This window comes from Oryx dammah, unplaced genomic scaffold (genome assembly GCF_014754425.2).
Source record: "Oryx dammah isolate SB20612 unplaced genomic scaffold, SCBI_Odam_1.1 HiC_scaffold_27, whole genome shotgun sequence".
In the NCBI taxonomy this organism is placed as follows: Eukaryota; Metazoa; Chordata; class Mammalia; order Artiodactyla; family Bovidae; genus Oryx; species Oryx dammah.
In genome coordinates, this window is record NW_024070211.1 from 41,285,842 (window position 1) to 41,357,930 (window position 72,089).

The 72,089-nt window shown below is 39.0% G+C and overlaps 2 protein-coding genes and 2 non-coding genes across 4 annotated transcripts; 1 reads left to right on the forward strand and 3 right to left on the reverse strand.

Annotated features, from left to right (window-relative positions):
* Positions 1–5,850: 5,850 nt before the first annotated feature.
* On the reverse strand, positions 5,851–9,157 carry EEF1B2 (eukaryotic translation elongation factor 1 beta 2). Its single transcript, XM_040228713.1, has 6 exons — positions 8,681–9,157; positions 8,110–8,232; positions 7,005–7,131; positions 6,666–6,732; positions 6,138–6,263; positions 5,851–6,050 (listed from the first exon to the last, which is right to left on the reverse strand). Exons 1-6 carry the CDS (start codon positions 8,758–8,760, stop codon positions 5,896–5,898), a joined length of 678 nt encoding a protein of 225 aa, XP_040084647.1. The 5' UTR covers positions 8,761–9,157; the 3' UTR covers positions 5,851–5,895.
* On the reverse strand, positions 6,405–6,538 carry LOC120855210. Its single transcript, XR_005719179.1, has one exon. It is a non-coding gene; the product is annotated as a small nucleolar RNA SNORA41 (small nucleolar RNA).
* On the reverse strand, positions 6,810–6,888 carry LOC120855209. Its single transcript, XR_005719178.1, has one exon. It is a non-coding gene; the product is annotated as a small nucleolar RNA SNORD51 (small nucleolar RNA).
* Positions 9,158–9,216: 59 nt separating the features above from the next.
* Positions 9,217–42,599, forward strand: NDUFS1 (NADH:ubiquinone oxidoreductase core subunit S1). The gene is made up of 19 exons (XM_040228715.1): positions 9,217–9,425; positions 11,947–12,011; positions 12,677–12,768; positions 14,822–14,929; positions 15,608–15,684; positions 16,295–16,376; positions 16,468–16,598; positions 17,020–17,205; positions 19,641–19,775; positions 20,447–20,561; positions 23,250–23,395; positions 23,749–23,877; positions 27,533–27,662; positions 32,571–32,731; positions 36,071–36,225; positions 37,755–37,930; positions 38,607–38,741; positions 38,843–38,915; positions 40,094–42,599. Exons 2-19 carry the CDS (start codon positions 11,951–11,953, stop codon positions 40,183–40,185), a joined length of 2,184 nt encoding a protein of 727 aa, XP_040084649.1. The 5' UTR covers positions 9,217–9,425; positions 11,947–11,950; the 3' UTR covers positions 40,186–42,599.
* Positions 42,600–72,089: the final 29,490 nt, after the last annotated feature.

Here is a 72,089-nt window from a genome sequence, read left to right on the forward strand (position 1 = left end):
TTTACTAAAAGCTATTCAGGATAATGACATTTCAAATGACAGACTTTCATTTGGGACATTTTCTAGATGCAACTATTATCCATACAGGGCATGTATGGAGAGAATATCTGTTTATCTTTCTTAACTTTAAGTTTATCCTTATGTGATACTGTTGTTTTACTTTTCCTAGTTGAGGGTATCAAGCAAGGGTTAGATGAAACAGGATCAAATTGTCTAAATGCAGGAATGAAGAACTTTCTCCATTCTGTTGCCAATATATGACCTGGCCCATGAAGACACGGGCTTGCATTCCTTCTGTCTCACTTACTAGGTGAATAACTGGGGAATAATCTTTCAGAGGTGTATCTTTATCTGTAAGTGTTGATGGCTTTATCTCACCGGCTTATAATGGGGTTCATATTAGACAAAGTATGTGAGGCATGCACTGCTTTTTTTTTTTTTTTTACACTTATTCAATGGACAATAACTGTCATTGCCAAATGTATTTGTTTGGAAAAAAATTATACACACATTCAAAAACACTAATGCAACTCTCTTTTGTATCTTTGTCCATAAGCTTATAGTTCATAGTTACGGTCAGTGAAAAAATCAAGCATTTTCATTGCTGCTATAGTCTCCATTACTTTCTAAACTAAATGTATTAAATTTATAAAAACTTTCACATATGCCATGATATAGCCCTTTCTGTTATTAAACAGTCCTCTTATTTCCCTGCTTCTGTCCACAGATCTCCAGATCAGAACGTTTTTTTTTTTTTTTACTGAAATATAGTTGACATACAATACTATATTAGTTTCAGGTGTACAACATAGTAGTTTGACATTTATGTATATTAAAATTGGTCACTATATTAAATCTAGTAAACACCTGTCACTATAAAAAGCTACTACAACTTTACGGGCTATATCCCCTACACTGTACATTGCTGTGACTTACTTTAAATTTGTCCTTAACTCCTTTCCTCTGTTTCACCACCCTCCACCCCTCCCACCCACTCCCACTGCCACCTCTGCTCTGCCTTTGTCACTGTCTGGCTGGGAAGCCAGGATCCCCATTGCCCTCACAGAATGAGCCAGCCTATAACTCAGATGTCTCTACAACCTGGCCCTGTCTATTAATAATCCCAAACGACACTACAAAATCCAGCCAAACTGGTCTCATTGCCTCCCCAAACTGTTCTCATTCTTGGCTTCTCATTCTGCCTTTCACACCATCCTGGAACTTTCTTTTTTTTTAAATGAATGACTGATTAAGATCTATCCGACTCAAGTCCTAACTCTTCTAAAAAACTTTTATTCAATTCTAGCCTTCCCTGAGTCTCTGGACTTTTGTATTACTGTGACACCTCCTTATCTGCAGGTTCTACATCTGCAGATTCAACCAACCACAGATCAAAAATATCTGAAAAAAGAAAAAATTCCAGAAAGTTGCAAAAAGCAAAACTTCAATTTGTCATGTGCTGACAACCATTTACATAGCATTTACATTGTATTAGGTATTATAAATAGTCAAGATGATTTAATACAGGAGGATGCTAGTAGGTTATATGCAAATATTATGCCATTTTATATAAGAAATTTGAGCATCTTAGCATTTTGGTACCTGAGGTTTGGGGGTGGTTCCTGGAACCAATCCACCCTTGGATACTGAAGGATGACCGTACTTGTTTAATCACAAAATAACTCAACAATTTTAAGGATGTTTGAACCACCTCCCTTTGGCTATTTTCTTACTCCTTTTGTAATTTTATAACATCTAACATAGTGACACTGAATGAATCAGTTTTGAATCCCCACACTGTGCCCAGGTCTTATACTGGATGGATGAATATGAAAAAAGAAATAAGGTTTTGGCATCAGCTAATCACTAAGGGAACATATCAAAAAAGATGGGGTTCTTATTCCAAGGCCAGAAACAGGAAAAAAAAATCTCTTTCTCTATGTATACCTTTGCCTTCCGAACATACTGGTTCAAAAAATCAATTCAGTATACTGGCTCATGTGAATATGTGAGCATTGCTCATAACAGCAAAAAACTGAAAGCAAACTAAAGATCCAATAACCAGACTAAGTAAGATATGAGAAAATGGATTATATAACTATTTTAAAAAATGAGGAAATCTTTTATGTACCATTACAGAATAAAAGATATCCAAGTCTATTTCTATGGACAAAATTTAAGATGCAGAAATTTGCATCATATGCTACAATTAGTCTCTACACATGCTTAGACTAGCTTTGGAAAGACCTAGGAAACTGGTGACCTTGGTTGCTTTTATGAAAGTGAATGGGAGACCTGGGGGACAGGGAAGACTTCACTGTATAAACTCTAGAATTTTGAATGATATTAACGTGTAATCTTTTTAAATGATATTAAAAGATACCATTAATTTTTCATTCAAGGCCATGGAGTCAAGATCTTAAAGTCATATGCTTCATTATTTTAAGATTTACCAGAGAGCTGTGGTTTGAATTGACTATTCTAAATTTTTTAACTCTTACTTTTAACCATTGTTTTTCCTATATTGCAGCAGCATGGTCTGTGGTATCTTGGTTCAGATCAGGAATCCATGTCCCCTGCAGTGAAAGCACTGTGCCTTAACCACTGGATTCCAGTGGTTAAGTGTTTTTAAAAACATTTTTAATCATTAGTTTAAAATTAATGACTTTTCATACTTAACATTTTGGTCAAGCTACTTGGTACTCAAGTTATCTGGTACTCAAGTGACTGTGAATTATTTTTGGCTATTCACTAGGCTACTACATCTCTGCTTTTCCTATCATTTCCAGAATCCCCAGGCTCCACTGTTCACCACAAAATCAAGTGCTGCCCTCTGCTGGCTCCCATAATCGTGACAACCTGAAAACATCTCCAGTGATTTTAGACTTGGGTCTGTTGTAATCTCTTTGGCCTATAGACTACAAAATAAACATTTTTGGAGGTCTACAATTCCCAAGCTCTACTTTTCTGAAAACTGCTACTGCAAAAAAATATATAAATACTACTGAAAGAATAAAAAGAAGTCCCAAGGGACTTCCTTGGTGGTCAGTGGTTAAGACCTTGCACTTTCAATGCAGGGGTCCTGGGTTTGATTACTGGTCAAGGAACTAGATCCCACATGCCACATCCAAGACTTCTTGTTCAGTTGCTCAGTTGTGTCCAAGTCTTTGCTAGCCCATGGACTGCAGCACACCAGGCTTCCTTGTCCTTCACCATCTCCCAGAGTTTGCTCAAACTCATGTCCATTGAGTCAGTGATGCCATCCATCTCATCATGTTGTCCCCTCTTGCAACCAAGACCGGCTACAGGCAAGTTAAGTAAAAAACATTTAATATATATATATGTACTCAAACGTTCAGTATATTGCAAACTGTTAACATGCAGCTGTTTCCAATACTGGACTACCACCTGGCTACAGTACCACTCTCCTCTCAGTACATTCATTTAACCGTAGCACCATCTGTTTTGAAGATCTCCCACCCTGACAGATTTAGTCAGGCTTACAAATTCAGGTAGAATGTCCCACTTCCTCACTCAAGCTAGACTCATGAACCACAGCCTAGGGATCAATCACCCAGCTTTAGGTCTCCCTCCCAAACACTACTACACAGTTCAGTTCAGTTGCTCAGTCGTGTCCGACTCTCTGAGATGACCCCATGGACTGCAGCGTGCCAGGCTTCCCTGTCCATCACCAACTCCTGGAGCTTACTCAAATGCATGAACGTGGAGTCAGTGATGCCATCCAACCATCTCATCCTCTTGTCGTACCCTTCTCCTCCTGCCTTCAATCTTTCCAGCATCAGGGTCTTTTCCAAGGAGTCAGTTTTTTGCATCAGGTGGACAAAGTATTGGAATTTCAGTTTCAGCATCAGTCTTCCCACTGCATATTCAGGACTCATTTCCTTGAGGATTGACTGGTTTGATCTTGAAGTCCAAGGGACTCAAGAATTTTCTCCAACACCAAAAAGCATCAATTCTTCGGCACTTAGCTTTATGATCCAACTCTCACATCCATACATGATTACTGGAAAAACCATACCTTTGACTAGACAGACTTTTGTCAGTAATCTCTAATATGCTGTCTAGTTTGGTCATAGCTTTTTTTCCAAGGAGCAAGCGTCTTTCAATTTCATGGCTGCAGTCACCATCTGCAGTGACTTTGGAGCCCAAGAAAATAAAGTCTATCACTGTTACCCTTGTTTCTCCATCTATTTGCCATGGAGTGATGGGACCCGATGCCATGATCTTTGTTCTTTCAATGTTGTTTTAAGCCAGCATTTTCACTCTCCTCTTTCACTCTTTAGTTCTTCGCTTTCTGCCATCAGGATGGTATCGTCTGTGTTTCTGAGTTTATTATTACTCTTGGCAATCTTGATTCCAGCCTGGTATTTCACATGACGTACAAATAAGCAGGGTGTCTTGACTCCTTTCCCACTTTGGAACCTATCTGTTGTTCCATGTCTAGTTCTGTTGCTTTTTGACTTGCATAAAGATTTCTCAGGAGGCACGTAAGGTGATCTGGTATTCCCATCTCTTGAAGAATCTTTAGGCTTCCCTCTCCACACTACCACACAGGTACACAAATTCTCCCTGAACAGTACAGAAGGCATCATTTAAAATTTACAATGTTGCCTTGATACAAGTTGCAATTCATGGCAAATTCTGGGACTCCTCCCCTCCTCCAGGTTGCCTACAAGCTATCACTTTGTGTTGTGTCTCTTTGTGACCGCATGGACCATTGTCCACCAGACTACTCTGTCCATAGGATTATGCAAGTAACAAAACTGGGAGTGGGCTGTGATTTCCTTCTCTAGGGGATCTTCCCAACCCAGGGATTGAACCCAAGTCTCTTGCATTAGCAGGTAGGTTCTTTATCACTAGCACCACTGGGAAACCAAGCTCTGGGTTTGGTAGGTATCCTTTAGTAAATCACACATCCTAACTCTCATGTAACACATAACATTTTTAGTTGGGACTTTTAATTGTGATTTTAGTCACAAGTAGACACTAGCTTGAAGATGTTGTTGCTGCTGCTGCTGCTAAGTCGCTTCAGTCGTGTCCGACTCTGTGCAGCCCCATAGACAGCAGCCCACCAGGCTCCCCCGCCCTGGGAATTCTCCAGGCAAGAACACTGGAGTGGGTCGCCATTTCCTTCTCCAATGCATGAAAGTGAAAAGTTACGTCACAACAAACTACTGTCAGCCATTGTCACCAACTACAAAATGAGTTAGTCTTGGCCTTTAATTCCTTTAACTCCAAATGTTTAACTATCCAACAAAATTATATTTGCCACGTGCCTGGTATTACCATAAGCACTTTACCTGTTTTTCACTCATTTCTTATGATTCAAGATATTCTGAATATTCTCATTGAGGAGTCAGCTCAGATATAGGTAACTTTGTAACTCAGCCATTATATATGGGCCAAATTAATCTAAAATCAACTCTTGGCAGTTAACTGCCTTGGACCTGGGTAACCTAAAGTCCCAAAAGCCAAGTGATGTGGTCAAAGAAAAAAAAAAAAACCTCTTAATACAAATTCTCAGTCAAGTACACCTCTCCAATAATATAAACACTTGAAATACTGCAGTAAAAGTTGTATCACCACTTACAGAGGACGTCACTAACAGGTAGAGAAGTTGTCCTAAGTCCACTTTTGTTTATAAAATCTACATTACATCTATGAGTAGCCACAGGATTCATAACAGGTAGTCCTTCTTTTTTGGCTAAATGTTGAATGACAATGCTGACCTAAATTTACATTATTTATGAATTATCTAGCCACTGAATTTCTTCCCTCAAAAATGGAATATAAGTACCACCTTCTTATTTAGAAATCAAGAGCCAAGGGTTGTCTTTCAAACTTTTATTTAAGGGCACTGATCCATGATGGACTTTAGATCTTGTTGAATGCAGCCACATCCATAGACTGTACATACTCATCGAAAGCAGTGATCTGCTCCTCCAGCATGTCTGTCCCAACTTTGTCGTCTTCGACTACACACTGTATTTGAAGTTTCTTAATGCCATACCCAACCGGAACTAGTTTAGCTAAAAAGAAGATCGAAAAAAGTCTTAGAATTGACACAGTTGGAAACTATGCAGATGCCAGTGTCAAAAAGAGAAGACTAAACTCACAAGAGCCCCAGACCAAGCCGTCTGCTTGAATGCTTCTGACGCACTCCTCTAGTTTTGCCATGTCGGTCTCATCATCCCAAGGTTTCACGTCTAGTAAGATGGAAGACTTGGCGACAAGTGCCGGTTCTAAAAAAAAATTTAAAAAGTGTACAGGAAACAGCACTGTTCAAACAATTCTTTTTGCCCTACTCCAAGTCACTTAACAATCTTAAATTTGTTTCTAAATGGATCATCTCCTTAGCCACACAAAAGTACAGAACACACACCTTGTGTTTGTCACACACATGCCCACTTTCTGTTGTGCTGAGAAAGAGGTGTTGAGCTGTGTGACAGTTTCTTTCCCACAGTGGAATGCCACAGCTGCTACCTTTAAGAACAGCTGCAGACCAGTGGCTGTGGAAGTTTTGAAGCTCTAATTCAGCAAAATATGGAGGAAAGGAAATTACTTTGGAGGTTAGTTTTTTAAAAAGATTATTCACATTATGAAATCTATTAAGTCAATTAGACACGAATTATAAAATGACCCACTTTTGGCTTTCTTTGACTCATACTGGGCAAGGCGTTCTTCTCTTAGCCTCTTGGCTTCTTCACTTTCCTGTAAAGGAAAAAATTTCATGTATTTCACAAAGTGGGTTGTTCCTCAGTTTAAAGCTGGTGGGTTGTAACAAAGACTGGCTTTGTCAGAAAAAAGCAAATCCATCACGAGTTCAGCCGAAAGATGGTGATTTGATTTTATGCATCATGTAGCCAGTCAGAATTTTTAAAAGGCAGGTAATTGTAAGTGAAGCCAGGGTTAAAACCCAGGGATTTTGGCTACAGAGCCTGTGCTTGAGCAGTGATACACACATAAGTCAATTTAAGCCATACCTCCTCATCATCAGATCCAAAGAGGTCAATGTCATCATCATCTTTACTATCTGCAGCTCCACTTTCTGTGGTGTCTTCCACATTAGCAGGGCCATATTTGCCCAAAGCTTTCTTCACTCCTGGCAGGCTTGAAAAAAAAAAAAAAATCAAATATTACTAGGTCACCATGATGTCCCCTTTCACATAACACATGAGAACTTGTTTTCATTACAATTAAAGAATCTCTTTTGTACTAAGAATTTACCCTTCAACCCTCCCTGGTAAATACTTTTATATATATGTTTAGCTTCTCACCCAACCATCATCAGTACCATGGGAAACATTATATTCAATACGGACAATGACATACTTTCAGAATGAGTATTTCTACTTGAGATTTCATTAAGTATGCTCAGTTCCATTCTTAGTGAACTGGAGTCTACGCCCCCAAACTTCCATTCTTGTTAGCAGTTTCCGAAGATTGAAGGACCCGCTCATCCCAGAGATCCACCACCCCCCCCGCCACCCCCAGGCACATTGGCAGGGCAGTGTGGGGAAAAGGTGAATTGCTGTTTTTGATCAAGTAAAATTCATATTTTGTGGCAAGACAAAATAAAAATAAAAATTTTCTCGGTCCATTTGAACCACCTCCCTCCCCTCTAGGCTGCATTCTATATGTGCATCAATCAACCCTCTTAAAGAAATATTTTTTCTTAATCTTGGGTCATGATGAACCATGACCTACTTCCCACCTGTAGATCTAGATTATATAAACCGTCATTAAATAATACATTAATTAATGTACAGCCTTGTCTTACTTATGTGGAGGGAACAGTTGTCAGGTTTTGGAGGAGTTTTTCAGAGGTTATAGTCCTCGGTGTGGCTTTAAAAAAATTTTCTATTTCCTAGATTGACCAATTTTTTTCTTCAATATGGTCACGTTCTACCTGCTACATGAAAAAACCGGAGGATTTCGGTCTCTTGGCCCCTCTCAAGTCATGGAGAAATTAGCTCACAATATCCCAACAAAACTATAATACCCTGAACCCTAACTTGTCATGTGAAAACCCCGAGTTTGAGCTCCGAAAGTAATCTATTCTTCAAGCAAACACAAAGATAATTTTACCTGGCCTTTTCCTTCTCATAAGATTTGATGTGATTATACCAACGGAGGGCATGACACAAGTCAGCAGGTGGTGGGCCGGAGACGGCTTCAAATACTGCCACGTCTGCTTGTGATGGCACATACCTGCCGATGACACAAACGTAATTACACACACTTTTATAAGGAGAGATACAAACACCAGCAAATGAATGACAAACACTACGAACTCGCCCTTTCGTCACCGGGGTACCTAAGTTGCTTTGTCTTTTGTAAGAAATAAGCTTCTTAGGATCAGGGATCATTTATTTGGTCTCCGCGATATCCGGAGGCATGCTTGCCACTCAGTAGACCTCTTCAGAAATTACAATTCCTAACATGGAGCTGCAAGCTTACATCTGTTAACGGAGCAAAGACGTGGAAAAACCTGGTGGAGTTAAGCATGCAGAAAAAGCATATTTTAACCCTTGTTCCCTCGCAACCCCTTCCCCCGGGAGAGCCCTGGGGCCGGGTTTCCCTTCCTCTAGCCGCAGCCGAGACGGCGCCACGTGGCCCCACCAACCCGGCCCTGCCTGACCCGGGCCCATGCGCTCACCCCTCTATGTAACTCTTGTCCGCCAAGTAGTCGTTGAGCACCTGGAGGCCAGCGGGGCTTTTCAAGTCTCCAAAACCCATGGCGACGGCTAATCTAAAACTGGGAGGCAGCGAAGAAAAAGAGGCGCGCAACCGGTCAGCGCCCAGCGCTAAAAGGAAAAAAGGGCTGCAAAAGGCCGGAAATCCCTTATATAGAAACGGAGGCGTTTCTCTCCGAGGCCCCCGGCTGCAGGTTAAAGGTCAAAGTACCTTAAGATTCTTCAACGTAAAAAGCAAAGGCTCTAAATTAATGGCCCGCAATTCATCCGTTGGCCTTTCTTTGCGTTTGGAAATCAATTAATAAAATGGGTATTTCTTAAATTGCTACCTCCAAGGTTTTCGAAGACTCTAGGACCCGCCCTCTGAGGGTGCCGGAGATAGCCGAAAACGCTCGGCCTCAGCCGACAGGCCACTTCCGGCGGAATTGCGGGTCCGAGCCGGCCCCCGTCACCCCCAACCCCACCCCTGCCTCCTCCCGGGTGCTACGCCCTCCGCCCCGCCCTCTGTCAAGCCGACGGAAGCTGCCGAACTCTATCAGCCGGAAATTGTCGAACTGGGGTTTCTAGTCCCTCCCGGCTTTCCGTTCTTCCAGGCCCGGCTGGCGGAGATACCCGAGGCCGCCATATTGAATAAGCAACCGGGCCTCTGAAGGGGTCGGTGTATTGCAGACCATTCTGCAGGGTAGCCTCCGCGGCTCCAGGGAGAAGGTGAGGTCGTGTTTGGGTGAGAAGGCCGAGGTGCCCCAGCCCCCGGCGTTTGTTTATTGACGAGACTGTTTCCTTTGTCTCAGCCCACTCATTCTCCTCTTGTCCTTGACTTTGCGCCGCGTCCCACCCCGCCTCCTCGGGAACCCCCGAGAGCCGGCAGGTGAGGACTGTTAGGCAAGATCTCCGGTCTGATGGAGCAGAGAGTAGGAGGAAACCTGGAGGCCCTGGGGAACGCTGGCCCGAGGGCACCTTGTGGGTGACCTTCCCTTTGCACGGGAATGCAAGACAGTCCCCTTTCTGGAGAGGACCTGTGTCAGTGACTTAGGCCTAAAGACTGAGCCTTTCCTCCCAAATTAACACATTGCTGCTACAGGGCATCTTTGGCCGCTGTTGCCTTAGCAACTGTACGTGCCTTTTGTTTTGTTTTTTGGTTTTGTGCAAGGGCTGCATTGGGTAGCACTGCTTACCATTTTCACTGATGGGGAAGAAAGGGGCATTTAAACAGTTGGCCCAAAGGTTGCACTGCAAATGACAAAGCTACGTTGTTTAAATTTGGGGGAATCTAATGCATGCATATGTACTATAAAAGCGTGGATCAGATACAGCTCTGCTCAGAAACAGAACTTTCTGAGAGTATAGAAGCTGTAACATGAACTGTTTCTGATGAATAAACATCAGGTTGGTTTTTTACTGACAGTCTTTTTTTTTTTTTTCCCCACTGAATTGTATGTGCATCTTTAAGCAGGGTGTTACAAGACTGCTAGAGCACCTACACTCTAATGCCAGGAAAGTGGAAGTGATGGCCAGATGGTAGAGATAGAACTCATTTAGCAAATAGTTATTGGACGTCTGTTATAAACTAGAAGTGAGTCTGCAAGGAAGAATTAAATGGGTGACATGACTGGAGAGTAGTTAGGATAGTTTTAGTTAGACTGGTCTAAGAAAATCTCCCTGAGAAATGCCTTTTAAGGCAGAAATTTGAAGGATGAGGAGGGCCCAGGAAGATCTGAGGAAAGAGCATTTCAGTCTGAGGCCACAGCCCTTGGGAAGATGGGAGAGGCAATGGGAGCAGTGTGGAAGCCAGGAAACCTGTTAGGGGGCTGTTATAGTCCAAGCAAGAGATGATAGTGGCTTGGAATAGGATAGTACCTTGGAGGGAGGGAAGTGGATGGATGCAGGGTACATGGTGAATGTGGAGTGGTATTATCTATCCCTGTACCAAAATATGTTCAGTCTAGTTTTAGAAATGAGTCATCATTAGCACGTTCTCATCTTATATTTGATTTTTTCTGTTCCTGCAAGGTAGCCGAATAAGTGTAAAGCACTTACCAAAGTTTTGCAAATCTGTATTTCTTATGTTGAGGTTATGTAGTCTTCCATTTGATGCTGGGTGTTCAATACAAATAGTCCTCGTGGATTTTCTAGCTAAACTAGGCACCAGTTTCATATTGTATTGGACATAAAATAGTAATTAAAATTTTTTACACTGTTGTATGAAATATTGATTGTTGATTTTGAATCTGTCCTGTTCTGATTCAGCAATTCTTTGTCCATATGATCAAGTGAATGGACAGGAAAGTAAAAGATCAAATAACTTCAGTGTTTGCTTATGTACACCTTTAATTGTTGTTACGTTATGTAACCTACTTTCATTTATTTCAGTAATTAAGCAAATCCTGTAGAGAGGGCTTCTTAGCTGCAGCACTTTAGGAATTCTATATTATGGGAGATTGTGCTGAGCATTGTAGGATCTTTAATTGCATCCTGACCTCTACCCACTAGACACCGATAGGTTTCCCCTCATCATGACCACAGACAGTTTCTCTGGACCTTGCTAAATGTTCCCTGGGAAACAAAATTGTGTCTTGTAGAGAACCACTCTTTTAGAGCTTACTGTGCATGATCCTTGGGGGTAGAAAGATTCAAGAAGTTCATAATACGTTGTGGGGGTAGAACAAGCACATAAACAAATAATTGCAAATTTGAAAGGTAAATATACTACTTGACACAGAAAATGGCACTCCAGACTTTTTCAAGCTTAGGCTTGTGAATATCTTAGGCTCAGAATATCTCAGGAGCATCTAGCAGATAACTGCTCAGAACATACAATTTTGGAATGCATATTAGCAGGAAATGAAGGCAGAAAGGTAGGCTTTATTTTACATAGCAACTAATGATAAGCTAATTCTTGGAATTTATTTTACTACATAGTTGTATTTAAGTTTGACCATTTGTTTATAATTAAAAACAACAAAACTGCCCTTTGTATGGAGTTAGAAGGCTCATATTTATATACTAGCAGCTCTTCCTTAGCTTCTTGATGATGTAAAAGTCAGTTACTTTAGCTGAGATGGAGTATTCTCATCTCTATAATTTGAGAAACAATATTAGGACTTGTGAAATGTTCGATGGAATAAAATATGTATATGAAGTGCTTTAAACCCATAAAATGTTACTGAAAAGTTTGTTATTCAGATTGTTTTTTCTATCATAACATAGCCCTTCTTTGTTTTATTTTTAGCAGTATGTTAAGGATACCTGTAAGAAAGGCCTTAGTAGGCCTTTCCAAGTCTTCTAAAGGATGTGGTGAGTATCTTTTTTTAATTGCAAGTTTGTGGCCACTAAACTGTCTATCTTTGTAAATTTATAGGTTTATGTTTCTTGAAAGACCCTAAATCCATAATAGATTTTAAATAAAAATAGAAACAATGTTGAGTCAGTGGTTTATTTTTTTAAAAAATATAATAGTTTTTATTAAAAATAGAATAGAATAGTTGAATAGAATAATACAGCTTTAAACAGTTCGTAGAAATGGAAAGTGACAGGAATTGCCCATCAGTGCCAGAATGGAAAAAGCAGTTTTCTGCTTTTGAGAAGTGATCTTCCCAGGAACGTGTGTTCAGTGGCATTGAAAGATATAACTGGGACTTCCTGGCAGTCCCATGGTTAAGACTCTACACTGACAGTGGCAGGAGGCATGGTTCGATCCCTGGTAGGGAACTAAGATTGTACACATGTCACACAGCAGGGCCAAAAGAGTTACAGCCTAACCTGCTGTTAAAAATAGACAACTATATTCCATTTGGTCTTAAGGATTGGAAAAGCTTTCCTCTAATTCACTATTTTAAAAGTTTGCATCTAGAGAAATAGAAGGGAATAGTATAAAATGAGGAAAAAATTTAGACCTGTAGCTTATTTAATCCATTACCCTCTGCTAATTTCATCTTCACCTCAATGTTTTGGATGATCAGTTCGAACAACTGCCACAGCAGCAAGCAACTTGATTGAAGTATTTGTTGATGGTCAGTCTGTCATGGTGGAACCAGGAACTACCGTCCTTCAAGTAGGCATTAATTTTAATTCTTTATTTTTGTGCAAAATCTGATTGAAAAAAAAAATTATTTTCTTGATACTGTTTACTTCTAAAATTTTCAAGATTCCTTGACAAATACTCTTTAAAGAACTGTAGATAGTAAAATTATATGAAAATAACTTTGATTTGAAATCTTGGCATATCAGAACGAGCTTTTCTGTTTCTGACTTTCTTAATGAACTATAGCAATTCTTTTGTTTCACTTCTGCCTTACAAATAAATTCCCATTTAGAAATTTTAAGTTATGTGAAATAAATTATTAGTTAATATGAGTAAGTTTGGGAGAAAGGTAATCTTTGTTGTGAGCCTGCTTGATGCACATTTACGTAACTTTCCTGTTTTTAACAATATTTCTAGGAAGGTGTCCTACAAAGCACGTAAATGGAGGGTAGTAGGTTCTTGAATTTATGCCCTAAACACTTAATATCTCCAATTTCTTCCAGAACTAACAAAATTGGTCATGGAGAAGTAGTGCTTTATTCCACTGTAAATTATTGCAGAGCTAAATGCTCTTTATTCATTTTAGCAGTAACTTTTGCACCGTCAGGCATAGAAATATAAACAATAAATATATAACAAAAATATGTTCCGCATACAGTGGAGAGTATTTTGGCATGAATAGGAGGTGGTACAAGAGATGTCATAAATATCTCAGGTGATCCCTGAGAAGTTTTTAAAGGATGAATAGATGTTTATATGTGGACAAGGAAACTTCAGGTCATTTAGTACTGGTGAAACAAGGTATGTGTAGAAGAGGAGATAACAGGAAATCAAAACTGTGATGTTGGAGAAGGTCTAGTCCTTAAAGATAGTCAGTGCAGTGTTAAAGAGCTTGTAGTTTGGCCCATCAAGAGTTTTCATGGCTACTAAGCAGTATGACATTGACTGTAGAGGATGGTGGTTTGGAGATTAAGATTAGAATGAGACAAGGATAGAGTATATCTTGGATTAGTGGAGCAGGAAATGAGAAGGCCCAAAATTGTGGCAATGGAAATGGAAACAAAAGGGTATATTCATGAGAGAGTGAGATGTAGATAGACAGGCCTTTTGGAGTGATGAAGAGCAGAGGAGTTTTTGTGAATTCTGGCTTTGTTATCTTATTTGGGGATATATAGGAGGGGACAGGGCTTGCCTGTGGCTCACATGGTAAAGAATCTGCCTGCAATGCAGGAGACCCAGGTATGATCCCTGGGTGGGGAAGATCCCCTGGAGACGTAGGGGACGGAAATAGATTGAAGTGGAAGACTGTCAGGATTGCAGATGAAGATTCGAATGTAATCAGTATGTAAAATGAGCTAGTGTGAAGGTTGGGACAGGACCCACTGCATCTAGCACACAGGAAGACTTGGTGCGTTTTTATCAAATTGTTAAAAAATATTGAAAATTGATGAGATTGCTTTAGAGTGAGGGCTAAGGATGGAATAACTAACTCTCGAAATTTAAGTGCATTTATAGGCTCAGAGAAGGAGCAGGGATAATTGGCAGAGCTGAACTAATCCCCCTCACTAGGCAAATTGGAACTGAGAAGAGCCCTTAGCCAACTGTGGGGAGTCCTGAGTGGGATACATGGGGCCAAACACAGAACCAGATTATAGTCACCTAGATGGTGTGAAATGAAGTCTAATCTAAAGGAGGAAAACTAGTCAATGAGGAAATCCAGGGACATGAAACCACTGGGACAGAGTTTGAAGGAGGAATCTTTGTAGAGAATGGTCCAGAGAAGTGAGTAGTCAAACACAGTCTGAGGATGCTTTATCCAGTTTTTAGGCATGGTGAGGATCTTTAAAGAGGTATCTTCAGAGCAGACAGAGGTTGGAGTCATGAACAAAGAAAAGGAGGGAAATCTCTTTGAGGATGAAGGTAGAATGAAGACGCAGATATTTGGAGTTAGGAGTAATTAGATAAGTAGTGGATGGCCTCATTTTTTTGTTGTTTTTGTTTGTTTTCTTTTTCCTGTGTTTTAGACAAGACACAGATGAGGTCAGGTTATTCTTCTGCAAATATTTTTTACTTTCTCTTCTAGGCTTGTGAGAAGGTTGGCATGCAGATTCCTCGATTCTGTTATCATGAAAGGTTGTCTGTTGCTGGAAACTGCAGGATGTGCCTTGTTGAAATTGAGAAAGCTCCTAAGGTACTTAATACCTAAAATTACACACCATGCTGTAGAAGGTAGAAAACTTTAAATTATGTAGCAAACTTTATTTAAAATCAGTATTGTAACCAAGAGTCTGGTCCTATTTACTTCTATCTATAAATTTATTTTCTGTGTGATTGATTCTCTTCATTTCACAGCTGGAAACACATCAAAGAAAGTACTTTATAAGTGCAAGTCCTATATAATTGTAATGTTTAGAAATTAAAGAGACCTTCTTAGAGCAGTCAGTATTTCCAAATGACTATATGACACACAACATTATAAGTGCTTATACTGTGCCATTTTTCACTAGAGAAAAGGGTTGCAGTGAAAAGGTTCACTTTCAATTTAACTCTGTTTTGGCTTATGCAATTTTAGTTCAGTAGTGCCTGCTCATCAAAACAGTTATTTGATGTTCTGTTTCAGAGCCTCTTATTAAAAAATCATATTAATTATTATAATAAAATTAAGATGATGTCTTATTTTTTAAGAGAAATGTAAAGTGCCAGACTATCATAAATATGAAAACTAAAAAACTCAATCTTCAAAAATATTCTGTTCTTTGCTTGTTTTCAACTATATGATTTAGTATTTTTATATATTGGATTACTTATAATTAACAAATAAAATTTGTATAATTACAAATACTTAGAGATTTCTCCATTGAAATTCCAGGTTGTAGCTGCTTGTGCCATGCCAGTAATGAAAGGTTGGAATATCCTGACAAACTCTGAGAAAACTAAGAAAGCCAGGTACTTTATTGTTAACTCAGCATAGTGACTTTTCTTGGCAGAAAATTGCACATTTCAAAATGTAGACCTTCCTATAGATGAGAAATTCAGTATCAGACTCTGAAGAAGTTGTGCTTGGCTTCTAGCAGCAGTTGGAAGTAAGTACACATAGAGGAGGTGAAGAATCTGTACTGGAATCAGCGTTAAAAACCCTTGTTTAGAACTTTCCTCAGCTTATGATGGCAGTGGGTCTGGGGCTTATTGATCTGAGATTGTTGCAGTGATACTGTACTGTACTGGCACTGATCATGTTTGTTTTTGCTTTGCGTTCATGTTTTTCTCAATTAATGCCTGAGTTTTCTGAGACCTATTCAGCGACTTTTGATAATTCTGTGTTGTTAAAACTCATAATTTTCTAGGTTCTCTAATGATATTTTATTCCAGATTCATAAACATTTTTTAAATTATGTATTTAACAATACTTTTATGATAGTTAACAGTGGTGTTTCTGATAGTAAATATAAAATCCATACTAACTGAATGAGAACATACGCCTGTCACAGTTATTTAAATACCCTGTATGTAAAACATTTTGAATGCCAGCAATTTACTTAAGTTTTATATATTACAGAGAAGGTGTGATGGAGTTCTTATTAGCAAATCACCCACTGGACTGTCCTATTTGTGACCAGGGAGGTGAATGTGATCTGCAGGTGTGTAGTCTTAATTTCTTAATTCTTTTGGTTGTCTCAGGTTTTAATTTTGTTAGCAAAATTAGGTTGACTGTTTTGTAATCTACTTAAGGACCAGTCCATGATGTTTGGAAGTGATAGGAGCCGGTTTTTAGAGGGGAAACGTGCTGTGGAGGACAAGAACATTGGGCCATTGGTAAAAACCATTATGACTAGATGTATACAGTGTACTCGCTGCATCAGGTAATTATTTTTCTGTCTCTTGGGATATCATTTGTATTCGTAGCTCTAATATGCACAAAACTTGGTGGAATAATAACACTGGAAAGGATAGCAACTTTTTTATTTGGTGGAAAAGAGGGATGTTGTATTGGTTGTTTTTTACATAAGCCAATAGAGTGAATTAATAGCAACTTCAGTTGGATTTAAAAATCAGAATCTACAAGCATTAACTTTGTGATAACTTGTTGAGCTGTACACACGATTTGTACAATTTTTTGTATGTGTGTTATACCTCAGATGCCAGCATTTATTATTAATTTTTATTCAGGGACTGCACTTAACATTGAAAACAACTTTCTTAGTGTTTTGAAAATCATTATCTTTGCAATAATAAGAAAGGAGGTGATTTTGTGGCTTTGTTTGGTGCATTTTTATCCTGTAGGTTTGCAAGTGAGATTGCAGGAGTGGATGATTTGGGAACTACAGGCAGAGGAAACGATATGCAAGTTGGCACGTACATTGAAAAGATGTTCATGTCTGAACTTTCTGGCAATATCATTGACATCTGCCCTGTAGGTGCCCTGACCTCTAAGCCCTATGCCTTTACCGCTCGGCCTTGGGAAACAAGGTATTTATCATTGTATTTTTTGTCCTTTACTTCAGTACTGTTCAAAAAAATTTAAGATTCATTTTCTTCCTGAGTTCTAATTGTTTTGGTCTGCTAAGTTTTTGTTTGCTTAAAGTAAAACCCTTTTACTGGAATGTAGGTTGTTAGATAGATAGGATGAGCCTGTGCAAGTCAATTGTTGTTTCCTTGGAAATTAATTCCAGAGTACTTAATCACAAAATTATTTACTTCTTCCAAAGAGTAAGATTGTGTTGATTTTTTAAAATTTAGTTTCCTCTCATTGTATATTAAACTTTAAACCATGTATACATATCATACATTATTTAATCAGTTCTTATTAGACCTTTAGTTTATTTCTATTTCTGTATAATTACAAATCTATGATAAATATATTTACATTTTCTCTAATTCTATCTCTGATTCTTCTGATTAAACTAAGAAATTAAATAGATCATTGAAACAAATTTGAATACTTTTCAGGTTCTAGAAACATATTAAATTGCCCTCTAATTTTAAACTCCTACCAGAGTATATGGGAGCATCTTAAAATTTCAGGCTTTGAACCATGTATTTATGTATAAAAAAAGATAGTACATAACTGAAAAGTTTAAGTAGAGAGTTTTTTCTCCTCTCCATAATACATATGATGGTACATTTAATGTGCTATAGGTCTCTGAGACCCCCACTTCAGTACTCTTGCCTAGAAAATCCCATGGACGGAGGAGCCTGGTGGGCTGCAGTCCATGGGGTCGCTAAGAGTCGGACATGACTGAGCGACTTCACTTTCACTTTTCACTTTCCTGCATTGAAGAAGGAAATGGCAACCCACTCCACTGTTCTTGCCTGGAGAATCCCAGGGATGGGGGAGCCTGGTGGGCTGCCGTCTATGGGGTCACACAGAATCAAACACGACTGAAGTGACTTAGCGGCAGCAGCAGGTCTCTGAGACACTATTCATTTTTCTTAAAACATTTTTCTCTTTGTTCTTCAGATTGGATGGATTCTGTTGACATATCATACCAAGTTCATTCTTTTACCATCCCAAATCTTCAACTGCTACAGTCAGCTTTTTATTACAGTTTATTTCCAACTCCAGAATTTGTTTCTTTTTTTTTTTTTTTTTTGTATCCTCACTGGGAATCTTCACTTGTTGATTCATGGTTTTATATTTCCCTTTAATCTTTTTTTTTAATGGTTATTTTTATTCATTTATTTGGCTGTGCCAGGTCTTAGTTGTGGCATGCAGGATCTTTAGTTGTGGCATGTGAGATCTGGTTCCCTGACCAGGGATTGAACCCAGGTCCCCTGCATTGGGAGCTCAGAGTCTTAACCACTGCACCACCAGGGAAGTTCTTCTCTTTCATCTTTAAACGTGACTTTCCTTCTTTCATTGAACATTTTAATATTCTTGTTTGTATTTTTAAGCAGGGCTTCTTAGGAGTTGCTTCTCTGTCTGTAGTCAGATAATGATCATGCTCAAATTCTTTGAGCCAATAAAGCTTCCATCCTCTGCCAGTGGATCTGTGTGTGGATTGCTGTTCCTGTTTAGTTGCTAAGTTGTGTCTGACTCTTTAGGGACCCCATAGACTGTAGCCCGCCAGGCTCCTCTGTCCATGGAATTTCCCAGGCAAGAATATGGGCAAGAGTGGTTTGCCATTTCCTTCTCCATGGGATCTTTCTGACCCAGGAATTGAACCTGCATCTCCTGCATTGCAGGCAGGTTCTTTTACCACTGAGTCATGTGGGTTGCCCTTGTGTGTGGATAGAAAAGCATATTCAGAGTTCAGGCTGTTTTCAAGTCTGCCCAACTTGTAGTTTACATTAGGTCTTTTGGGTCTCTGTGTAACTTTTCCCATTTCTCCAAATCAAGTGAGTCTTTGTCTGCAAGAAAAAATCCGCTATCTTCATAGCCTGCCCCATCCTACCAGAACCTCCAGTTCAAGGTGGTGAGAAGGGCAATAAGAACAGTGTCAAGCCAGAACACCACTGGTTTCCACCATTCTTTCTGGAAGTTCAGCAGTTTCTCTAAACATAAAACCTTCACATGATGCTTTTGCTTTTGTTAGCTCTCCAGAGAGTTGAGTTGGTTACTTTGTCAGTTTTGTCTAGCTTTATTTTTGCTTTTGGAGGGAAGATTTGTCAAGCTCCTAAATCAGCCATACCCAAAAATTTATTTATTTTGATAGTCAAGTTTTCACAGTTTGGCTATTTACAGCCTTTCCAACTGGCTTCTGTTTCAGATTACTAGATAACTGTTTTAGATAACTCGCTTCTGTTTTTGTGTTATGGTCTGCTCAAATATGAGTGTGTGTGTGTATATATGTAAGGAAAGGAAAGTATATGTAAAGTTTTTTGATTTTGGTAAACCAGGTAACAGAAACTTTGTCCATTTATTCTCAAAATCAACTAGTAAATATATGTGTTTATTTTCTTAGAAAGACAGAATCCATTGATGTAATGGATGCAGTTGGAAGTAATATTGTGGTCAGCACAAGAACTGGAGAGGTAATGAGGATTTTGCCAAGGATGCATGAGGACATCAATGAAGAGTGGATCTCTGATAAAACCAGGTATATGCTGTGTTTTTTTCCTTTAACTTTTGCAGTTGATTTAAAGGAAATTTTATAATAATTTTCATTTTAAGGAACAGTCTTTTATATTTGCAAATTATTGTTTTTAGACTATTAAAATCTGGATTGTTAGGATATATAGTGAATTGGACAAAACTGACAATAATAATCCTAGGTATATTAGTGGCTTTCATATTTACTGGTTTTTATATTCAGAAATATCTTTTTTTCTCCTAGATGGAGAAATTGAAGTAAATTAAGATACTTAATCTATTTCAGTTTGTCTCTTTTTCATTGGAGAATAGAAGCTAAATATAAGTTTGAGTTTGCATAACATAATTTTGATGAAATATCTAGAGATACTCAGGTTTTATAAATGATTTGGCTTTCTCAGCTACCAAACGTATTGTAATTTTAAGATTCTTTGGGTAGCTGAAAATAAATGATAAGAACTCAGACATTTTACGTGGCATTTGAGTTTCAGATAATATTTGTGAAATATTAATTTATCTCCAAAGAAATCTGGAATAATTATTTGTATCCATGTATTTATTGTTCTATTTTACTTTTAACCAACACTGTATTTAAGTAACATTTCTTTTAGATTTTGAATTTGAAAATAGTTGCCTTTTTAGAAAGATTCCACAAATGGTGTAATTTCTGTTATCTAGATTTGCCTATGATGGGCTAAAACGTCAAAGACTTACCGAACCGATGGTCAGAAATGAAAAGGGACTTTTAACACATACCACCTGGGAGGATGCACTCTCTCGTGTAGCTGGAATGGTAAACAATTGAAATATAGAATAACTATTTGTGGTTTCCAAGACACATCTTTTTTTTGGCTATGCCAGGTCTTCATTATGGCGCACAGGGTCTTCTCTGTTGCAGCATGTGGGCTCTTCAGTTGTGGCATGTGGGATCTAGTTCCCTGACCAGGGATTGAACCCAGGCCCCCTGCATTGGGAGCACAGGGTCTTAAACACTGGACCGCCAGCAAAGTCCCACAGGGAACATCTTTCTAATGAAGAGGGGTTATTGTTTCTCTTCACTTGTTTCCTCTTACCAGGATTCAGTTCAGTTCAGTTCAGTCGCTCAGTTGTATCCGACTCTTTGCGACCTCATGAATCACAGCACGCCAGGCCTCCCTGTCCATCACCAACTCCCAGAGTTCACTCAGACTCACGTCCATCGAGTCAGCGATGCCATCCAGTCATCTCATCCTCTGTCGTCCCCTTCTCCTCCTGCCCCCAATCCCTCCCAGCATCAGGGTCTTTTCCAGTGAGTCAACTCTTCGCATGAGGTGGCCAAACTACTGGAGTTTCAGCTTCAGCATCATTGTTTCCAAAGAAATCCCAGGGCTGATCTCCTTCAGAATGGACTGGTTGGATCTCCTTGCAGTCCAAGGGACTCTCAAGAGTCTTCTCCAACACCACACTTCAAAAGCATCAATTCTTCGGCGCTCAGCTTTCTTCACAGTCTAACCCTCGCATCCGTACATGACCGCTGGAAAAACCATAGCCTTGACTAGATGGACCTTTGTTGGCAAAGTAACGTCTCTGCTTTTCAATATACTATCTCAGTTGGTCATAACTTTTCCAAGGAGTAACCATCTTTTAATTTCATGGCTGCAGTCACCATCCACAGTGATTTTGGAGCCCAAAAAAGTAAAGTCTGACACTGTTTCCCCATCTATTTCCCATGAAGTGATGGGACCAGAGGCCATGATCTTCATTTTCTGAATGTTGAGCTTTAAGCCAACTTTTTCACTCTCCTCTTTCACTTTCATCAGGAGGCTTTTTAGTTCCTCTTCACTTTCTGCCATAAGGGTGGTGTCATCTGCATGTCTGAGGTTATTGATATTTCTCCTGGCAATCTTGATTCCAGCTTGTGCTTCATCCAGCCCAGCATTTCTCATGATGTACTCTGCATATAAGTTAAATAAGCAGGGTGACAGTATACAGCCTTGACATACTCCTTTTCCTATTTGGAACCTGTCTTTTGTTCCATGTCCAGTTCTTACTGTTGTTTCCTGATCTGCATATAGGTTTCTCAAAAGGTAGGTCAGGTGCTCTATCTCTTTCAGAATTTTCCACAGTTTATTGTAATCCACACATTACCAGGATTACCTTCCATTTAATAAGCATTTATTGAGAGCCATCTGATGTCATGCTAGATGTAGGGATATAAAGATCAGTAGCACATGGTTCCTACTTCCACAGTCATTTAGTAGGCAATTATATGCTGCTTTGGGTAGTCATGCAGAAGATGATGTATGAAAGAGCGCATTGGAGGGACGCCTACCAAGGCTACCATATTACCTAGGTAAGATGACTTCTTTGTTTAGTTGCTAAGTCATATCTGACTCTTCGCAACCCTATGGACTCTAGACTCCCCCAGCCTCCTCTGTCTGCAGGATTTTCCAGGCAATAATGCTGGAGTGGGTTGCCATTTCCGTCTCCAGAGGATCTACCTGACCCAGGGTCATAACCCAAGCCCCCCACATTGGCAGACAGACTCTTTACCACTGAACCACTTAGGAAGCCCTGATCCTAACTTACTGGGTTTCTAATCAGAGCCTAGCCTACCCGAGAGAAGTGAAATACCTAACCTCAGCCACCTGTTACAGTCCTATACCATGTCGGGGAGGGGATGAGAGAAACTGATAGTTCACTGCCCACTGGCATAGGCTCATTGAGAGACTAAAACCTAATCATAGGACTAGAAAATACTTCCCTGCCCACTCAACCTCACCACCATATTTACTAAACACCTGTTACCTCAGTTCCTTTTACCCAGTACATCACAATCATCTTTGAGCAATGACTTTCAAGGCGTACTAAAAGGTAAAAACACAGCTTGCAGAGACTGAACAAGCATTAGACCCAGAGTCATCTGTGACAAGACTATTGGATGTATCAGACCAGGTATTTTTTAAACTATGACTAAAATGTTAAAGACTATATTGGAAAGAGAAGACCGCATACAAAAATGGATGAACAATGTTAGCAGAGAGATGGAAATTCTAAGAAAAAACAAAAGACAAATGCTAGGGATCAAAAACACTACCAGGAATGAAGAATGCATTTGATGGTCTCTTTAGTAGATGAGCCAATAACAAGCTTGCCAGAGCAAGATACATAAAGGGCTTGAAGGAATGACAGATGCTTCAGAAGATTATATTTAACTATATAACTCCGAAGTCTTCATCTTCCTGACCTCATTTTGAGGCTTTTTGTTCCTAATTTAAAAGAAACAACTTTATTACAAGCAGCTGTTGTTATCCTTGGCCCCACATACACTTTTCTGCTTCTCACTTTCAGACTAATAATTAGTGTGAAAAGCTTTTTTGTCAGAAGTTTGTTGCTTTTATTTTACTTGAAAATGACGTTATTGTTTTGTTTTCTGAATGAGTCATTGTGGTCTTTTTCTGAACGAAGATTTCTTGGTGATAGCCTTTTCATCCATTTCTAGTTGCAGAGTTTTCAAGGCAACGATGTGGCAGCAATTGCAGGTGGCTTGGTGGATGCTGAAGCCCTCATAGCTCTCAAGGATTTACTTAATAGAGTGGATTCTGACACCCTGTGCACTGAAGAGGTCTTCCCCACTGCAGGAGCTGGGTGAGAAATTTGAGGCTAGGATCTAGGTGTTTTGTTTTCTTTCTTTCTTTTTTTCTTTCTGTTTATAGGTTGTGTTTAAATCAACACATCTGTGGCATCAGTGACTTATATGTGACAGCTTGGATACTCCAACATACCTACTGGTTATTTTCACATATAGACCAAAGTCAAACCAGGAGCTCTAAGAAAATCTAATTATTAATAAAGTATTTGAACTTTTGATGCAGTTTAAGACTGCTTCCAAAATTTTTTTGTCAGGCAGTGAGCCATGGGTTTAATGACAGAGTATTTCATGGATTGTCAGTCTGTATTAATTTTAAAGTAAACTTGGATTTTATATTTTATGTTTCTAGCACAGATCTACGTTCCAATTATCTTCTTAATACTACAATCGCTGGTGTCGAGGAGGCAGATGTTGTCCTTCTGGTTGGTACAAATCCACGTTTTGAGGCACCACTATTTAATGCTAGAATTCGAAAGAGGTTAGTAATAATATTCTGGGTTTTAAAAACATTTACATGATAATTTGTTTTATATATGAAAAATGACTGTCTTAGCTGATTCCTAATAGTGGGAGTGAGATTCTGAAAGATAATTGAAGGGCATTTTCTAACAGCTCCATTTCCCACTTCTTCCCTGCTGATCATTTTTTTAATCTTTTTAGTTTGAAATAACTCAACTTTGTTTACCCATGTTTGTGTAGTATTCACCCAGATTAATCGATGCTAATGTTTATATTTTTTTCTTTTCTCTCCATCTATATATTTGTGTGAACATAATCATTTGAAAGTAGGTTGTATACATGATGCCCTTTTAATCCCAAACTAAACACATTTGTGTGGGTTTCCTAAGGACAAGGACATTCTCCATTTAAGAATTTGACTTATTTAATCAAGGATTTAGTATTGATATAGTATTATTATCTATTTGTGCTTAAATTTCACTGAATTTTTTCCATTTTGACTTTTTTTTTGAAGACTACAGGCCAGTTATTTTGTAAAATGCCTCTCTACCTTTTTATATCTTAGAGACTTGTAATAGCTCAACTATATAGTTGATTGTCTAAACTGGGACAATGTTGAGAATAGAAAGGGGATTTATTATTCCAGGGTGACAGGTAAAAACCCCTACTGTCTCTGACAAACCAGAATATATGGTCACCACATTTATTAATATTTTTGGAGGAGCTGGATCCATACTTCCTTGTCAGTAGACAATAAACATGAATGATGTAGTTTGTTTTTTATGAACTTTTATTTAAATGATCTTAACAGATAATTAGGACTCTGCTGTGTAAATATGGCAAAATGAAAACATCACTTACTCTAAAATTAAAGTCTTTGTTTATAGCTAGCTTAGAGTTAGCATTCTAACACAGCAAGTTAATTCATTGACTTTACTTGGTGTGTGCAGACTTACCCTATTTTGCTATACTTTGCTTTGTTGTACTTTGCAGATACAGTCTGTTTTTTGCAAATTTAAAGTTTATGGCAGCTGTTGGTTGAGTAAGTCTTTCAGTGCTATTTTCTCACTTTGTGTGTCTGTGTCATATTTTGGTAACAATATTTCAAACTTTTTTTATTATTACTACATTTTATTATGGTGATCTTTGATTGGTGATCTTTGCTGTTACTCTTGTAATTGTTTCGGGGCACCATAGGCCATATCCATATAATATGGTGAATTTAATCAGTAGATGTTGGTGTGTTTTGATCACTCTGCCAACTGGCCATTCCTCCATGTCTGTCCCTCTCCTTGGGTCTCCTTATTCCCTGAGACACAACAGTGTGGAGTGTAGATCAGTTAATAACCTACAGTGGCTTATAAGTGTTCAAGTGAAAGGAAGTCTTGCACATCTTACTTTAAATCAAACGCTAGAAATAATTAAACTTATTGAAGGAGGTATATTGAAAGCATAGATAGGCCAAGAAACAGACCTCATGTGCCAATCATGTCACGAATGCAGAGGAGATTTAAAGTGCTATTCCAAAGCGTGCAGTGCATGATAAGAAAGCAAAACAACCTTATTCTAATGTGGATAAAGTTTGAGTGGTCTGGATTGAAGATCAGACCAGCCGTGACACTCCCTCAAAGCCTAATCCAGAGCAAGGCCCTATCTGTCTTCATTTCTAAAGGTGAAGAAGCTACAGAAGAAAAGTTAAAACTAGCGGAGGTTGGTTCATGAGATTTAGGGCAGGAAGCTGTCTCCATAGCGTAAAGGTACAAGGTGAAGCAGCAAATGCTAATTTAGAAACTGCAGTGAGTTACCCAGAGGTCTAGCTAAGATCATGAATGTGGCTGCAGTGAACAACAGATTTTCAGTGTAGACGAAACAGCCTTTTATTGGAAAAATGTGCCACCTAGAACTTTTATAGCTAGAGAAGAGAAATCAGTGCCTGGCTTCAGAGCTTCAAAGGATAGGCTGTGTTAGGGGTTAATGCTCCTGGTGACTTTAAGTTGAAGCCAGTGCTCAACTTACCATTCTGAAAATCCTAGGGCTCTTGAGAATTTTGTTAAACCTGTTCTGCTTGTGCTTGATAAATGGAACAACAAAGCCTCGTTGACACCACATCTATTTGCATTATGGTTTACTGAATATTTTAAGCCCATTGTTGAGACCTACTGCTCAGGAAAAAAGATTTAAGATACTGCTAATTGATAATTGTACCTGATCACCCAAAAACTCTGATGAAGATATACAGTGAGATTAATCTTGTTTTATGCCTGCTAACACAGCATCCATTCTGCGGCTCATGGATTAAGGAGTAATTCAATTTTCAAGTCTTATTATTTGAGAAATACTTATTCAGAAGGCTCAGTCGCTCAGTCGTGTCCGACTCTTTGCGACCCCATGAATCGCAGCACGCCAGGCCTCCCTGTCCATCACCAACTCCCGGAGTTCACTCAGACTCACGTCCATTGAGTCAGTGATGCCATCCAGCCATCTCATCCTCTGTCGTCCCCTTCTCCTCCTGCCCCGAATCCCTCCTAGCATCAGAGTCTTTTCCAATGAGTCAACTCTTCGCATGAGGTAGCTGCCATATATAGGATTCTACTGATGGATTTGGGCAAAGTAAATTGAAAACCTTCTGGAAAGGATTCACTATGCTAGATACCATTAAGAACACTGAGTCTTGGGAAGAGGTCAAGATATCAGTGTTAAAAAGGAGTTTGGAAGAAGTTGATTCCAACCTTCCTGGATGACTTTGAGAGGCTTCAGTTGAAGTACCTTCAAATATGGTGGAAATAGAGAGCTAGAGTTATTATAACTGAAGTCTGAAGATGTGACTAAATTGCTGTGATCTCTTGATAAAACTTTAATGGATGAGGAGTTGCTTCTTAAGGATAAGCAATAAGAAAGTTGTTTCTTGATACAGGATCTATTCCTGGTAGAGATTCTATAAAGAAATTGTAGAAATAACAACAGTGGATTTAGAATGTGACATACACTTAAGTTGATAAAGCAGCAGCTGGATTAGAGAGGATTGACTCCCAGTTTTGAAAGAATTTCTACTGTGAATAAAATGCCATCAGATAGCACTGCATGCTGCAGAAAAATTGCTTATGAAAGGAAGAGTTAATTGATATAGTAAAGTCCACTGTTGTCTTATTTAAGAAATTGCCACAGCCATTCTAATCTTAAGTAAACCACCACCCTGATTATTCAGCAGCCTTCAACATTGAGGCAAGCGTCTCTACCAGCAAAAAGATTTCCACTCGCTAAACATTCATATGATGGTTAGCATTTTTTAGCAATAAAGTATTTTTTTCAGTATAAAGTATTTTTTAATTGATGTATATATTGTTTTTTTGACATAATACTTTTTATATACTTAATAAGCTACAGTGTAGTATAAACATAACTTGTATATGCCCTGGGAAAGCAAAAACTGTGTGACTTGCTTTATTGAGATATTTGCTTTATTGTTGTGGTCTGCGACCAAACACAGGTATACGTGTATTTTTACAACACTTTATTTTGAAAAGTACACAATAATATCTGTTAATGTTTGGGGAAAGCTTTAATGCTTTTTAACATTTTTAAATTTAAATAGATGTAGCACTTAGCATTGATGAGACCAGTAACTGTACTGACTTAGCGATTTAGCTCTAAAAACTTCATTGTTTTTATTTCAGCTGGCTTCATAATGACTTAAAAGTGGCCCTTATAGGCAGCCCAGTGGATCTCACTTACAGATATGACCATCTGGGAGATTCTCCCAAAATTCTTCAAGACATTGCTTCGGGTATCCATCCATTCAGCCAGGTGCTCTTAAGTTACATTTATAAGATTTTAAAGTTATATGTATATGATTTTTAAGTCTTATTTTTTTAATTTATTATTTTCGTGGTAACTATGAGATTGCTGTTAAAATATATGTATAGCAGTATAGAAAATAATATATAAGAAAGTAAACATAATCAAGGATCCCACTACAAACAACTGTTGATGAAACGTCCTATGGTCATCTCTCATTTATATAGAGAAGGATGGATAGATAGGTAAGCAAAAAATGAAATTATACTCTACATTTTTATTTCAGTTCAGTTCAGTCGCTCAGTCGTGTTCGACTCTGTGACCCCATGGACTGCAGCATGCAGGCTATAAGTTAAATAAGCAGGATGATGATATACAGCCTTGATGTACTCCTTTCCCAATTTGGAACCGGTCTGTTGTTCCATGTCTCATTCTAACTGTTGCTCCTTGACCTGCATACAGGTTTCTCAGGAGGCAGGTCAGGTGGTGTGGTATTCCCATCTCTTTAAGAATTTTCCACAGTTTGTCATGATCCACACAGTCAAAGGTTTTGGCATAGTCAGTAATGCAGAAGTAGATGCTTTTCTGAAACTCTCTTGCTTTTTTGATGATCCAGTGGATGTTGGCAGTTTGATCTCTGGTTCTCTGCCTTTTCTAAAACCAGCTTGAACATCTGGAAGTTCACGGTTCACATACTGTTGAAGCCTGGCTTGGAGAACTTTGAGCATTACTTTGCTAGCATGTGAGATGAGTGCAGTTGTACAGTAGTTTGAGCATTCTTTGGGATTGGAATGAAAACGGACCTTTTCCAGTCCTGTGGCCGCTGCTGAGTTTTCCAAATTTGCTGGCATATTGAGTGCAGCACTTTCACAGCATCATCTTTCAGGATTTGAAATAGCTCAACTGGAATTCCATCACCTCCACTAGCTTTGTTCATAGTGATGCTTTCTAAGGCCCACTTGACTTCACATTCCAGGATATTTGGCTCTAGGTGAGTAATCACACCATCGTGGTTATCTGGGCCACTAAGATCTTTTTAGTATAGTTCTATGTATTCTTGTCACGTCTTCTAAATACCTTCTTCGTCTGTTAGGTCCATACCATTTCTGTCCTTTATTATGCCCATCTTTGCATGAAATGTTCCCTTGGTATCTCTGATTTTCTTAAAGAGGTCTCTAGTCTTTCCCATTCTATTGTTTTTCTCTGTTTCTTTGCATTGATCACTTAGGAAGACTTTCTTATCTCTCCTTGCTATTCTCTGGGACTCGGCTTTTTTTTTTTTAACCAGAGTTTAATTTTACTTGAAGTTATCAGAAAAGAAAATGATGTGAAGCTGAAAGAATTAAATTTTAAACTTCAGTGAAGTCTTTCTTTACAGCAAGAGTTATTATTCCTGAAATAAATTTCACTGGTCTTTTTATATGACCTTTTCATTACTAAATTCCTTATTTAATTTTTTTTTATCTGCCACCTGAAGTTTAGAGCTTTTAGGCTTCTTATTTCTTTGATTTTTTTCAAGAGATGTAAGTACACTATTTCTTAAGTTCTTTCTTGCTTAAAAATGTTTATTTTATTCCTGACGAGACCCTTGGCAGAATGTAAAGATCTTGGGTTATACTTCTGTTTTTCCCTCAGAACTTTATAGATATGGGCCCTCCTCCCCCTTTAAATTAGTGTATTTATTTGGCTGTGCCAGGTTTTAGTTGCAGCATGCAGGATCTTTTACTGTGGCATGTGGGATCTAGTTCCCCAACCAGGGATTGAGCCCTGGCCCCCCGCATTGGGACGACAGAGTCTTAGCCACTGGACCACCAGGGAAGTCTAGACACTCCTTTTGTTATTGTGGAGAATCCTGCTTTGAGGTATTATTCTGTTTCAACCCTGTCCTATTGTTGTTGTCTAGATACATTTTCGTTGCTATTTCATACTTGATTTTTTATCTTTGAAATTTAGTGACTTCACTAGAATATATCTTAATGATGGCGGTTCCGTACCCTTTTTTTCTTTTTTTTTTCAAATGGGATATGCTGCCTCCTTCAGTTTGAATATTCAAGGTCCTCTTTATTTTAGGAGTTGTATGTGTGCTTGTATGTGGTGTGCAGGCTAGTGATTATTTTTTAAAAATATGAAAAAGGTTTCTGTTTCTCACGTAACAGCGATTCTGAAGGTAGGCAGTTTGACCTATTGTGCAGCTGTCCACGGATCTAATCAAGGCAGGAGCCTGCCTTCCTGCTTGCTGTCCTCAGTGTACTAGTTCACTCACACGTGTTTGTGTGTGAGCCTCTCCTCATGATGTCAAGATGCTTGCTTCACTTACACCTCCAGATGTAGGCACGAAGAAGTCAAGTGTGAGGGGACAAAGCAGCCAAACCCAACTCCTTTGTTGTCAGTTTTGAATAACATCGTTACTAGCATCAAAAAAATTTTTTTTTAAATTTTATTGAGAAGAAGCCCTCTCTTCTCTATAGTTCCCTTCCCCGTTCCCCAAGGTGATGAGTGTTCTTCAGGAAAAGTTTTCTTTTATAATAGATTTAGGTGTATTTTCCATTAGTTACTTCTGTTCTGTTTGTTAAGAACTCTTAATGCAGATATTGAATCCCTTTTTCTATCATTTCTGTCACATTTCTTTATTCCTCTGTTCTTTTTCAATTTGTTTTATATAATTTTCTATATACTTCTTGCTCCTGTATTTACAAGTCATGTTAGATTTTGTTTTTTGTCATTTCTGGAGTGGTGTTCATCTCTGCTTTGTTTATCTTTTAGTTCTTGAACTTTCTGATGAAAATCCTCTATGATATTGTCTATCTTTTAGTTCTTGAACTTTCTGATGAAAATCCTCTATGATATTGTCTATCATGTAACTTCTCTGAGCTTTTTTTAAAAAATATTTCATTTTCTTTGAGGCTGTTGAAAACTGTTTCTCATTTTTTTAAGGCTATTGAAAACTTTTCACATCTCCTTGGGAAACTCCTCTTAAGATGAATGTCCTCTTCTTTGTAGTAACTAGAAATGATTTTCATGCTGATTCATTGATTGGGACCAGCCCTTTATCAAAGAATGGATGGGCAGAAGAATGAACTGTAACAGTCTACAGCTTTACTTCTAATTTTTCTGTCCTCCACCATATCTGTAGTTTCTTTTGCACTTGGGATGCATTCCTTCTCAGTTTCTAATATTCAGGTAGTTACTGTGGTTTAAAGCAAAGCCCTTAAAATATTCTGCATTGTGATCTATGTCCGTTGCTTTCCCTACCTTTTCCTCCCTGTCTGGAACATAGGAAGTAGATGGAAGATGGTAGACATGGTACTTCAGTTTGATTTCTCTTGTTAAATGTTGTATCATCTGAACCTCTGTGCACATATTCTCCAGTTTTTTCTGGGACTTATCCATAGTCATTCTGACTAAAGGATGTTTGGCTCAGGCTTTTATTCCCAGTTCAGTTCAGTTCAGTCGCTCAGTCGCGTCTGACTCTTTGAGACCCTATGAATCACAGCACGCCAGGCCTCCCTTTCCATCACCAACTCCTGGAATTCACTCAGACTCACGTCCATTGAGTCAGTGGTGCCATCCAGCCATCTCATCCTGGGTCGTCCCCTTCTCCTCCTGCCCCCAATCCCTCTCAGCATCAGTCTTTTCCAAAGAGTCAACTCTTCGCATGAGGTGGCCAAAGGACTGGAGTTTCAGCTTTAGCATCATTCCTTCCAAAGAAATCCCAGGGCTGATCTCCTTCAGAATGGACTGGTTGGATCTCCTTGCAGTCCAAGGGACTCTCAAGAGTCTTCTCCAACACCACAGTTCAAAAGCATCAATTCTTCGGCGCTCAGCCTTCTTCACAGTCCAACTCTCACATCCATACATGACCACAGGAAAAACCATAGCCTTGACTAGACGGACCTTAGTCGGCAAAGTAATGTCTCTGCTTTTGAATATGCTATCTAGGTTGGTCATAACTTTTCTTCCAAGGAATAAGCGTCTTTTAATTTCATGGCTGCACTCACCATCTGCAGTGATTTTGGAGCCCCCAAAAATAAAGTCTGCCACTGTTCTCTCTGTTTCCCCATCTATTTCCCATGAAGTGATGGGACTGGATGCCATGATCTTTGTTTTCTGAATGTTGAGCTTTAAGCCAACTTTTTCACTCTTCTTTCTCACTTTCATCAAGAGGCTTTTTAGTTCCTCTTCACTTTCTGCCATAAGGGTGGTGTCATCTGCATATCTGAGGTTATTGATATTTCTCCTGGCAGTCTTGATTCCAGCTTGTGTTTCTTCCAGCCCAGTGTTTCTCATGATGGACTCGGCATAGAAGTTAAATAAGCTGGATGATAATATACAGCCTTGAGGTACTCCTTTTCCTGTTTGGAACCAGTCTGTTGTTCCATGCCCAGTTCTAACTGTTGCTTCCTGACTTGCATACAGATTTCTCAAGAGGCATATCAGGTGCTCTGGTATTCCCATCTCTTTCAGAATTTTCCACAGTTTATTGTGATCCACACAGTCAAAGGCTTTGGCATAGTCAATAAAGCAGAAATAGATGTTTTTCTGGAACTCTCTTGCTTTTTCCATGATCCAGCAGATGTTGGCAATTTGATCTCTGGTTCCTCTGCCTTTTCTAAAACCAGCTTGAACATCGGGAAATTCACAGTTCACGTATTGCTGAAGCCTGGCTTGGAGAAAGTTTTATTCCCAGTACTTCCTTATTGAAACTGTTTTATCTAATACTTATTTAGCTATTTCACAGTAGCATTGGCAAGAGGTTTTTGAATAAATCCGGTTTCTATGTATATCCATATGTTGACTAGCAAATCACGATGTTCATCTTAGAACTAAAGCTTGGGACAGCATATTGTAGATACAAATTTGGTTAGATTTAGTTACTTCTAATTTTTTTTTTTAATTCAAAGTTCTTTTTAAAAATAGGTCCTACAGGAAGCTAAGAAACCAATGGTGGTTTTAGGCAGTTCTGCACTCCAAAGAAATGATGGTGCAGCAATTCTTGCAGCTGTTTCCAACATTGCTCAAAAGATTCGGACAAGTAGTGGTGTTACTGGTGATTGGAAAGTTATGAATATCCTTCATAGGTAAGTTGAATAGTTGTTTTGTAATCTGTAATTGTGTGTATATGTGTTGCTGTACACTGCCACATTTATTTTTAAAACAAATTAATATTTAGTGACATTATCTCAGTAGCAGATGTGAAATAGCAACTTTTATTTTGTGTGAGAAGAACCCAAGATAATAAATAATATTTAAAATATCCAAATTGTGGTAAGTGCTAGAAAAAAATCTTGAAAATTTGTATCTTGTTAATATACTGGGTTCAAAAATTGAAATAAGAATTTCCTCCTGTGATTATAAATTCTTCATAAAGTAGAATTGTTCTGAAAGTAGAACTATGACAGTGAACAGGATAAACATTTTTGAGGTAATTTTTAATGCATATTCCAACTTATTTTAGGAAGATTGTACCAATTTTGCATTAGTGAACAAGTTTCCCGTTTCACACAATTCTTTCTACCTTAAGTGTTACTTTTTGAATCTTCAGATTTGTTTAAAGATTGAGGGTAAACACTCAGTGGGCTTCCCCAGTTGCTCAGTAGTAAAGAATCCGCCTGCAATGCAGGAGATGCAAACAGGAGGTGCAGGTTCAATCCCTGGGTTGGGAAGACCCCCCAAGAGAAAGGAAATGGCATTGCACTCCAGTATTTTTGCCTGGAGAATCTATGGGGTCACGAAGAGTTGCACATGACTGGGCAACTAAACAACAGTAAAATAAACACTCCATGATAAGCAAATTTTTTTATTTTAAAAGTGTTCAAATGCATTCTTAAACATTCATTTCAGTGTTACATTTCCCCTCTTAATAGGTTAATTTGGCATCGTAGGTCATCATATAAACATTTTTTTTTAAACTTCTGTTTTTTTAAATAGTTTATTTGCATCGATCACCTCCAGATCCTTTCTAGCCACAATTTTTAGGATAGAAAAGAGACTAGTTATTTTCTTATTTTTAATTCACTTTTGAACATATGTCTTGATTAATATTTTTTGTTTCTGTATTTGTCTGAAAAACAATAACATAATAACTTTTTAAGAAAGATTTCTGCTTGTCTAACAATGTCTTTATGGTTCCTTTTCACTGAGGACCACTTGGCTAAATACATAAATCACAGATTTTTTTTCCTTTAATACTCAGTATTTTTTTCATCCTTCCTTTCACATTTACAGAAGATCTCATCTAATCTGTTTTTTTGTGTGGGTTTTTGTCTCTGATAACCTGGTTTTATGTATGTATGTGTTCTTGTCTGCCTGCCCACTGTTTGGATTCCTGGCGGTCCAGTGGTTAAGACTCCATGCTTCCAGTGCAGGGAACACAGGTTCAGTCCTTTGTTCAGGAAATAGGATCTCATATGCTCCGCAGTACAGCCTGGCCAGAAAAAAAAATTATACTGGGATATAACTAAGTGACATTTGTTTGACATCACCTTTGCCTGGGAGTATCATAGAACTCTCCATTTTCAAATTGAAAGTTTTTGTGTTTTCATGTAAGTTCAGAAAAAGCCAGTTTGTCTACTTTTACATTGTTTGCTCTCAGGCAGAAGCTTCTATTTATTATGCACTGGTTGGCCCTTCAGACTTTTGTCTCTTCTCGCTCATAATTTTTCTCACTTTTTTCCTGTGTTTAGGGAGAATTTCTTATTTATCTTCTGTCATTTGTGAGCTTTGATTATGGAGAGCACTAATGCCATTGTAATTTTTAATTGACTAGACTTGTTTTTTAATTTCGTTTCATTCTTACATAAGATTTCATTTTCATGAGAACAGCTTGTTTCAATGCAGTTTGTTAAGACATACCTTCTAATTAATGCTTGTTGAGAACATGAAGAGTATTTATAAACCTTTTTAAAATTTCTTACAGTAAGTTTATTTCATAGTAAAGCATAATTTCTCATTCTTGAAGAATCTTTTAATCAGCCTGTAGTTTCTTTTTTTTACTCATCATTCTCTCAGAGGCAAACTCATGTTACCCACTTTGTTTTCCAAGATGAGGTGGGCTCTGTCATGAGTTAGTGTGAGTCTGCTCAGATCTTTGTGAGACATCAAGGCTCAGAATGACAGATGTTTAAAAAAAAAAAATACTGTATAGGTGGAGAGGCAAGAGGAGCTAAGTTCTGAAATTGAATTTAGGAAGTCTGAGATTTCTGACTGTTCATTTTTAAGATAGACTTGGTTTTTCAGGGTCCTTTGCATTCCATTGCATTGCATTGGACTTCCTTTGTGGCTCAGCTGGTAAAGAATCTGCTTGCAACGCGGGAGACCTGGGTTTGATCCCTGAGTTGGGAAGATCCCCTGGAGAAGGGAAAGGCTACCTGCTCCAGTATCCTGGTCTGGAGAATTCCATGAAATGTATAGTCCATGGGGTTGCAAAGAGTCAGACGTGACTGAGTGACTTTTACTTCACTTTCACTTTGCATTCCATGTGACTTTTAGGATCAGCTTGTCAGTTTCTGCAGAGGACTCAGCTATCAGTTTTGATAGGGATTGCATTAAATCTATAAATCAGTTTGGGGAGTAATGCCATCTTCACAACATTAAGTCTTCCAATCCATGAACATAGGATGTCTTTCCATTTGTTATGGTCTTTAATTTCCTTTGGAGTTTTGTAATTTTCATCATATAAATCTTAATGCTTCTTTTGTTAAATATTCTCAAAGTATTCTTTTGATGTCCTATTAGAGAGTTTTACAGAGCAAGCAGCATCTAGTGGGAATTTGTTTGATCTGCCCTCCTCCCTTAACAGGTAAAGATTAGCTAGCTTTATTCATAGTAGCTTCTCAAAATGGCTACTATTTCTATAAAGAAAATTGATAATACCTAACTAGAGCAAAAACTCCCAAATGTTCAAAGTATAGTTACTTGAAACTTCTTTAAAAGATTTTTATCTGCTTGTGTAACAATATATATTCATTTGAAAACTTCCATAAGGACATACACCAGTGTACTAATTATAGTTTTCTCTGAATTACAGTTTTATGAGTGGTGTCTAATTTTTCCTTTTAGGTTTTCAAAGTCTTCTAATTTTTCTCTAATGACTGTCTTTGACTCATCAAATCTTGCTATATTGAATAAAAATCAACTTAAGACAATTACGGTTGGCATAGTTTCCCGAATTATTCCATTAAGTATCATGTCATGAAGAAACAGTGTCCTCAACATCTTATTTCTTTGTTTGGCGTTCTTAAAACAGTGAAAGACTGCTTTTTCTGATTTTGACATTTATTTCACATGGGTAAAAAAAATGAGGGAAGATCTTTGACAGCATCGAACAGAAAAAAAAGACTTGGTATTATTCAAGAATCACATTCAATTTTTTATAATGAAAACAGCAAGTATGCTGAAATCCCGTAATTGTTTTACAGGATTGCAAGCCAAGTAGCTGCTTTGGATCTTGGCTATAAGCCGGGGGTGGAAGCAATTCGGAAGAATCCACCTAAAATGCTGTTTCTCCTGGGAGCAGATGGAGGTTGTATCACTCGACAGGATTTGCCAAAGGATTGTTTCATTGTTTATCAAGGTTAGTAGCATCTGTGACATTAGAAACAGAAGAGAATAGTACATTTTGTATGTTAGAAACTGCATGGCAGTATATTTAGTGTAATAATATTTTCCATTTGAGAATTTCCCTATACGCTCACCAGTTTCAAAACAATATGTATGTTTATAGACTTTTTTATTTTTTAAAATAGTCTTTATTAGGTACATAGTTGCTATTGCTATTAAGAATCATCACCTTACATTATTTAATAACAAAGAATTGGAAGAAACCTAATGCCCCCAGTAACAGTAATTTAAATTATGAAATATTGTATAGCATTAAATTCAGTTTTTCATAGAATATTTAGTGTGATTCTATATTAAAGGGCTAGCACTTTTATATAAACTGTAAAAATTAAAAAATCATGAGTCCTTTGTTAAATTTTGCAGTTTGTGCATGCGTGCTCATTTGTGTCCGAATCTTTGCAACCTCATGGACTGTAGCCTGCCAGGCTCCTCTGTTCATGGGGATTCTCCAGACAAGAGTACTGTAGTGGGTTGCCATGCCCTCCTCCAGGGGATCTTCCCAACCCTGGGATCAAGCCCAGGTCTCCTGCATTGCAGGCGAATTCTTTACCGCCTAAACCACCAGAGAAGCCCAAGAATACTGGAGTGGGTAGTCTATCCCTTCTGCAGAGGGTCTTTCCAATCCAGGAATCGAACTGGGGTGTCCTGCATTGCAGGTGGATTCTTTACCAGCTGAGCTACCAGGGAAACCTTGTTTTATACAGAAACAACACTAATTTATAATAGGCTTTTTATTGCCATGCCACATAAAAGCATTATGTAATATTTTGTTTAATAAACCAAAATGCATCAACTAAAATCCTGTCCTAGTTCTCTCCAGGGATAATCATTGATGATGTTTTAGATATCCATGCTTCATACATATTTTTATACGTATACAAAAGTACGTAAATGAGATCAAAGTTTATGTATTGTTCTATAGCTTCCTTTCACTTAACCAAAGTTCCTCTTTTCTTCCAACACTTTAGTTAATGAGTGACAGTCTTTAGCATACTGTTTTCTGTAATCTTCTCTTCATGCTCTTTTTAGTATTATTCCTGTCATGCCCCTGTCACACACTTCTTGTTCCTGCACCATTTCAGTTTACTTTACCAAATCTCACTAGCAGACATCTGAGCATTTCCACTTTGTAACCATCAAGTGAGATAATATACCTAGTTGCCCATTAGATGTGTATGTGTAGTATTATGTATTTGTGTATTTGCAAAAATTGATCTGGTAAGATACATAGCAAAGGCTTTAACAGTACCTTTTTTTGGAGAAGGGAGTTTAACTGTGGACCCACTGGGCTTTAATTTTTATTCCATATACTCAATACTGTATTGTTTTAATTTTTTAACAATAAATTTTTAAACACTTCATAAAATGGAATTTTAACACTTATAAAAATGAAATTTTAAAAGGATATCTACTGTGTTCATGTTTAATACGTAATCAGTTTTGTGCTAAAATGTGGTTTGCCATTTTCTATCTTTTTCACAGGACATCATGGTGATGTGGGAGCTCCTATAGCTGATGTTATTCTCCCTGGCGCTGCTTACACAGAGAAGTCTGCTACTTATGTCAATACCGAGGGCCGAGCTCAGCAGACAAAAGTAGCAGTGACGCCTCCCGGCTTGGCAAGAGAAGACTGGAAAATTATACGAGCCCTTTCTGAGGTATTTGTCCTTAGTGATGCTGCTAGTAGGATGTTTGGCATGTTAGCTTGTCAGAATGATTTCCAGAGTCAAGGGGGATGCAGGTCTGAAATGCAGAGATGATTTAAACAATCTGTGGGGGAAACATGAGAAACCCCAAACAGGGGTTTGGGGAATTCCCTGGTTGCCCAGTGGTTAGGGCTCTGCGTTTCCACTGCCGAAGGCACTGGTTTAATCCCTGGTCAGAGAACTGAAATCCTATAAGCTGTGTGACTTGGAGAAAAAGAAAGAGGAAATGGGAATTCGAAACTGGTGTTTTTTATTTTTGACTTGTCTTTTGCCTAAAAAGACTCAACTCTTATTATAAAAAGAAGCATCATATGAGATTTAAAGTAATAATATAGTTGTCTATAAGCCTTGTATATGAGCAATGACAGGTTAGCTGAAATATTCAGATTTAGCAAAGCATTTATTTCATAATCATTCTGTTTTCTAAAAATAAATTACTAATGCGTTGACAGCTACTTATGAATTAGAAGAATATTCTAATATTCCCCACTTAGCCACTTGCTTAATATACATGCAGATGGACACCAGTATATTTTTTATACTAGTACTGCCTTATTTTACCATAGTTGCAGTGATGTATTATTTGAAATTTCTAAGTATTAATGCTTTGGAACCTGTTACGTTATAGATTGCAGGTATGACTCTTCCATATGATACTCTGGATCAAGTGAGAAACAGACTGGAAGAAGTCTCTCCTAATCTTGTTCGATATGATGATGTTGAAGGAGCTAATTATTTCCAGCAAGCAAGTGAGCTTTCCAAGGTAAAAACTTGTCTCTTTGCAGTTTTCATAATAATGTATCCTCTGGTGTAGCAGTACTAGTTTTCAATACTATTACTGATCTCTTATTCCTTTTTTTGCAGCTAGTGAACCAACAGCTTCTTGCTGATCCACTTGTTCCACCTCAGCTAACAATAAAAGACTTCTACATGACAGGTATGCAGTTGTTAGCATGACTGCTGTGAATGGAAGGTGGGAAGGAATATCATCACCTAATTTAGTGTTATGATTCTCACCTGCTAGTGGTAGTATTGATATGTCTACTCTCACAAGATTTTTCAAATATCAAACTAATATAACTATATATTCTGATTTTACTCTAATTTCTTTTCTTTCTGAAATATAAGTAGAGTTTGAAAATACAGTAAGAATTAGCAGATTTTGAATATAAACTTTTACTATTATATGTAGAATTACTATACAGCAATATGAGGATAATTTTCTGAGTGACAAAAAACTGAAGGTTTTTTCTGAGAATTACAGTAGAAGAATCAAAACACTAAAATGTGAAACATGTTAAATGGTGCTTCTGATATAAATTGTTAAGAATATTCTTAAGGAATGCAGACTAACCTACAGATTTTATAATGCATGCTAGAACATGTAGGTCTCTAGGTTATGAGGTAGTTGATAGACATTTTAAAACAATTTTCTGTCTAAAAGCAGATAGATATTTTTAAGTTTTTGGTACACTTTGTATCCAAGATTGTTTTAATAGGATTTTTAGTTATATTGTAAAAGTTATGTTCATTGTAGAATACTTACATAAGGCCACCGTAACAACAGAAAAACACTACCATCCCAGAAATAGCTATATTTATGTTTAACATTTTGGCCAATCAACCAGGGATATACACATGTATTTATTTAAATATAAATGAGATTATTCATTTACTCTGGGAGGGAGGGTTTGTACGGCTTTATCAAAATTATAATTCACATACCATAAAATTCACCCATAAAGTGTATGATTTATGGATTTTAGTACACTGTTCTGTAACCTTTTTTTCAATAACAGTATATATGCATATTCTTTTTCTGTTGTTAATTCAACACTTTTCTATAATATTCTTAATGATTGTATACTAGCCCTTTGTATGGCTATATATAATTATTTAATCATTCCTATGAGTACTTATTAAAACCATTTAGCTGTTATGCGGCTTATATTCTGAATTTATCAGTTGATTTTTACAATATTTACATATTGTTACATAGACTTTTATAGTCCTTTTGTTGTTTCTTGTTCCTGAATATGTGCAATAGGAAAGTTTTACTGTGTGCCTCTGTTGAAGTTATATTATCAAGATGCACATTTTCTTGATATCTTTCAGATTCAATTAGCAGAGCCTCACAGACAATGGCTAAATGTGTCAAAGCTGTTACAGAGGGTGCCCATGCAGTAGAGGAACCATCCATATGCTGAAACATCTACTAAGGCCCAGCTAGTTAATGGACAGTTACGTTGGCACAATCTCTTGAAGGTGTATCTCTTTAAAAAATAATCTTGATGTGATATTTAAGGTTGTACCATGTTTTATTTGACAATTATATTGCAATTATCAGAGAACTTTGAGGTTTCAAAACAACTAATGTGTTGAATGTAAATGTTAAATAGTTTAATAAACATTATATAGAGGACTTTTCATGTAAAAGCACTGATAATCTTTGTGACATAAAGTCCTTAAAATATGAATTTTTTTTATCTTCATTGATCACTTATGCTTGTAAAGTGGATAAAATAAAAATAGCTTCCATGGCTCCTGTTCTAGTGCTGAAGAAAAGATTTAAGTATTCTGTCAAACTGGGTAAATAGAAAAAATATATATAATCATACATCAGGAATGTATCTTGAACAACTCTAATAATAATAGCTTAATGATTATTCAGGATTTTCTATATACTAAGCACTTTAGTTTTACATGTATCATCTTGTTTTGTCCTTGTTACATCCATGTGAGACAGTATTATCTCATATTACAGGTGAAGAAACTGAAGCCCAGAGATACTGGATAGTTTGCCTGAGTCCACAGCAAAAAAAAGTCACAGAATCAAACCTGGTTCTCTGACTTCAAATTCAAAGCCCATTGTCACTTAAGTGTTGGACATAATGTCCTCTCATTAATACAAATTCCATAGGTTGTTACCTCTAAAAATTGGTATTGAGAATCTTAATGGATAACACATTTTTCTGTTTTTTCTTTACATCTGTTTATACAATATAATGTCATGGTGATTTATGTGATTTTTTTCTTTGTATAATAGATTGCACACACATCCCTTGGAATGAGTGAGGTCTCAAGAAATATAATTTAGGTTCTCATTGATGTTCCATATTTATTATATTAACACCATCTGTAGTATTTAAGTCAACTAAATTACTCCAGTAATAAAGACAAAACTAACAACTTTCATAATTTTCAATTGTCCAAAAAAAAGTAAAAAACTTACAATTAGTCTAGGAGATGATCTAATGCTGTATTAACTTTTTTTGAAATCTTATGTTCAGAATCATTTGTTTTATAATCTTTATTCCTTTTTGCTTTCACCAGAGATTTATTAGCCCAACTATAGGTGGCAATTTTACTGATATGAGAAAAGGTAAAATTTTTAGAATATAGTTTGTCATCTTCAAAAATCGCTCAGAATTTGTCACCCATAACAGCTTTTTCAGAATTATTTTATTCATTTCAGTCATAAAGTTGTGTACTTTGTTTTAAATTCTCAGTTGCCTGAAATATAACTTCTTCCTAAAAGACTTTGAATTTAATACAAACTTCTTATCTCTCTCTACCTTCTTTACTCCTTAGCCTGTTGCTGACCTCACAAGGGCAAACACTTGCGGTTTTTTATTTTACACAATACTCTTCAGTGAATGAGTATAGACTTCATAGGATTCTTGGTGAGGGAATGTTGCATTCAGATGGAGAAATGGTGATATGACTAAGATGGTCCAGGATCCTAGGGCTGCCTTCTAGGCAGCATGTGTTGAACTTGTAGTTTCATAAAGAATATCTTGTCTGGGCTAAGTAGTACTCATTAAAGTTGTTGGTTTTGCATAAAGTAAATATGAAAGTCTGTCCCATGTGCACCTATCAGTCACTTATTACAGAATATTAAGATTGAAAAGTGAAAGTGTTAGTCACTCAGTTGTGTCTGTCTCTTTGCTACCCTATGGACTGTATAGCCCACCAGGCTCCTTTGTCCATGGAATTCTCCAAGCAAGAATACTGGAGTGGGTAGCATTTCCTTCTCCCTTCTCTCACATTGCAAGCAAATTCTTTGCCATCTGAGCCGCCAGGGAAGAGCCCATATTAAGGTTATCATGAGCATAAACATTGAAGATGATTGCAAGACTTTCTAAAGAATGGATCCAGATAGAAGAATAATACATATAGATAAGAATAACACTGTTGATAGAATTTTGATTGTAAGCAATGAGGAAGTCAACAATGAGAAAACTGCAAAGAATCAAGGCCAAGTCCTTTTAGGTGAAGATGGCAATCTGGAAAGACCCTGGAATAATACCATTTAGAGAAGACCACTAATATGTGCCATCAGAGCTTTAAGTACATTATGTCTAGTTAAAGCCATGCTAACAGTCGGTATTAAGACCCAAGAAATATCAAATAACTTGCCCATTTTTACCCAGTTAAAGACTAAAGGCAAGAATGTTTAGAGATATTTTTACTGTTCCATTTTGCCTCAAAAAGTGTTGTGGGCAATTAATAGGTATACAGGAAAAATCTTAAAAGCCTTAACTCCATACAGAATGCCCCTCAAATTTATTGTGAATTGTATTATAATGAATACATTAATAAAAAGCATTAATAATACTCAGTATGCAATAATTTACTATTGTTTGTTGCTGAGTTTTTTAAACACCATTTCTTGCCAGGTCAGACAGATCTTGTTCAACTTTGGAAATGTTGAAACTTAGAAAAATGGAAGATTGTTTCATCATCTGTAAAATGATAAAAATTCTAATGATTGTACCTGCTTTGAACCTCACAGTGTTATAATGAGGATTAAGCTAGAAAGTCTCTAAAACTTTTTTAGGGTATTTCTTGACATATAGTAAATGTTCACTGTGGTTAATAACTGAGAACCATCATTATAGGGAAAGGGTGTGTTCAAAATTTTGCTGAGTTTCAGGAAGTTGCAGCTAACCATCCATGGGAGTTCTTAAAGTCCCCATTCTAAGTGAACCAAGAGAAAAACAATTCTGTCAAGTGTGAGGGAAAGCCAAACCTAATAAAACCTCTAGCTTCTGTTTTCCTAAAGAAAACTATTTATTTAATTCAAGAGAATTGAATGACTTATCCAAGGTCAATCCAGTCAACAGAATACTGCTACTACAAACTGTGCACCAGGGTTGTGAAGATTAATTTATTACGTGGAATTCTGCAGATTTTGATGGAATTTTTATTAGAATAAGACTTACTGAATCTGTTGAATTCTAACCCTTAAAAGAGATTACTCTGAAAGCAAAAAGATAAAGCAGTGCTGTCAGAACAGGGAAAACTATATGCTGATAGAAAAGGAACAGAAGGAGTGTGAGAACTATTGATGTGCATAGAAGGGGACAGGAAGATTTTTTTGCTGGCATAAGCCTTTGGCTAATATAAATTGTCAGCTTTATTGTTACCAAAACAAATTAACTCCATCATGATTCAAGTTCCCAAGGAGAGGTAACTTAGCAACCAAAGCAGTGGTAAGAGGTAAGGTGTTTTTTTTTTTAAATGTTAACAATGTCATTCATGACCACTGTTAAAATGTCACTAGCAAAATCATTACAAACACCTGTTACCAAAGGCCCAGTGTGGCTGGGAGAGTCCAAGCAGAAATAAATGATATGCATGACAATTTTTTAGGACATTTTGTAAGGCTAATCCTACGTTATAGCTAGACCATAGGTTTGTGAGTGACCCAACTTTTGGAAATAAGTACTTGTGAAAAAAATGAACCTTGATAGAGACTTTTTGAAACCAAAAAGATTAAAGATTTAATTACCTGAAACTGATCTTCAAACTGTGATTGATGGTCAGAATCTTTGACATCTGTATAATTGTTAAAATGAAAAATATATGTGGGCATTGAAAAATAGGGTAAAATGCATGGTCTAGGACTAGTGATTATAATATTTAACTTGAATTGGTTTGTAAAGAGATCATAAGGTGAATAACAGTTTCCTTCTTGAAAGAAAGTGAAAGTGAAGTGTTAATCACTTAGTGGTGTCTGGCTCTTTGCAACCCCATGGACTGCAGCCCTCAAGGACCCTCTGTCCAGGGATTCTCCAGGCAAGAATATTGGAGTGGATTGTCATTTCCTTTTATAGGGTATCTTCCCTACCCACGGATTAACCAGGGTCTTCCGTGTTGCAGACGGATTTGTTTACCTTCTGAGCCATTTCCTTCTTAGACATGTATTTTCAAATCTGGAAAGGACTATAGGAAAAAATCTAGCATTACACATGTGTTTGATAATTATGGAATTGGAGGCCAAAGAGAGTAAGGGTAAATTAGGGAGAGGTCCTGTGATTTGAACCAGCCCTCTGACTCCTGGTTCAGTGACATCTCAAAGCCTTCAGGTCAGCTCCAACATTTATTTAGCATTTGCAGAGTATCTGCTGTGTGAGGTGTAATAAGTACTAGGACTACAAGAGACATAACACATTTTCATTGTATGTATTGTAAACATACATACATGTTTATTATGTGTGAAAAGTATCTTAGATGCAACTACCTCAGGGTCATTGAACTAGTTGAGGAAACAGCTTAAAGAAAAGGATTGTCAGGACTTCCCTGATCGTTCAATGGTTAAGACTCTGCTTCCACTACAGGGGTCGCAAGTTTGATCCCTGGTCAGGGAACTAAGCCCACATGCCATATGGCAAAAAAAGAAGAGAGTACCCTTCTATCACTTGAATATTTGAAGATTTTTACAGTAAGAATATATTGCTTTTATCATTTTTTAAAACATAATTGAAGAATGGCAAAACAAAACTTTTAAGTTGATGAAAGCTAAAAATAGGATACAAAATGGTATGCATCCTCTCTGTGCTTGGCAGCCTCTAAGACGGCCCCAGTGACCCCTGCCTCCTGGGATTCCCTCCGCTTTGTTGTCATCTCTCCTTGAGTATGGGCCAGACTTCCTGATTCACTTCTAATGAGTAGGGATGTTTGTGCTGAGATTAGGTTTTGGTTTTTTTTTTTTTAACTTAAATCTGTGATTTCGGTCTTGGGTTTGCTCTGATTCTCTCCCTCTCAGATCACTACCTGCTATCTTGGATGATACTTAGCCTACAGAGAGATTGCATGTGGTAAGGAAGAAGCCTTCCAGCCACCATTTATAAGTGAGCTGAATCTTGGCTGCCAATTGAGATGACTGCAGCCCTAGCCAACAGTTTAATTGCAACCCCATACATTTTTGGATTCCTGACACAAATTATGAGCTTGTTGTTTTGAACCATTAAATTTTACGTTATTTTGTTAGGTAGAAATAGTACAGGGATTTCCATGGTGGTTAATAGAATCCACTTTGCAATGCAGGGGACTTGGGTTCTATCCCTGTTTGGGGAACTAAGACCCCACATGCTGTGAGGCAACTGACACCACGTGCCACAGCTAAAGAGCCCATGAGAATCGACACAGCCAAACAAATGTTAAAAAAAAGCTAGTACACTATGATTACATCTAGGCAAAGCCTGCTGCTGCTGCTGCTACTGCTAAGTCACTTCAGTCGTGTCTGACTCTGTGCGACCCCATAGACGGCAGTCCACCAGCCTCCCCCGTCCCTGGGATTCTCCAGGCAAGAACGCTGGAGTGGGTTGCCATTTCCTTCTCCAATACATGAAAGTGAAAGTGAAATCGCTCAGTCGTGTCTGACTCTTCATGACCCCACAGACTGCAGCCCACCAGGCTCCTCCATCCATGGGATTTTCCAGGCAAGAGTACTGGAGTGGGGTGCCATTGTCTTTTCCGAATAACTGATTTATGGGATTATAAAGGCCTGGCCATCTAGACCTAGTGGAGGACAAATGTGAAGGGCTCTTTTAGCATCCAGGTTTTCTATGGGCCTGACTGAGGCTGTCATTGGCTCTACGTTGCCCTCTGCCCACTTCTGCCTTCTTCCCCTTCTTTACAGATGTTGATCCCCATGGAATATTTAATGAGTGTTTTGCACATTGAATTCTGCTCAGTATGTGCTCCCTGGGGAATTCAGTCTGTTACAGCCTTCTGGAATATCTGTGGATCCTACGTAGCTACTTCAATTATCACTATATCTCAGTCAACAAGAAGCAGTGAGGGAGGGCAAGTGGAGGACCAGCACTAACATTTTATTGACATGACTTGGAAATTGCATCACTTCCACTCACGCACCACAGGCAAGACTCATTACCACAGTCACCTGCAAGAGCGGACGCTGGAAAATACAGCCTTTAGCTCAACAGCCATTTTTCAACTAAAATAGATTCCAAGAGATGTTCCAGTTATCTTTTGCTGTATAACAAACCACCCCAAAACTTAGTAGTGTAAAACAACAATCTTTTATTATGAGATTCCACAGGTCCAAAATGTAGAAAGGGCACAGCAAGATGGAACCTCAGCTGGGTGACTAGAGTATTGGGGGATGACTCAAAGAGCTGGAGGCTAGAGAAGCTCTGGCTGAAGCACCTTAAATCCCCAGATAGCATCTTCACTTACCTGCTTGGCTCCTGGGCTGGAATGGTGGAAGGACAGGTTCAGAGGGGGTTATCTTCCAGAGCATTCAGCACGACAGTCCCAGGGCAGATGTACTCACAGGGTGGATCAGGGTTCCAAGAACCATAGTGTTCCTAGAGGCCAAGGGGGAAGATGCAAGGCTTTTGATGACAACTTCGGAAACTAGCATCACTTCACCATGCTTTATTGGTCAAGCCAGTCTCGGAGCCCACCCAGGTTCAAAGGAAGAAAGCATACACCCTACCTCTTGAGAGGAGGAGGGTAAAATGATTAAAACAACCACAAGAATAGACATTGGGAGACAAGCCCTATGATACCTACTGCAGTAGTGAAGAAGGAGATACACAGGAAAAAAAGACTAATGAATTATAAAGTGAAGCTTCTATAACATACCAATTAATCTGTACCTGTTTTCTCATTAGTTACCACAACTCAACTGCTTTTGTATTCAGTATAGAGTTGGTAAGTCTCCTGTCATATATAAGATAGAATGAAGACCCTTTCCTTTGGCTCAAAGTCTTTAAGCTTTTAAATATCACCCAAGAACATTGGCACCTGTAACTGAGATGCTTTGGGGGGCATAAAGGCTATTTATAGGAGGAAATGAGCCTTTGTGAGTTTCCTCACAGATTGTCCAGTCTGGGTTGCTATAGATTGAGTAAGTACTAGGCCAGATGGAGTAATGTTCCTCAAGTAATAGATTTAATATCACAGTCTGAGTACAATAGTAGAACCCAAAGTGTAGTTTTCCGGGTCTTCTATTCCATTTCCACTTTACAGGATTTACTATATTCTTCAGTAGGGTAAGTAACCTCCCTGCTAGAAAATGTACTGTAATTAATATAAATTATTTTCTGAATTTTAAAAAAAACGGCAAATCTTGAGGACAAGAACTGAATCTATGGAGATCTTTAAACTCTTTGAAGACTTGGGGATTTTCCTCATGTTCCGAGGGTTAGGGTGACCGTGTCTCTTTGTTCTAGAACAGAAGCAATCTACTTTGCTGCTGGGAAGCCCTGGGATAATGTTGGAAATCTAAAAGGAGCAATAAAGCATGATTAAATTTCATTAATCTCAATTTGCCCTGCCAAGAAAAATAAAGCCCAAATATTTTTTTGCCTGTTTCTGCCTTTTTTTTTTTTTTAAACTGAGGCAACTTGGTCTTTTTTTTTTTTTCTCCAATTGGAGTATACTTGCTTTACAATATTGTGTTAGTTTCTGCTGTACAGCAAAGTACATATATAGAATCAGCTATATGTTTACATATAAACCCTCTGTTCTGGATTTCCTTTCCATTTAGGTCACCACAGAGCACTGATTAGAGTTCCCTGTGCTATATAGTCAGTTCTCATTAGTAATCTATTTTATACATAGCAGTGTATATATATTCGGAGAAGGCAATGGCACCCCACTCCAGTACTCTTGTCTGGAAAATCCTATGGACGGAGGAGCCAGGTGGGCTGCAGTCCATGGGGTCGCTAAGAGTCCGATAGGACTGAGCAACTTCACTTTCACTTTTCACTTTCACGCATTGGAGAAGGAAATGGCAACCCACTCCAGCGTTCTTGCCTTGAGAATCCCAGGGACGGGGGAGCCTGGTGGGCTGCCGTCTATGGGGTTGCACAGAGTCGGACACGACTGAAGCGACATAGCAGCAGTGTATATATGTTAATCCCAATTTCCCAGTCCATCCCCTCCCCCTGGAACCTGGACTTTATCTGAGATATAGTGTTACATGGATAAAGTTAAATCATAATAGAGCCTTCTGGTAGGTCCCCCAAACTCCAGTTCCCATAAAACAAAGTGGAAATTTATGGTTTGCTTAGTAGCTGGCACTAAACAGCTACACCCCTTCTTGAGATGGGGCTTGTTTTGTATCTGCGAGCTGGGAGGGAATGAGGAGGGAGGGGCAGCAGCATTTTCTTGGGAGTTTGGGGTTGTTCCTCAGTAACTGTGTCTGTGTCTTTACTCTGTGACCTCTGTGCTCTCCTTGCTTACGCTTCGCTTTCTAGTTAAGTGCGTGCGTCCATTTCTCCAAGCCTTTTTGTTCCATGAGAGGCAGGATGCGCCCCTGACCCCTTTCCCGAATGTTCTTAGCTAATACTTTTGTACTCTTCCCAGTCATATATGAAGCGCGTTTTCTACAGGTTCACACTTGCCATGGTCATCTCATGTATTCCGTACCTTTCCTTCATCTTGACTCCACATATAAAATACAGTGCCCTTTGGTAAAACTGGAACAATTCTTATCCAAAACTGGAAGATTAGGACAATTATTTTATAAGGGAGTGGTTTTAGGAAAGGGTGGTATCCTGTACAAATCGATTTGATTGCCAGAAAAGAGATACCTGATCTTTTTAAATAACCTGTTTGATCTTGAGAGTCCACATCTTATTCCACTAAGATCTTTTTGATTGGAATTGGTTCTTCCATTTCATGTTTTGTGGTTTAATTAAGTCCCTGGCAAGAAAAGCAATTTTCAGAAGGGAAATGAAAACCACCCTAAAAGGGGGCAGAGATCTTTCTGCTAGACAAACTACCAAGAAATTATTAGGAAGTTCTATGTTCCTAATACACCAACCTGCTCTTATCATTACTAACTTACAACTAAGGCTACTAGGCAAGGACTGGGCCTGCTCAGTGTTTTTCCCCAGGGAAGTACCCAGTGTGCTCTTAAATTTTAACATTGTGATGTTAACTAGGATTACTATGTATAATCCTCAAGACTGAATGGACCAAATCAACTGCTCACCCCTGGAAATAACACTTCACTTTTCCTAGGCACCAAGACACTGATTAGGGCTCTGGGCAAGGAATTTTCCCAAGTCAGCCCTGCAGTCCAGGAAGTCATTCCTTCTCACTGGTGAGCTTCTCCCTCCCAGAGAGCAGGGTTAACTCACCTCTGACTCAGCATGCCTATACACAATAAACAATTGAGAAAATATTGTCTGCTAGAGTTCTGGATGCAGTAGAACACACACACACATATATATGTATGTATGTATGTATGTATCTAGTGAACCAAAAGATACCACATCCCAGTTTCCTGTGGGGCCCATAATTCTTCCCTGGTCTCTTAACTCCCTTGAACCCACCCACCAAAGTAATACATCAAAAGCACTGACTGCTCATTTGCACCAAAATGGATAGACCTACAGATGATCATACTAAGTGAAGTACTCACTTAGTATGTACTTAGGATTGTCTTTTCTCTGAGAGAAAAGAGAAAGACAGCATCATGAGATCACTGATATGTGCAATCTAAAAAACAGTATAGGACTTACCTGGTGGCTCAGTGGATAAGAATCCACCTGCTAATGCAGGGGACATGGGTTTGATCCCTGGTCCGGGAAGATTGCACATGCCTTGGAGCGGCTAAGCCTGTGTGCCACAACTACTGAGCCCAACTTCTAGAGCCCCCCGAGCCACAATTACTGAGCACCTGTGGCGCAATTACTGAAGCCTGCACGCCTAGAGCCCGTGTTCTGTAACAAGAGAAGCCACCAAAAGGAGCAGCGGGCACACCGCAATGAAGAGTAGCCCAGCTCACCGCGATTCGAGAAATCCGAGCAGCGCGATGACCCAGCGCAGCCACAAGTAAATAAAAAATAGTACAAATAAAATTATTTACAAAACAGAAACAGACTCACAGACATAGCAAAAATACTTAAGGTTACCAAAGGGGAGGGCTGGGATAAGTTGGGTGTAGGGAATTAACAGATGCACACTACTATTTGTAAAATGGATTAACAACAAAGATTCATAGCACAGGGAACTATATTCAATATCTTTTTCTTTAAGAGCAAATGTTTATTTTTTAATTAGGCTTTGACTTCTAATAGTCCATTAATAATTTATTCTATCATGCTATTGTTAGGGGACAGTTCTCCCCTTATATCAGACTCAAACTCCCAACTTCTAACATGTTTCCACTAAATACAGTCTTATTAATTATACAACAACAGGAAAGTTTCTCACAGAAAGCAATTAACCCACCCCCCAAAATCAAAAGTGGTTGTTTGAGTACTAAGCTTTTTAAGAATAATTCCCTTTTCATCTCATTTCAAGAGTAATTTTATTTTTAGATTTATCAAGTTCATTTTTATTTTAAATTCAATTTTATATTCATTTTATATTTAATATCTTGTAGTAAACCATAATGGAAAAGAATTTTTAGAAAATAATATAGATATATACAGAAGAAGTGGCAAGAAGACACAGAAGAACTATACAAAAAAGATCTTCACAACCCAGATAATCCCGATGGTGTGATCACTCGCCTAGAGCCAGATATCCTGGAATGTGAAGTCAAGTGGGCCTTAGAAAGCATCACTGCAAACAAAGCTAGTGGAGGTGATGGAATTTCAGCTGAGCTATTTCAAATCCTAAAAGATGATGCTGTGAAAGTGCTGCACTCAATATGCCAGCAAATTTGGAAAACTCAGCAGTGGCCACATGACTGGAAAAGGTCAGTTTTCATTCCAGTCCCAAAGAAAGGCAACACCAAAGAATGCTCCAACTACCACACAGTTGCACTCATCTCACACGCTAGTAAAGTAATGCTCAAAATTCTCCAAGCCAGGCTTTAGCACTACGTGAACTGTGAACTTCCAAATGTTCACGCTGGTTTTAGAAAAGGCAGAAGAACCAGAGATCAAATTGCCAACATCCGCTGGATCATGGAAAAAGCAAGAGAGTTCCAGAAAAACATCTATTTCTGCTTTATTGACTATGCCAAAGCCTTTGACTGTGTGGATCACAATAAACTGTGGAAAATTCTGAAAGAGATGGGAATACCAGACCACCTGACCTGCCTCTTGAGAAATCTGTATGCAGGTCAGGAAGCAACAGTTAGAAGTGGACATGGAACAACAGACTGGTTCCAAACAGGAAAAGGAGTACGTCAAGGCTGTATATTGTCACTCTGCTTATTTAACTTCTATGCAGAGTCCATCATGAGAAACGCTGGGCTGGAAGAAGCACAAGCTGGAATCAAGATTGCTGGGAGAAATATCAATAACCTTAGATATGCAGATGACACCACCCTTATGGCAGAAAGTGAAGAGGAACTAAAAAGCCTCCTGATGAACGGGAAAGAAGAGAATGAAAAAGTTGGCTTAAACTCAACATTCAGAAAACAAATATCATGGCATATGGTCCCATCACTTCATGGGAAGTAGATGGGGAAACAGTGTCAGACTTTATTTTTCTGGGCTCCAAAATCACTGCAGATGGTGATTGCAGCCATAAAATTAAAAGACGCTTACTCCTTGGAAGGAAAGTTATGACCAATCTAGACAGCATATTCAAAAGCAGAGACATTACTTTGCCAATAAAGGTCCATCTAGTCAAGGCTATGGTTTTTCCAGTAGTCATGTATGGATGTGAGTTGGACCATAAAGAAAACTGAGTGCTGAAGAATGGATGCTTTTGAACTGTGGTGTTGGAGAAGACTCTGGAGAGTCCCTTGGACTGCAAGGAGATCCAACTAGTCCATCATAAAGGAGATCAGTCCTGGGTGTTCATTGGCAGGACTGATGTTGAAGCTGAAACTCCAATACTTTGGCCACCTGATGCGAAAAGCTGACTCATCTGAAAAGACCCTGCTGCTGGGAAAGATTGAGGGCAGGAGGAGAAGGGGACGACAGAGGATGAGATGGTTGGATGGCATCACCGACTCAATTGACACGAGTTTGGGTAAACTCCAGGAGTTGGTGATGGATAGGGAGGCCTGGGGAGAAGGTAATGACAACCCACTCCAGTATTCTTGCCTGGAAAATCCCATGGATGGAGGAGCCTGGTAGGCTGCAGTCCATGGGGTCGTAAAGAGTCAGGCACAACTGAGCGACTTCACTTTCACTTTTCACTTTCATGAATTGGAGAAGGAAATGGCAAGCCAGTGTTCTTGCCTGGAGAATCCCAGGGATGGCGGAGCCTGGTGGGCTGCCGTCTATGGGGTTGCACAGAGTCAGACATGACTGAAGTGACTTAGCAGTAGCAGCAGGGAGGCCTGGCATGCTGCATGCGGTTCATGGGGTTGCAAAGAGTCAGACACAACTGAGCGACTCAAATGAACTGAACTGAACTGAACTGATACATATATATAACTGAATCACTTTGTTGAACACCTGAAAATAAGATAATTTTGTAAGTTAACTATACTTCAATTAAAAAAATTAGCCCAAGGAGAGGGGATCATATTCATCCCTAATTCCTGTACATTAATGGAGCAACTACCAGTGGTTGGGGACTATACAGGTGTTGGAGACCGACCCTGTCTTCACTGGCAAAGGCAGAAGAGTCACTGATGATTGCATATATGTGCAAGTGCTGTGACAGAACAAGGTCCCCTGGGAACAGCAGGGAACACACGTTTGTGACAGCCCTGACTGGGAGGCTATCAAGAGCTATCAGGGAAGGCTTCCAAGAGGAAGTGCTTACTGTGAGGAGGCCTGTGGGCTGAGTAGCAGTAAGTCAAGTGGACAGAAGGAGCACAGGGAGCAAGGACAGATGCCCTTTTGGGAAAATGGGAAGCAGTTCTGACAAAATGGATGCCAGATGATGTGGTCTGCTTCATGAAAGACCTTATGCTTTCCTTGGAGGCACTGAAGTGAAGGGCGTTGAGTTGAGAGAAGTATCTTGAAGTCATGAAGTCAATACAGGTTTTGAGCTTCGCATAGCATAGTTAAGCTCCAGGTGTGGCAGTCAAACCATTTCACCTCTATAATTTTGTGGTCAACCAGCAGTAACACCCACCTCTTAGGGTTACGTCAAAGACTAAATGGAATTATTTACTTACATCAAGCTGGCAGCAAAGTGCATGTCACCTAATGAACATTTTAATAAACATCAGTTTTCTTTGCCTAGAAAGAAAAAAAAAGCTGGCAGGTCTTTTCTCTCTATACAATCCACATTGCCCCAAAGCCTCTCCCCTTTCTCTTCCTATAACGTGCCCCCACCAAATAATTTTATTTTCCATAAGAGGCCCCCCAGGTCTGCTCTCTGTTCTTCAATATATATGCACAAAATTCAGCCCCTCTCTAGCTAAGTTTTTTGCAGGGCATTGGAGAGAGGGAGACAAAGTGAGTTGGCAACAGACTGTCTTCTAGTTAAGTAATGCATACAGCTCTCTTTTTAAAAAAAAAGTTACCTAGTATTCCCTCGTGTGCCTCTACCAAGATGTATCCCAATTCCCTATCAGTAATGATAACTAAAATGTATTGAGTATATACTATGGACTAGGAACTATTCTAAGTACTATAAGAAACCAGTGGAGTAAATTTTATTAGCTTCATTTTACAGATGGGGCTTCCCTGGTGGCTCAGTGGTAAAGAACCTGCCTGCCAATGCAGGAGATGAGGATTCGATCCTTGAGTTGGGAAGAGCCCCTGGAGAAGGAAATGGCAACCCACTCCAGTGTTCTTGCCTGGGAAATCCCACAGACAGAGGAGCCTGGGGACTACTGTCCATGGGGTTGCAAAAAGTCAGACACTACTTTAGCGAATGAGCACAAGCAAACTAATTGGAGAGTGAGATAATGTGTCCATGATCACACAGTAAATTGTGGAGATGGGATTTGAATCCACGCAATTCTTAAGCACAATGCCATATTGCTTCCCTATTGATGGGGTATTTAGGGCTTTCCTATTTTTTTTTTCTATTACAGATAACGTAGTATTAATCATAGTGAAGTCGCTCAGTCATGTCCGACTCTTTGCGACCCCATGGACTGTAGCCTTCCAGGCTCCTCTGTCCATGGGACTTTCCAGGCAATACTATTGGAGTGGGTTGCCATTTCCTTCTCCAGGGGATCTTCCCAATCGAAGGACTGAACCCAGGTCTCCCGCATTGTAGACACACGCTTTACCGTCTGAGCCACCAGGGAAGTCCCTAGTATTAATCATACTTGTACATAAACATTTTTATTGGTCCTTCAGGAAACTATCTTCTATTTCTTTAAAGTTATTGATAGACAAGCCTACTTATGAAAATCACTTCCAATTGATTAGCAATCTAGTAGAAATTAGTCATGTATAGTCATATATATGGGCTTCCCAGGGGCTCAGTGGTAAAGAATATTCCTACAATGCAGGAGACATGGGTTAGGTCTCTGGGTTAGCAAGATACCCTGGAGAAGGAAATGGCTAGGCATTCTAGCATTCTTGCCTGGGAAATCTCATGGACAGAGGAGCCTGGCGGCTACAGTCCATGGGGTCACACAGAGTCAGACACGACTTAGCGACTCAACAACAGTCATAATATGTTGACAAAACTTACTCTTGGATCATAATATAAATTCATTTTGAATATATTTTAGATTATGTGTATTTTATTAGACTATATAAATCACATTTCATATACTTCATCTATTTTATTCCAAAACATTCAACTATCTTGAATAATGTTCTTTCTTGCTTAGTGTATCCATTTTCAAAGACTTGTACAAACATGGATATAAATTGAATTCATTTTCTCCCTTTCCAATTTGTCTAGACTTACAGATTTCTAAAACTAAGTATGAGAAATATCTATGAACTTCAACATAAAAATATTTTGGATTTGAGTGTTCTGGAATAGAAAACTTTACATGTTTCTATAAATGAAATATGTAAGTACTGAAATGTATAAAGTAAACATGAAGAACATTCTTTCTGACTAGATGTAAATAGAATATTATGAGGCAGCCAAAATTTATTTGCCCAAGTTTTCTTCCAGGATTTTTCTAAAAACTTGAGAAATAATACTGTTTTAATCTATTTGGGTTACTATAACAAAATGCCACACACGGGATAGCTTATAAACAACAGGAATTTATTTCTTACAGTTCTGGAGGCTGGAAGTCCAAGATCAGGAGCCAGCATGGTTGAGTTCTGGTAAAGACCCTCTTCCAGGGCACAGACTCATCCCTTGCTGCATCCTTACATGGTAGAAGGAACTAGGAAACCCTGGAGGGTCTCCTTTATAACAGAAATAATCCCATTCATGAAAGTTCCAGCTTCATAACTTAAGCACCTTCCAAAGGTGCCACCTCCTAATTCCATCACCTTAGGGATTTAGGATTTCAACACGTGAATGTTAAGGAAACACTAACGTTCAAATCATAGCAAATGCCTAACTTGACAGCAGTTGTCCTCAATTATGGCAAAGTAACTGCCAATGGTAAACTAGATAACTGTGCTGGGAGCTATTGGTACATTCTCCCTGATTCACACTATCAAATTAAAGGGATGATTTCAACAGCAGCAATGATGAACTGGAGTCTGAAATGTCCTGGGCTCTAATTATCATATGTGCATTCAATAGGACTTGGAGTTACTAAGTCTGTGCAGCATTTAGGCTGCTTCTAAAATTTCTGTTCACTGTATGTATCACAGTCTTTTGACATTATAGTTTTTCAGCTATATGCCAATTTGGAGAAAATGATCTGGTTAAGAGCAGGGTTTGAAGAAATCATTATATTCAGTTTTTTCTTCCTTAAAAAAACAACAACAACAACAACAGAACACTGTGATACTGTACAAAATGATTTGTTAAAAGAGAAAGCTCCATAATCTGTTTCCTAGATTTAAGTCTTGGCTCCACTGCTTAGCAGCTATGTCATCTCTATTACTATTCCCTTTTTTTTTTTCGGCCGAGCCACACGCTTGCAGGATCTTAATTCCTCATCCAGGAATTAAGTTAATTAACCCTCAACCTCCACAGTGAAAGCACGGAGTCCTAACCACCAGGGAATTCCCACTATCACCTATTGATATGGAGGTTGCATATGCTATGATGATAGCAACACCTGCCTCATAGATTTGACGAAATAATTTAATATGTGTAAAACACTGGACAAGAGTAAGTGCTTAATGAGTGTAAGGTGCTGTTGCTATTCCATCCTTTAAAAAGAAAGAATAAAAATGTATACCTAGAAGCCTACCTGCAACTTAGTATGCAACCAATCCATAGTTTAGGATTAGAACAGACAGCGTTAAATGGCTTTTTACACAAAATACTTTACATCAAAAATTTTATTATAGCTCATTGAAAATAGTAAGAATGGGAAAACCTTGGTTTTATAAATGAACTAAAAAGTAAACACAGTTATAGGCAAGGGTATTTAGAGGACATTTACTTTTCTTCATTTCGCTCTGGCAATGTAATTTCCAACCAATAATGTGCATACGTGTTATAGAAACTGAGGTCTTTGGACAGCAGAGTAGTGCATCGTGGGAAACTATAATCATTGCTTTTTACAACTGGGTACGATCCTGTAAAATCTGTGCTGTTGGTGACAAACAACGAAGGAGGAGGAGAGACAGATGGATGAACAGGAGTTCTTCACAGCTGCTGGAGGACAAATCAAAACTGATGTCCTACCAATGGAGGATTAATGACATCTACTTTTACCAAGGATTTGGACAAATGTGCAAAATATACTGCAGTTTTTTAAAAAGTGACTTACGGGGCTAAGAAGTAAAAAAGGATGTTATTAAAGAGATATTTTCCTTTTGCCTTATGTTTGTGGACTGATGGTCCCATCTGTGCAAATATATTCACGAGGTAGGTAGAATAATGGCCCCAAATATGTCCATGTTCTAATCCTCCCCCCAACCTGTGAATATTACCTTACATGGCAAAAGTGATTTTGCAGATGTGACTGAATTAAGGATCTTGACATAGGGAGATTATTCTGGATTATCTGGGTGGGCATAATGTAAGCAGAAAGATCCTAATAAGAGCAGGACAGGACAAGAGTCACTGGAGGCTGGAAGACACTATGTTGCTGGTTTTAGTCATAGGAAAGGGGACTTCCCTGGTCCAGTGATTAAGATTCTGTGCTCTTGCTGCAGGATGGGGTTCATCCCCTGGTCAGGGAGCTAACACCCTACAAGCTTCGAGATGCAGCCAAAAGTAAATACATAAATAAAGACATAGGAAGGAATCAGGAGTCAATGAATGCAAGTAGCTTCTAGAAGCTGGAAGAGACAAGGAAGCAGATGCTTGCCTAGAGCCTCCAGAGAGAAATGTAGCCCTTCCCGACAACCAGTAAAACCCATTTCAGATCCCTAACCTGAGGACCATAAGATAATACATCTGTGTTGTTTTAAGCCACCAAATTTGTGGCACCATGTGAGTATAGCAGGTGGAAACTAAATACATTTACTAATCTGCACCTAACCTGTGGAGACACTGATTTGTAGCCAGTACAAACTGAAGTGACTTCTAGTTAGTCACTCAGTCACGTCTGACTTTTTGTGACCCCATAGACTATAGCCCACAAGGCTCCTCTGTCCATGGGATTCTCCAGGCAAGAATACTGGAGTGGGTTGCCATTCCCTTCTCCAGGGGGATCTTCTCAACCCAGATCTCCTGAATTGCAGGCAGATTCTTGACCATCTGAGCTGGTGCTTCTAGTTCTCTTGGATTAAAACTAGAGTTATCTGTGGAAAAACGATTTCTTTCGGGGCTTGAGCAGGAAAAAATGCAAGGTGAATCTAGAGTGTCTCACAGTGTTAGAAAGTAAAACAGTGCTGAGAAAGTGTGAGGGCACATGGAAAGGGCACAGGAGCTAAATCAAAGAGCCTGCAAATGGCCAAAGCGGGGACAATTAGCACAGCAAAATAATGATCGTGTCGGATTATAACCTCCCAAATAAAATATGTGTCCATGAATCTGCAATGAAATAAACAAATAAATAAATGGCAGAGAATGGACAGTTCCACTGGTGAGTTAACGTTAGTGTAGGAAAGTTTGAGGAGAAATAAAATGTTTACATAGTTCAAATGACCTCCCCCCAGGTATCTTTTAATTACAAATGGAAAGACAACTAAGGTTACAATGGAAAAACCAGAAGACACCAGCTATACTAAGGAACCAGGCTAATAGCAGTAATATGGTAGGCAGAATGCTGAGATGTTCACTCCCTGCCTTTCCCTCCCCACTCTTGGGACACACGGGTCGTAATCTTCCAGGTTGTGAATCCCATGGATTTTAATCCTGTGACTAGGCTATGTTATGTGACACCACTGACATTAAAAACAGGGAGACTATGGGTTTGCCTGACCTAATCATATGAGTCTTGTAAATACGGGTCTAGAAGTCAGAGATGCAAAGTGTAAGAGGGATTGTCAGGGAGGGCAATTCTTCTGCTGCCCTTGTAAATGGAGGGGCTGCAGGTGAGAACTTGAGAATGGCTTCCAGGAACTGAGCGAGATTCCTACTGCCAATCAGCAGGTAAACCATCCATCCTGGATTCTGCCAACAACCTGAATGAGCTGGAGGAGGACCACCAGCTTCAGATGAGAACGCAGCCCAGCTGACACCTTGGTATTGGCTTTGGGAGACCCCGAGCAGGGAGACCAGCCAGTCTGCCTGGAGCCCTGCCCTCCAGATGAGAACTGGGTGCTGTGTTGCGGTGCTAGGTCTGTGGAGCTCTGTCGCAGCAGCAGTACAAAACCTCACAACCAGTCCCAACACAGATCAGCATCACATCCTTTCTCACAGCATGCTCTGCAAGGACACGCCATGTCTCAGATTCCCTCATCTAATCACGAGGAAATATTAGAGAAACTCAGATTGAGACGTTCTACAAAATAATGGACTGGTACTCTTCAAGAGTGTGGAGGTCATGAAAGATAAGGAATATTTGAATATCTGAGACAGAAAAAGGACATCAGTGGTAAACTGGCAAAAGTCAGAATAAAGTCTGTAGTTTAGTTAACAGAAAAAAATTACAACAGAACATACCCAAAGCTATTTCTCTGTAGAATTGGGCAACCCCAGGTAATAGTAAGCAATTCACTTCTAGAACTTATTTTTCCAATTGTTAGGTAACATAAAAAGCATTTGCAGTGTGCTTTAAGATTCTTAGCTGAAATGGTAAGTTATGCTGCTTACTGTTTGCCTTTTAATAATTCTATTTGCCTTTAAGATGGCTTAATTTTGGAAGAGTTGGTGTGTTTTGGGAGACTTGGTATGCTTCAACATTGTAATGACTTTGACGCAGTGGCAGAGATTAATGAAAGCAAATACTATTAATGGGTGAAATCCGAAAATGAAAAATCGGACAATATAGTACATTGTAGGGGCTTTTGTGGTTGTTGCTTTGATGTTTGCTTTTTACTTTTATTTCAAATTAAGAAGTTAGCATGTAAAAATATAAATACACAAAATCTTTTCAATAGCTTAAAAGAATTAATATTTTAGAAGTTTCCTGAATTCAAGAAACAGAGAGGGAAGCAAAAAAACTAACACACAGTTTGTATGAACAGTTTGATTCATACAAGATAGAAATCCCCTTCCAATAGGAAAAAAAAAAAAAAAGATAAATGTCCTGCATGGGGTATTTGCCTAAGTTTTCTAAGAATGGTATCATGAATCTCTTTGCCTTATAATTTTTTTCTCAGCTTCATTTTAGAAAACTGGACACATGCTATAGAGATTAAATGATAATTTATCACCTCACCATATTACTGCATGAAATACTCTGACTTTGCTGCTTATACTTGTAAGTAAGGTAATTCTTCCCTCTTTCCTCCATAGAGAGAAACCTAGTGCCTACCATCTAGCTCAAGGCTGGCTTAACGGCCTCCTCTGAGGTTAATGTTAACATCGTCCTGGACAGAGCAACAGGAAGCATCTGTGTATCTTACCACAACTGAGATGATCCACTCTTTCCCCATCTGAAGTCTAAATTCTGTTGGTATTAAATTACTTAATTGTTCTTTCTTTACACATTTAAAACATTTAGATGTATAAAACATCACGGTAACAAGCTCTGAGAAAACTGAAATGATTTATGACTATGTAAATATTTAATTTTTCCCAGCTGGTCAATATTGATTTTTTTTCTCCTGTCTATAATTTAAAGGAAACTTGTGTTCGGAAAGCTATTCTGACAAATTTTTTGTTCTTATGTTCCCGAACCATCTATGGTGACAGCAAAACTCAGGGAACAATGTTAGTTAATCAACAGCTGCCAAGTTACCTGTGAGAGCAGATGGTAAAATTGATCCCATCCTAAAAAGCGGGGGAAGGGAATACTCGAAGACATTTGCTCAAATATGCTCAAGAGTTTCCACACAAACAGCTTTAATGAAAGCCATATTGTTTTCCTTTTGTATGTTTGTCTTTTACTTTGGATGATTCTCTTATACTGTATTTTCAATTTTTTAACCTGTCAAGTTTTCAGTATTAACTGACATTAGTCATTTAAAAATAGAGTATATAAGGACGTCCATGGCGGTCCAGTGGTCTGTGCTTCCAATGCAGGTTTGATCCCTGGTCAGGAAAGTAAGATCCCACAAGTCGAGCAGTGTGGCAAAAAAAAAAAAAAAAAAAAAGAATGTACGACAGAATATGCCAATAGAAAAAAGTAGAATACTTAACACCACTCCCAGGTTTGTTTTTTTTTTTTAGCGGGACTTTAACATGGTCAAATGGAATACAATGCTCAAAGGTTATTAACATAATTAGAATTGTACAGATATTTTACTAATCATCTTGGACTCTTGTATTGAGATTGACAGTAAGTCTAACACAAGCTTTCTTAGAACTTTTCTCACTTAACCTATCTAAAAGTCATATGTTAATTATCTTATTAGTCTCAAAGAGATTGTACTGTTTAAAAATTCAAAATTTCAAATTAGTTCAATAAATATTTATGGTGCATATTTTGTGCTAGGCACTATTCTACATGCTAAGTCAACAAAACAGATCAAGAGAGGGGGAAAAAAAGGACAAAACAGCTAGCCTTCAAGGAGTTGATATTTTTAAAACCAGAATCTGGGGTTTCCCTGGTGGTCCAGTGGTTAAGACTCTGTGCTTCCAATGCAAGGGGTGAAGCTTCAATCCCTGGTCAGGGAACTAAGACAGCTCTGCCGGGCAAGGGGTGGAGGGGAATAAAGAAAAGTAAAACTAGGATCTGTACATAAATAAAACATCCCAAAGCAATAATCCTTACTTTTCTTGTCAGACTTAAGCCACTTGAGGGCAGGGATGCCATTTCCCCACATCTTAACCACAGTGCCTAGCACACTATAAATGATTCATAGGTAGTCCTTAAATAATTAAATAGCAGATTTTTCTTTTTTTGCTTAAGTATAAATAATTGCCTTCTTCATTGCCTGTTACATCTGTTCAAACTTTTTGCCTTGGCTTTCAAGATCCTCTTAACTGAGCCCTTCCCCTACTACTTCCTTTTCCTCTATCTTTCCCAACACACCTTCTGTTGAGACATGCTCACTCCTGCTTTGGCAAATGTTATTTCTTTCGTCTGTCCAGGTAAATAAAAATTTTCTCCATTTAGATTCAACAAACACTGATTTAGTATCTTCTACTTGCGAGGACTGTGGTAGAGCTGTCCAGAGTTCTCCTTAAATCTACACAAGCACTCTCATTGGTTTTTAGAAGGCGTGGGGGAGGCTCCGAGTTCTGAGAGCAGCCTGAGGTCCCTGGGCTACTCAGTTGGGTGGATCATCCACAGTAACCCAAGGCAGCCTCCTCTTCTTGCTCTGCCCCTTCCATTCCCTACTAGAAGCTCTTACTTGTTCTCCCAGGGCTTCCTGGGTATTATCTGCCTCTGCAACTAGATCCTAAGTTCATAACTGTGAATTATATCAGTATCTTCTTTTACTTCCCTGCAGAACCTAACCAAGTACCATGCCCACTGAGCGTGCAATAAATAAGCCGCTAACCGAGAAGGTTAACCAAATCTGGCTGTCTCTTACTTTTGACTGTTAGGAGTTAACCTTTGCAATAAATCCCATCTTTTGAATCAAGTTCTATACAGTGAAAACCCGCTGTGTGAAAAAAAAAATACTTCATTTCAGTCATAAACACCTCATTTGAGATTCAAGTTATCTTTGACTTATAGGTAAACAATTTAATGTTCAGCTGATCTAATTCTTCATTGACTTGAATCACAAGCCTGTTGATTTTTCTCAGCAAAGGAAACCTAGTGTTCCCAGTTTATCTTTCATTCTTCTGACCACACACTGGCTCCTTGGTGTCGTTGAGGTATGGCAAGCAAAACTGCATGGCTAAACTGTATTTTGATGAGATAACCTATCCAGGGTCAGATGTTATAATCAGCCAACAAATCTACCACAGAGGTGCCTAGCTTGGCCAGAGATGAGGGTTGGGGAACTTAAAATATTTTTAAGCCCAGTGGTCTCCAAGTTCTTCTCAACCAGGTCAGTTCAAACCCTTATCCTGTGCTAAGACTATAAAGCCAATGAGTATGGGGACTGGTTTGCTCACTATTTAACTACTGCAGGACACTACAAATGTCAGCCTCATAACACCGGTATCTCTTCAATTTTTTGTCCCTAATCCACCATAGAACTATACATACATGCATCTGTAACTGAAGAGAATCTTTTTGTGAAATAATACATCAACCACAATGACTTTGGATATTTTCTCTTCTATGTCACTATTCTCTCCAGTAGGTCATAAGCTGCCAAACTGATTTCTTAAGTTCCCTCTTGTAAACACTCTATGCTACAGAGTTGAGGTGAGGTCTCTCGCCACTGTATCATGCAATAGCCTGAACAAGACGACTTGTCATCATTTAAAAAATTTTTTTATTTATTTTTAGCTGTGCTGGGTTTTAGTTGCAGCTTTTGAGATCTTCACTGTGGCATGCAGACTCTTAGCTGTGGCATGTGGGATCTAGTTCCCTGATCAGGGATGGATCTTGGGTCCCCTGCACTGAGAGCACAGAGTCTTACCCACTGGACCACCAGGGAAGTCCCCCGTCATCATTTTCTGTTAGAGTCAAGTGCCAGGGAAATGCATAGCTGTCTGGAACATGGCTAAGTGAATAAACACTTGTGGTTTTGTGTTGGTTGAGCCTCTTGTGAAAATATACAGTTCGATCATATTTTTTAAAAATAATTTTGTCAAAAACAGTAATAACTAGTCAAAAAGAGAAACCTCACACAAATCATGCAAGAAAATAGTAAATATGTAAGTGAAAATAAAGTGAAAATTGCTCAGTCCTGTCCGACCCTGTGACCCCATGGACTGTAGCCCACCAGGCTCTCCTGTCCGTGGAATTTTCCAGGCAAGAATACTGGAGTGGGTAGCCATTCCCTTCTCCAGGGGATCTTCCTAACCCAGGAATGGAACCAAGGTCTCCGGCATGCAAGCAGATTCTTCATCATCTGAGCTACTGGGGAAATTATGTAAGTAGGGTTCTAATTAGGTATTTGTTCTTCAATACTTTAGGAATTGCTTCTAGAGCAAGATCCTCTTTTACAGTTTTCTAATTAAAATCCTACCTTAATTCCAGGCACTTTCTATGAATTCAGGGACAAAATGGGAATGGACAGTTGTGGAGGGGCTGTTACATGTCATACAGTATACTTTATATGGTCTATCAATCATCTTATTCAATCACGTTGAGAATGAGGGCACTGTGGTTTGAGGGGCTGGGGAAACTTAGTTTGTACAGCTAGTACTTTGGGAGTGACACATGGTTTTCTGAAAACCCCCCGTTTGTCTACTATTTAACACTGTAAGTACATTTTAAACAATGAACTAGTACCTGCCCTATTAAACATTTCTTTGGAAATATGTGTCAAACACCTATTTTGTGTGTGGTGGGGGTGACTTCTTTTGAAGATATTTCATAAACCTTTCCATGCCTTCTTGTTAGAGAAGTCTTCTTCAAGATCTCATGTTGAAATTTAAATGCATCTCTCTCTCTCTCTTTAGAATGTGCTTCCCTGGTGGCTCAGATGGTGAAGCAACTGCCTCCAATGTGGGAAGCCCAGGTTTGATCCCTGGGTTGGGAAGATCTCCTAGAGAAGAGAATGGCTACCCACTCCAGTATTCTTGCCTGGAGAATTCCATGGACAGACGAGCCTGGTGTGCTATGGTCCATGGCCTTGCTAAGAGTCGGACACAACAGAGAAACTAACACTTTCTCTTTAGAACAGCTAATGAAAAGGTGTAAACTGGTCACATTATTTCTCTTCTGTATGGACTCTTCTGTATTTCATTTTATAGTTTTTAAGACCTTGAATGAGTCTGAAGGACACCCAGATCTCAGCTAACCTTAAAATTCTTTGCTGCAGACTATCAACTATCTGGGTATTTAGAAAAAAAGAGTCAACTGATTGTTTTTGTAGGTGTTGTGGTGTAGATATTTGGTATGCCGTAATCATAGTCATCATATTTTTCGCTACTGAGTTAATTCAACTTGTGACTAGTGCTGCTAAGTCCACTGTCTTGGTAATGTTTAAAAACAAAACACAAACAAAACAGCACTCCCTGACCTTGGGCTGCGCTGCCTGTAAGATGTTTATTGGCAAGGAACCAGCGAGCAGCTGACCTTCACATGGCACTAAGACTCTGCCTTATGCATTATGCCCTGTAATCCTCAACAACAATACAATGAGGTAGGTACTATTATTATCCCTGAGAGACTAAGTAGCTTGCCCAGGGTCATACTACCAAGGAAAATGGTGGAGCCAAGTTTCTAAACCAGATAGCTTGGACTGGAGACTAACCTCTTAAACTACTTCAGCTCCTCCTGCACAAAAGAACACATAACAGGGGGAAAAAAAGTTCTGGAACACAACTCAAGGCACTAGAGTAAGAATACGGTACACTCAGATTGGCATCGGAAGGCTTCAGAAAGAAGACTGTGAGCAAAGCATCAGGGCAGAGTGGGACTTAATTGGCAGAGCTGAGAACAGAGGCATCATGACAGGAATGGGCAGGGCTTGCTCTGTGGGGTAAAACAGCATCAGGCCAATAGCAGGAGATTAGGTTATGTAATTTTTAGTAAAATTTTACCTACGTCTATGCCTTCATTTCTCTTTCTGGTTTTCCTTAAGAAAACAAAATGCAAATAACTACTATAGGACCATACAGCACTCAAACAGGCATAAAACAGAAACATCAGTGTATACAGATAAACAGTACAATTTTGACTGACTGAAGTCATTTCTTCTTACTGGTGTACTACAACTGGCCTCATCATTTTATAGCTTCCAAAATCTCCTTTACCTGAATTTAAATCAAGCTGTCTAAATTGTGTTAATGGTTATTCCTTACTTTAATTGAATGAGAGGATTTCCCACCACCCCCCTTCCCCATCCTTACTTGAATTCTGGCACCCTGTAACAAATATATGGCAAAGATATTACAGCACAGGAAGTCCAAACTTATTAATGGATTGTGTTGCAGAGTATCACTGTAAATTAGCTATTTGGAACCTGGGGTTAATTTTCTCATGGAAATAGTAGTTCGGTTCCTAGTGGGTCTACAAAGCTTGCTTAACCAGAAACGTACCAGAACAGTCACCTTCGTGTTGATCTCTGCCTATTATTCTGAGGACTCCATGGATTTCTCTTCTTATTACAATGTTTTAACTAACAATCACCTTTGGGATACAGTTTTCTCATTAAAAGTTTTAGAAAAAGTTGACTATCACTTACAATTTTGCTCAAATCCAACCTTGATACTACTTTGGGGGGTGTTTGTTTCCACTAAGTGAAAAGTATTAGTTGCTCAGTAGTGTCCCACTCTTTGCGACCCCATGGACTGCAGCCCTCCAGGCTTAGGCTCAGGCTCCTGCGTCCATGGAGTTATCCAGGCAAGAATACTGGAGTGGGAAGCCATTCCCTTCTCCAGGGGATCTTCCCGACCCACAGAGGAACCTGGATCCTCTGCACTGCAGGCAGATTCTTTCCTGTCTGAGCCACAAGGGAAGCCCCTTCTTTCTACTAACCATTACTTAAAACACAGTTTCAGTTGGAAAGGTGTTTTCCTCAGTCTAAGAAGGGAGTATCAGACCACCTGACCTGCCTCCAGAGAAATCTGTATGCAGGTCAAGAAGCAACAGTTAGAACTGGACATGGAACAACAGACTGGTTCCAAATCAGGAAAGGAGTACCTCAAGGCTGTATACTGTCACCCTGGTTATTTAAATTATATGCAGAGTATGTCATGAGAAATGCTGGGCTGGATGAAGCACAAGCTGGAATCAAAATATACAGATGACACAACCTTTATGGAAGAAAGTGAAGAAGAACTAAAGCGCCTCTTGATGAAAGTGAAAGAGGAGAGTGAGAAAGTTGGCTTAAAACTCAACATTCAGAAAATGAAGATCATGGCATCCAGTCCCATCACTTCATGGCAAATAGATGGGGAAACAATGGAAACAGTGAGAGACTTTATTTGGGGGGGCTCAAAAATCACTGCAGATGGTGACTGCAGCCATGAAATTAAAAGATGCTTGCTCCTTGGAAGAAAAGTTATGACCAACCTAGACAGCATATTCAAAAGCAGAGATGTTACTTTGCCAACAAAGGTCCATCTAGTCTAAAGTATTGTTTTTCCAATAGTCATGTGTGGATGTGAGAGTTGGACCATAAAGAAAGCTGAGTGGTGAAGGACTGATGCTTTTGAACTGTGGTGTTGGAGAAGACTCTTAAGTCCCTTGGACTGCAAGGAGATCCAACCAGTCCATCTTAAAGATCAGTCCTGAATATTCTTTGGAAGGACTAATGCTGAAGCTCCAATACTTTGGCCACCTGATGCGAAGAACTGACTCATTGTAAAAGACCTTGATGCTGGGAAAGATTGAAGATGGGAGAAAGGGACGACAGAGGATAAGATGGTTGGATGGCATCACCGACTCAATGGACAGGAGTTTGAGCAAGCTCTAGGAGTTGGTGAGGGACAGGCAAGCCTGACATGCTGCAGTCCATGGGGTTGCAAAGAGTCGCACACAACTGAGCGACTGAAGGTCGGGGTCAAAAGAAATGGCCAGAGACTGCCAAGGCTGAAGTGACGTCACATTCTTTGCCTGCAGTGTGACAAGAAGGCAGTGATATGGCATCGGGGACATGTCCTGTTCCTGCTGCTGCAGGTGACTATCTGCCTCCTGGAGAGTATCTTCTATCCCTTATGGGAATTGGAAAAAAAAAAGATATTTCTGGCTTGGTATTAGGTAGTTGTTTCCAGGATTCAATGCCCTTGGGTAGGTGTCAGAACTTGGAGATTACCTGATCGTGTGTGCTTTGACTGTAGTTCAATCTCTAATATAGAAATTTCACATTCGAATAACCTAAAGCTACGATGAGGATATCTCCCAAATACAATGCTTTTCTCAAAGATGTTTTCGTCAGAGCATAAAAACCACAAGAAAACTAAAATCTTTGTTTTAGATAGAAACATTACCAACAAATGTTTCCAAAACAGAAACGCTTACAGTAAAAAAAAAAAAAAAGTACATTTTGGCCACCATAATAGTGCGGCAGGAGACAGTGGGCCTCTGGGCTGGACACCTGGTATTTGTCAAGTGGAATAAAATCCAAGCTTTTATTCTCACCCAGGTACTCCAAGGACAAAGCTAGTGTAAAAGCTGAGCTCTGCTAGAGCAGAGAGATAAAGTACCCGCTCCTGAGGTCAAGGAAAGCCTCTCTGTCTGCACATGTGCAGGAAGGCTTCTGGGAGGTCCACTCATAGTAAGTGTGGACATGCACTCTTAGGCCTCTAGAGTGGGATCCAGCTTAGCAAAAATGTTGCACACATATCTTGGGGAGGACCCACAGATCAGTCAGGTATGAAGAAAGAAACAAGATAACTGGCCAAGGGTAAACAAAGACCTGGAAGGACTGTCCTATATAGTGATCTACATCGCCTCCATACCGCGCTGCTCTGCACTCAGAACGCCCGCGCTCCTCTCCCGGTGTGCATCTCTGCCTAGTTGCTGACTTACCGTACTCCTCCTCTCTAGAGAGGATGCCCATACCCTTTCTCTCCGGGTGTACATCTCTGCCCAGCTTCTGAGATGGATAAACAAACTGTTTTCCTGTGAGATCTCCCACACATTGTGCGGTGTCTCTAATTATAAACTTCGTACCTGTTTCTATAGTTTTTGCCTCCTTGAAACATTCTTGCTTTCAAACAGGGCCAAGAGCCAGGGCCCTTTTGCTTCTAGCTCCGGTGATCTAGTGGCTAGGACTCTTGGTTTTCATCCAGGTGACCCAGATTTAATTCCTGGGCAGGGAACTAAGATCTCTCCTCAGGACTGTTCACTGCTCTTTCTCTGACATCAACAGTATGATTTTTGAAAACTTTTAGGCTCTGAACACACCCTACTTCTTTTTACCTCTTTGGAAATCTTCACACTAGGGACCTCTTGATATGACTTCAGAGTCTGCCTTTAGAAATGTTAAGAAAAACATTTCTGTGATTAGGGAAGGTTTATAATCACACCCCCACTTCTCCCAAAACCCCCCACTAAATTTGCATAATAATGTCTGATGTCACTGGTGATTCTGTCAGCACACATTTGCTAATAAAGGTATGGCTTTATTGCTTAAAGACATCTAATATATTAAACATGCATAAATCTTTCACTTTAAATCCACACAATCTGTAAATCTAGGTGGTATTTTCTTTTTTGTGGCTGCACCCTGTGGCTTTTGGGATCTTAGATTCCAGACAAGGGATTGAACCCGGGCCCTTTGCAGTGAAAAGTATGGGAGTCCTAACCATTGGACTGCCAGGGAAGTCCCTAGGTAGTATTTTCATAACTTCACTAGTGTTCACAATAAGGTGGTTAATTTTTGAAAAATTAAATTCACTGATACCAAAAGGCAGATCAATTAAAATTTCTAATAATAGTAAAGATATTAAGGCAAGCATTTCTTATTTCAGCTACTTGTGAAATTAAGGCACTCCTTTAAAGATTACATAGGTAAACTTTGGCATTCGTGGTTCCAGATCACTTCATCCATTGATCAGATTTTTTAGAAAGTACAATTTTACAACCATAAATAACATTTCTAATTACACTAGTGCTCCACATATACTGTCCACTTTTAGGATCAGGAAGGAAATCTCTCTTAAACAGTGTTTCAGCTGACACATATACATATCTATATCTATCTATCTATCTATCTCTCTCTATATATATGCATTCCTCAAAACAATAGGAACTAGACTTCACAAGGGTGAAATAAGCCACTGGCTGCCACTAGTGAGTGAAAGGGGGATCTAACTGCTGGCTACTCTGTTTTTGGCAAAGAGTAAATGGCAGAAGGGCTTCCCAGGTGGCTCAGTGGTAAAAAATATGCCTGTCGATGCAGGAGCCGCAGGTTCGATCCCTGGGTTGGGAAGAGCCCCTAGAGAAGGAAATGGCACCCCAGTCCAGTATTCTTGCCTGGGAAACCCTACAGACAGGGAAGCCTGGAAGGCTACAGTCCATGGTGTCCCAAAAGAGTTGGACACAACTTAGTGACTAAATTACAAAAAAATGGCAGAAACAGCATTTCCAGATATAAAGTATAGAGCAGTGGTAGGTACCTCAGCAACTATACAGCAAAAGGATTCGGAATCTTTGGAAAGCCCAAGAAGATCTACACTCCTTGAAAGTGAAGGAAATTATCCCAACAGTATTTAAAAGAAGAAAGAAGGGGAAAGAAGTAGGAGGAGGGGAGGAAGGAAGGAAAAATAGTATTTTTTTGGAGCTGTTAGGGGAATTAAATCAGAGCCCATAGATAAAAGTGTACTGACATGAATGTCAATGTATGGCAAAATCACTACAATGTAAAGTAAGTAGCCTCCAACTAAAATAAAAAAAAGCATCCCGCAAAGTTACAAGATATATTAGGTGCACAGTTCAGTTCAGTCGCTCAATGGTGTCCGATTCTTTGTGACCCCATGGACTGCAGCACGCCAGGCCTCCTGTCCATCACCAACTTCCAGAGTTTACTCAAACTCATGTCCATTGAGTCGGTGATGCCATCCAACCATCTCATCCTGTCATCCCCTTCTCCTCCCACCTTCAATCTTTCCCAGCATCAAGGTCTTTTCCAATGAGTCAGTTTTTTGCATCAGGTGGTCAAAGTATTGGAGCTTCAGCTTCAGCATCAGTCCTTCCAATGAATATTCAGCACTGATTTCCTTTAGGATGGATTGGTTGGATCTCCTTGCAGTCCAAGGGACTCAAGAGTCTTCTCTGACACATTTCAAAAGCATCAATTCTTCGCCACTTAGCTTTCTTTATGGTCCAAATCCCACACTCATGAATACTGGAAAAACAATACCTTTGACTAGATGGACCTTTGTTGGCAAAGTCATGTCTCTGCTTTTGAATATGCTGTCTTTAATAGGTTGGTCATAACTTTTCTTCCAAGGAGCAAGCATCTTTTAATTTCATGGCTGCAGTCACCATCTGCAGTGATTTTTGAGCCCCCAAAAATAAAGTCTCTGTTTCTACTGTTTCCCCATCTATTTGCTCTGAAGTGATGGGACCGGATGCCATGATCTTCGTTTTCTGAATGTTGAGCTTTAAGTGAACTTTTTCACTCTCCTCTTTCACTTTCATCAAGAGGCTCTTTAGCTCTTCTTCACTTTCTGCCATAAGGGTGGTGTCATCTGCATATCTGAGGTTATTGCTATTTCTCCCGGCAATCTTGATTCCAGCTTGTGCTTCATCCAGCCCAGGATTTCTCATGACGTACTGTGCACATAAGTTAAATATGCAGGGTGACAGTATACAGCCTTGAGGTACTCCTTTCCCGATTTGGAACCAGTCTGTTGTTCTATGTCCAGTTCTAACTGTTGCTTCTTGACCTGCATACAGATTTCTCAAGAGGCAGGTGCTCAATGTTAGCCAAATTTGGGTACTAGGAATTCTACCTGACAAAATAGGGTTAAGGTTAACTATGTCAGTAGTTTTGTTAGCACATGTAGTTTCTAGGAATTAAGAGATATAACACCTGAAATGAGTTCAGCTATCAGTAGAAATTAACACTGACCTATCAAATTCACCCATGTTGCAACTGTAGCAAGATTTCTTTTTTGTTTGGGCTGTAATTCCCTCAGACTAGGCTATTTAGCTCAGCTGATGGAAAAACTTGATGGATCACAGCCCTGTACAAGTCAAACTTTACAAAGAGAAAGACACTGAAATGGTACCATATTTGCACCATGTTATGCACATGAAAAGGCAGAGGAACCAGAGATCAAATTGCCAGCATCTGCTGGATCATGGAAAAAGCAAGAGTTTCAGAAAAACATCTATTTCTGCTTTATTGACTATGCCAAAGCCTTGGACTGTGTGGATCACAATAAACTGTGGAAAATTCTGAAAGAGATGGGAATACCAGACCACCTAACCTGCCTCTTGAGAAATCTGTATGCAGGTCAGGAAGCAACAGTTAGAACTGGGCATGGAACAACAGACTGGTTCCAAATAGGAAAAGGAGTACGTCAAGGCTGTATATTGTCACTCTGCTTATCTAAATTCTATGCAGAGTCCATCATGAGAAACGCTGGACTGGAAGAAACACAAGCTGGAATCAAGATTGCCGGGAGAAATATCAATAACCTCAGATATGCAGATGACATCACCCTTATGGCAGAAAGTGAAGAGGAACTCAAAAGCCTCTTGAAAGTGAAAGAAGAGAGTGAAAAAGTTGGCTTAAAGCTCAACATTCAGAAAACTAAGATCATGGCATCTGGTCCCATCACTCCATGGGAAATAGATGGAGAAACAGTGCAAACAGTGTCAGACTTTATTTTGGGGGGCTCCAAAATCACTGCAGATGGTGACTGCAGCCATGAAATTAAAAGATGCTTACTCCTTGGA

Bases quoted from the DNA above. Each gene is read 5' to 3' on its own strand.
- EEF1B2 (XM_040228713.1), bottom strand. From the start codon at position 8,760: ATGGGTTTTGGAGACTTGAAAAGCCCCGCTGGCCTCCAGGTGCTCAAC. The intron at 6,264-6,665 runs GTGGGTCATTTT...ATTTTTTTTTAG, and splicing joins TGAGTCAAAGAAAGCCAAAA to AACCGGCACTTGTCGCCAAG. The intron at 6,051-6,137 runs GTGAGTTTAGTC...TCTTCTTTTTAG, and splicing joins CGGCTTGGTCTGGGGCTCTT to CTAAACTAGTTCCGGTTGGG.
- NDUFS1 (XM_040228715.1), top strand. From the start codon at position 11,951: ATGTTAAGGATACCTGTAAGAAAGGCCTTAGTAGGCCTTTCCAAGTCT. The intron at 19,776-20,446 runs GTATATGCTGTG...TCTGTTATCTAG, and splicing joins TGGATCTCTGATAAAACCAG to ATTTGCCTATGATGGGCTAA. The intron at 36,226-37,754 runs GTTAGTAGCATC...TCTTTTTCACAG, and splicing joins TTGTTTCATTGTTTATCAAG to GACATCATGGTGATGTGGGA.